General features: G+C 48.1%; 2 protein-coding genes across 2 annotated transcripts; both read right to left on the bottom strand.

Annotated features, from left to right (window-relative positions):
• Nucleotides 1-18,766: 18,766 nt before the first annotated feature.
• On the bottom strand, nt 18,767-23,382 carry LOC123071653 (peptidyl serine alpha-galactosyltransferase). The gene is made up of 8 exons (XM_044495233.1): nt 22,990-23,382; nt 22,506-22,676; nt 21,811-22,054; nt 21,490-21,690; nt 20,925-21,391; nt 20,688-20,852; nt 20,175-20,418; nt 18,767-19,769 (listed from the first exon to the last, which is right to left on the bottom strand). Exons 1-8 carry the CDS (start codon nt 23,274-23,276, stop codon nt 19,101-19,103), a joined length of 2,448 nt encoding a protein of 815 aa, XP_044351168.1. The 5' UTR covers nt 23,277-23,382; the 3' UTR covers nt 18,767-19,100.
• An 825-nt stretch (nt 23,383-24,207) lies between these two features.
• LOC123071652 (two-component response regulator ORR26) lies at nt 24,208-28,248 on the bottom strand. Its single transcript, XM_044495232.1, has 5 exons — nt 28,017-28,248; nt 26,886-27,038; nt 26,390-26,770; nt 26,210-26,286; nt 24,208-25,490 (listed from the first exon to the last, which is right to left on the bottom strand). Exons 1-5 carry the CDS (start codon nt 28,123-28,125, stop codon nt 24,456-24,458), a joined length of 1,755 nt encoding a protein of 584 aa, XP_044351167.1. The 5' UTR covers nt 28,126-28,248; the 3' UTR covers nt 24,208-24,455.
• Between the last annotated feature and the right edge of the window lie 38,033 nt (nt 28,249-66,281).

Below are 66,281 nucleotides of genomic sequence, written 5' to 3'. Positions count from 1 at the left end.
TCTAACATGGACTCCAAGTATGCAGGATGATAATCTTCCAAAAAATCACGTTGCCGAAGGTTTCATTCCGTTTGGACTCCGTTTGATATTCCTTTTCTTCAAAATACTGAAACAGGCAATAAAACAGCAATATGGACTGGGCCTCCGGTTAATAGGTTAGTCCCAAAAGTAATATAAAAGTGTATAATAAAGCCAGTAATAATTCAATAAAATAGCATGAAACAATCAAAAATTATAGATACGTTGGAGACGTATTAATAACGACGGCGATGAATCCCCCTCTCCGGAGCCCCAAACGGACTCCAGATCAGCCCTCTCGAGAGAGATTAGGGCTTGGCGGCGGCTCCGTATCATAAAACGCGATGAAACTTTCTCTCTGATTTTTTTCTCCGTGGAATGGAATATATAGAGTTGGAGTTGAGGTCGGTGCAGCTCCAGTGGGCCCACGAGGCAGGGGGCGCACCCAGGGGGAGGGGGGGCGCCACCCACCCTCGTAGACAGGGTGTGGGCCCCCTGGCCTTGATTCTTTCACCAATATTTTTTATATTTTCCAAAAGTTATCTCCGTGGATTTTTAGGTCATTCCGAGAACTTTTGTTTTCTGCACAAAAATAACACCATGGCAGTTCTGCTGAAAACAGCGTCAGTCCGGGTTAGTTTTAGTCAAATCATGCAAGTTTGAGTCCAAAACAAGCGCAAAAGTGTTTGGAAAAGTAGATACGTTGGAGACGTATCAACTCCCCCAAGCTTAAACCTTGCTTGTCCTCAATCATCTTTCTTGGTTCATGTTTGGTGTTTCTTTGTGTGAGTTTTAGAGGTTATGGTCATCCACATGACAAGCTCGAGATCATCGAAAACAGAGTTCACTTGCATCTTCTATGATGTTTTTTATGTTGGAGGTTATGCTGGTTCTACTCGTCGTCATCTATCCAACAAGCTTGAGTTTGCTCAATTCAGAGCTCATATGTAGAAGTTATGGTAGTTTTGCTTTTCTTGTTGCATATGCTTCTAAGCGGTAGTACCGTCCCTATCGGGTGGTAGTACCGCGCGTACTTCCACCTCTTCTGGTGGTTCTGCTTTTCATGTCAGGTTTAGGAGTGAAGCGGCGGTAGTACCGCCACTGTCGGGCGGTAGTATCGCTACTGCAGTACTACTGTCGCGCTATGCTCTACCCTATCTCCTCTGCTCCTGTGTTCTGCTTCTCCCACGGTAGTACCGCTGGTCCGCTGGGATGAGCGGTAGTACCGCTCCATCGACACTACCGCCCCAAGGTTCATAGTCATTTCTATTTTCCAGTTACGACCGCTCGAGCGGTAGTACCGCTCGTGTGTGGGCTGAGCACATAACAGTTGGATTTATCCCCACCTATAAAAGGGGGTCTTCTTCCCCATTGAACCTTATCCTTTTGAGCTCATGTTTTGCCCCCATTGTTGACCTTCTTCAAGCTTGCTATCTCTCAGTCCCTCCAATGATCCTTGCTAGTTCTTGAGGGAATGAGAGAGGAGATCTAGATCTATGTTTACACCAATCACTTTCTCCTCCATGTGAGGGAACTTCTTGGAGTTCTTCGTGTTCTCTTCTTTGTTCTTCCTCTCATTTTCCTCCATAGCATTAGTTGTTGTGGTGGGATTTGGGAGAGAGGGACTTGGGCACTCTGTTGGGGAACATAGTAATTCAAAAAAATTCCTATGCACACGCAAGATCATGGTGAGTGCATAGCAACGAGAGGGGAGAGTGTCATCCACGTACCATCGTAGACCGTAAGCGGAAGCATTATGACAACGCGATTGATGTAGTCGTACGTCTTCATGATCGGCTGATCCAAGTACCGAACGTACGTCACCTCCGCGATCTGCACACATTCAGTTGAGTGACGTCCCACGAACTCACGATCCAGTAGAGCTTCGAGGGAGAGTTCAATCAGCACAACGGCATGATGACGGTGTTGATGAAGCTACCGACGCAGGGCTTCACCTAATCACCGCTACGATATGACCGAGGTGGATTATGGTGGAGGGGGGCACCGCACACGGCTAAAAGATCAATGATCAACTTGTGTCTATGGGGTGCCCCCCTCCCCAGTATATAAAGGAGTAGAGGAGGGGGAGGGCCGACCCTCTCTTGGGCGCGCCATAGGGGAGTCCTACTCCCACAGGGAGTAGGGCCCCCCTTCCAAGTTGGAGTGGGAGAGGTAGGAAAGAGGAGGGATAGAAGAAGGAAAGGGGGCCCGCCCCCCTCACCCAATTCGGATTGGGCTTGGGAAGGGCCCTCCTAGGCTTCCTCCTCTATTCCACTAAGGCCCAATAAGGCCCATATACTCCCCGGCGAATTCCCGTAACTCTCCGGTACTCCGATAAATACCCGAATCACTCGGAACCTTTCCGATGTCCGAATATAGTTGTCCAATATATCGATCTTTACGTCTCGACCATTTTGAGACTCTTCGTCATGTCCCCGATCTCATCCGGTACTTCGAACTACCTTCGGTACATCAAAACACATAAACTCATATTACCAATCGTCACCGAACGTTAAGTGTGCGGACCCTACGGGTTCGAGAACTATGTAGACATGACCGAGACATGTCTCTGTTCAATAACCAATAGCGGAACCTGGATGATCATATTGGCTCCTACATATTCTATGAAGATCTTTATTGGTCAAACCGCATAACAACATACGTTGTTCCCTTTGTCATCGGTATGTTACTTGCCCGAGATTCGATCATCGGTATCTCAATACCTAGTTCAATCTCGTTACCGGCAAGTCTCTTTACTCGTTCCATAATACATCATCCCGCAACTAACTCATTGGTCTCATTGCTTGCAAGGCTTATAGTGATGTGTATTACCGAGAGGGCCCAGAGATACCTCTCCGATAATCAGAGTGAGAAATCCTAATCTCGACCTATGCCAACTCAACAAACACCATCGGAGACACCTGTAGAGAAACTTTATAATCACCCAGTTACATTGTGACGTTTGGTAGCACACAAAGTGTTCCTCCGGTATTCGGGAGTTGCATAATCTCATAGTCATAGGAACATGTATAAGTCATGAAGAAGGCAATAGCAACATACTAAATGATCAAGTGCTAAGCTAACGGAATGGGTCAAGCCAATCACATCATTCTCTAATGATGTGATCCCGTTAATAAAATGACAACTCATGTCTATGGTTAGGAAGCACAACCATCTTTGATTTAATGAGCTAGTCAAGTAGAGGCATACTAGTGACATTTTGTTTGTCTATGTATTCACACATGTACTAAGTTTCCGGTTATTACAATTCTAGCATGAATAATAAACATTTATCATGATATAAGGAAATATAAATAACAACTTTATTATTGCCTCTAGGGCATATTTCCTTTAGTCTCCCACTTGCACTAGAGTCAATAATCTACTCCCTCCGTCCCAAAATATAGGAGCGTATTTTACACTAGTGTAGTGTCAAAAACGCTCTTATATTTTGGGACAGAGGGAGTAGTTCACATCACCATGTGATTTAACACAAATATTCACATCTGTATGTGATTAACACCCATAGTTCACATTGTCATGTGACCAACACCCAAAGGGTTTACTAGAGTCAATAATCTAGTTTCACATCGCTATGTGATTAACACCCAAAGAGTACTAAGGTGTGATCATGTTTTGCTTGTGAGAGAAGTTTAGTCAACGGGTCTGACACATTCAAAGCCCTATGTATTTTGCAAATATTCTATGTCTACAATGCTCTGCACGGAGCTACTCTAGCTAATTGCTCCCACTTTCAACATGTATCCAGATTGAGACTTAGAGTCATCTGGATCGGTGTAAAAGCTTGCATCAATATAACTCTTTACGACGAACACTTTTATCACCTCCATAATCGAGAAATATTTCCTTAGTCCTCACTAAGGATAATCTTGACCGCTATCCAGTGATCTACTCCTAGATCAGAATTGTACTCCCTTGCCAAACTCAGAGCAAGGTATACAATAGGTCTGGTACACATCATAGCATACTTTATAGAACCTATGACTGAGGCATAGGGAATGACTTTTCATTCTCTTTCTATTTTCTGCCATGGTCGGGTTTTGAGTCTTACTCAACTTCACACCTTCCAACACAGGCAAGAACTCCTTCTTTGACTGTTCCATTTTGAACTACTTCTAAATCTTATCAAGGTATGTACTCATTGGAAAATCCTATCAAGCATCTTGATCTATCTCTATAGATCTTGATGCTCAATGTGTAAGCAGCTTCACCGAGGTATTTCTTTGAAAAACTCCTTTCAAACACTCCTTTATGCTTTCCAGAATTTTTTTACATTATTTCCGATCAACAATATGTCATTCACATATACTTATCAGAAATGTTGTAGTGCTCCCACTCACTTTCTTATAAATACAGGCTTCTCAAAAAGTCTATATAAAACCATATGCTTTGATCACACTACCAAAGCGTATATTCCAACCCCTAGATGCTTGCACCAGTCCATAGATGGATTGTTGGAGCTTGCACACTTTGTTAGCACCTTTAGGATTGACAAAACCTTCTTGTTGTATCATATACAACTCTTCTTTAAGAAATCCATTAAGGAATGCAGTTTTGACATCCATTTGCTAGATTTCATAAAATGTGGCAATTGCTAACATGATTCAGACAGACTTAAGCATCGCTACAGTTGAGAAAATCTCATTGTAGTCAACACCTTGAACTTGTCGAAAACCTTTTTGCGGCAAGTCGAGCTTTGTAGATAGCAACACTACTATCAACGTCCGTCTTCCTCTTGAAGATACATTTATTTTCCATGGCTTGCCGATCATTGGGCAATTCCACCAAAGTCCACACTTTGTTCTCATACATGGATCCCATCTCAGATTTCATGGCCTTCAAGCCATTTCGCGGAATCTGGGCTCATCATCGCTTCCTCATAGTTCGTAGGTTCATCATGGTCTAGTAACATGACTTCCATAATAGGATTACCGTACCACCCTGGTGCAGACTATACTTTGGAAGACCTACGAGGTTCTATAGTAACTTAATCTGAAGTTTCATGATCATCATCATTAGCTTCCTCACTAATTGGTGTAGGAATCACTAGAACTGATTTCTGTGATGAACTACTTTCCAATTCGGGAGAAGGTACAATTACCTTATCAAGCTCTACTTTCCTCCCACTCACTTCTTTCGAGAGAAACTCCTTCTCTAGAAAGGATCCATCTTAGCAACGAATATCTTGCCTTCAGATCTGTGATAGAAGGTGCACCCAACAGTTTCCTTTGCGTATTCTATGAATACGCACTTCTCCAATTTGGGTTCGAGCTTATCAGGTTGAAACTTTTTCACATAAGCATCATAGCCGCAAACTTTAAGAAACGACAACTTTGGTTTCTTGTCAAACCACGGTTCATAAGGCGTCGTCTCAATGGATTTTGATGGTGCCCTATTTAAAGTGAATGCATCTGTCTCTAATGCATAACCCCAAAACAATAGTGGTAAATCGGCAAGATACATCATAGATCACACCATATCCAATAAAGTGCGGTTACGATGTTCAGACACACCATTACGCTGTGGTGTTCTAGGTGGCGTGAGCTGTGAAACTATTGCACATTGTTTTAAATGAAGGCCAAACTCGTAACTCAAATATTCTCCTCCATGATCAGATCATAGAAATTTTTATTTTCTTGTTATGATGATTCTCCACTTCACTCTGAAACTCTTTGAACTTTTCAAATGTTTCAGACTTGTGTTTCATTAAGTAGACATACTCATATCTGCTCAAATCATCTGTGAAGGTCAGAAAATAACAATACCCGCCACGAGCATCAACACTCATTGGACCGCATACATCGGTATGTATTATTTCCAACAAGTCAGTAGCTTGTTCCATTGTTCCGGAGAATGGAGTTTTAGTCATCTTGCCCTAAAGGCACGGTTTGCAAGCATCAAATGATTCATAACCAAGTGATTCCAAAAATCCATCTTTATGGAGTTTCTTCATGCGCTTTACACCGATATGACCCAAATGGCAGTGCCACAAATAAGTTGCACTATCATTATCAACTTTGCATTTTTGGCATCAATATTATGAATATGTGTATCACTACGATCGAGATCCAACAAACAATTTTCATTGGGTGTATGACCATCGAAGGTTTTATTCATGTAAATAGAACAACAATTATTCTCTGACTTTAAATGAATAACCGTATTGCAATAAACATGATCAAATCATATTCATGCTCCGCAAATGCCAAATAACATTTATTTAGGTTTAACACTAATCCCGAAAGTATACGGAGTGTGCGATGATGATCATATCAATCTTGGAACCACTTCCAACACACATCATCACTTCACCCTCAACTAGTCTATGTTTATTCTGTAACTCCTGTTTCGAGTTACTAATTTTTAGCAACCGAACAAGTATCAAATACCTGGGGGCTACTATAAACACTAGTAAGGTACACATCAATAACATGTATATCAAATATACCCTTGCTCACTTTGCCATCCTTCTTATCCACCAAATATTTAGGGCATTTCCACTTCCAGTGACCATTTCCTTTGCAGTAGAAGCACTCAGTTTCAGGCTTTAGTCTAGCTTTGGGCTTCTTCATGGAAGTGACAACTTGTTTGCCATTCTACATGAAGTTCCCTTTCTTTCTCTTTTCCCTTTTCTTGAAACTAGTGGTCTTGTTAATCATCAACACTTGATGCTCTTTCTTGATTTCTACCTTCATCGATTTCATCATCATGAAAATCTCAGGAATTGTTTTCGTCATCCCTTGCATACTATAGTTCATCACGAAGTTCTACTAACTTGGTGATGGTGACTAGAGAACTCTGTCAATCACTATCTTATATGGAAGATTAACTCCCACTTGATTCAAGCGATTGTAGTACGCAGACAATGTGAGCTTGTGCTATTCTCCTCCATCTTTTAGCTATAGAACTTGTTGGAGACTTCATATCTCTCAACTCGGGTATTTGCTTGAAATATTAACTTCAACTCCTGGAACATCTCATATGGTCCATGACGTTCAAAATGTCTTTGAAGTCCTGATTCTAAGCCGTTAAGCATGGTGCACTAAACTATCAAGTAGTCATCATATTGAGCTAGCCAAACATTCATAACATCTGCATCTGCTCCTGTAATAGGTCTGTCACCTAGCGGTGCATCAAGGACATAATTCTTCTATGCAGCAATGAGGATAAACCTCAGATAACGGACCCAGTCCGCATCATTGCTACTATCATCTTTCAACTTAGTTTTCTCTAGGAACACATGTAAAACATAGGGAAGCAACAACGCGAGCTATTGATCTACAACATTATTTGCAAAATACTATCAGGACTAAGTTCATGATAAATTAAAGTTCAATTAATCATATTACTTAAGAACTCCCACTTAGATAGACATCCCTCTAATCATCTAAGTGATCACGTGATCCAAATCAACTAAACCATGTCCGATCATCACGTGAGATGGAGTAGTTTACAATGGTGAACATCACTATGTTGATCATATCTACTATATGATTCACGCTCGACCTTTCTGTCTCCAGTGTTTCGAGGCCATATCTGCATATGCTAGGCTCGTCAAGTTTAATCCGAGTATTTCTACGTGTGCAAAACTAGCTTGCACCCGTTGTAGGTGAACCTTGAGCTTATCACACCCGATCATCACGTGGTGTCTCGGCACGACAAACTTTGGCAACGATGCATACTCAGGGAGAACACTTATACCTTGAAATTTAGTGAGAGATCATCTTATAACGATACCGCTGAACTAAGCAAAATAAGATGTATAAAAGATAAACATCACATGCAATCAAAATATGTGACATGATATGGCCATCATCATCTTGTGCCTTTGATCTCCATCTTCAAAGCATCGTCATGATCTCCATCGTCACCGGCATGACACCATGATCTCCATCATCTTGATCTATATCAATGTGTCGTCACATGGTTGTCTCGCCAACTATTGCTATCGCATAGTGATAAAGTAAAGCAATTATTTGGCGCTTGCATCTTATGCAATAAAGAGACAACCATAAGGCTTCTTCCAGTTGCCGATAACTTCAACAAAACATGATCATCTCATACAACAACTTATATCTCATCACTTCTTGACCATATCACGTCACAACATGCCCTGCAAAAACAAGTTAGACATCCTCTACTTTGTTGTTGCAAGTTTTACGTGGCTGCTACGGGCTAAGCAAGAACCGTTCTTACCTACGCATCAAAACCACAATGATATTTTGTCAAGTTAGTGATGTTTTAACCTTCAACAAGGACCGGGCGTAACCACACTTGATTCAACTAAAGTTGGAGAAACTGACACCCGCCAGCCACCTATGTGTGAAGCACGTCGGTAGAACCAGTCTCGCGTAAGCGTACACGTAATGTCGGTCCGGGCCGCTTCATCCAACAATACCGCTGAACCAAAGTATGACATGCTGGTAAGCAGTATGACTTGTATCACCCACAACTCACTTGTGTTCTACTCATGCATATAACATCTACGCATAAACCTGGCTCTGATACTACTGTTGGGGAATGTAGTAATTTCAAAAAAAAATCCTACACACAGGCAAGATCATGGTGATTCATAGCAATGAGAGGGGAGAGTGTCGTCCATGTACCCTCGTAGGCCGTAAGCGTAAGCGTTATGACAACGCGGTTGATGTAGTCGTACGTCTTCACGATCGACCGATCCAAGTACCGAACGTATGTCACCTCCGTGATCTGCACATGTTCAGCTCGGTGACGTCCCACGAACTCACGATCCAGTAGAGCTTCGAGGGAGAGTTCTGTCAGTTCGACGGCGTGATGACGGTGTTGATGAAGCTACCGACGCAGGGCTTCGCCTAAGCACCGCTACGATATCACCAAGGTGGATTATGGTGGAGGGGGGCACCACACACGGCTAAAAGATCAATGATCAACTTGTGCCTATGGGGTGCCCCCTCCCCCGTATATAAAGGAGTAGAGGAGGGAGAGGGCCGACCCTCTCTTGGGCGCACCATAGGGGAGTCCTACTCCCACCGGGAGTAGGATCCCCCTTCCAAGTTGGAGTGGGAGAGGTAGGAAAGAGGAGGGAGAGAAGAAGGAAAGGGGGCCTGCCCCCCTCACCCAATTCGGATTGGGCTTGGGGGGGGCGCCCCCTCCTAGGCTTCCTCCTCCTCTATGCCACTAAGGCCCAATAAGGCTCATATACTCCCCGGCGAATTCCTGTAACTCTCCCGTACTCCGATAAATACCCGAAACACTCGGAACCTTTCCGATGTCCGAATATAGTCGTCCAATATATCGATCTTTACGTCTCGACTATTTTGAGACTCCTCGTCATGTCTCCGATCTCATCCGAGACTCCGAACTACCTTCGGTACATCAAAACAGATAAACTCATATTACCGATCATCACCGAACGTTAAGCGTGCGGACCCTACGGGTTCGAGAACTATGTAGACATGACCGAGACATGTCTCTGGTCAATAACCAATAGCGGAACCTAGATGCTCATATTGGCTCCTACATATTCTACGAAGATCTTTGTCGGTCAAACCGCATAACAACATACGTTGTTCCCTTTGTCATCGGTATGTTACTTGCCCGAGATTCGATCGTCGGTATCTCAATACCTAGTTCAACATCGTTACCGGCAAGTCTCTTTACTCATTCTGTAATACATCATCCCACAACTAACTCATTAGTCACATTGCTTGCAAGGATTATAGTGATGTGTATTACCGAGAGGGCCCAGAGATACCTCTCCGACAATCGGAGTGACAAATCCTAATCTCAATCTATGACAACTCAACAAACACCATCGGAGACACCTGTAGAGCACCTTTATAATCACCCAGTTATGTTGTGATGTTTGGTAGCACACAAAGTGTTCCTCCGGTATTCGGGAGTTGCATAATCTCATAGTCATAGGAACATGTATAAGTCATGAAGAAAGCAATAGCAACATACTAAATGATCAAGTGCTAAGCTAACGGAATGGGTCATGTTAATCACATCATTCTCTAATGATGTGATCACGTTAATCAAATGACAACTCATGTCTATGGTTAGGAAACACAACCATCTTTGATTTAACGAGCTAGTCAAGTAGAGGCATACTAGTGACATTATGTTTGTCTATGTATTCACACATGTACTAAGTTTCCTGTTAATACAATTCTAGCATGAATAATAAACATTTATCATGATATAAGGAAATATAAATAACAACTTTATTATTGCCTCTAGGGCATATTTCCTTCACACTCTGTGTGCCCTTGCCATTGCATTTGGTGCATCGGTTTGAGTTCTCCATGGTGATACGTGGATGTGAAGTTTGAGAGCTTGTTACTCTTGGGTGCTTAATACCCTAGAGCTTGTTCCTCTTGGGTGCTCGGGCGCCCTAGACGGTTGGTGGTGTTTGAAGCTCAATCATTGTGATGTAAAGCTTCGAGCAAGCGTCGGGGTCTCGAATTAGGTTGTGGAGATCGCTCCGAGCAATCTGACGGGTTCCGGTTACCGCCCCCAAGGGTTTCCATTTGTACGGGTTCGATGACCGCCCTCAAGGGTGCCTTAGTGGAATCATGACATCTTGCATTGTGTGAGGGCGTGAGGAGATTATGGTGGCCCTAGCGGCTACTTGGGGAGCACCGTGCCTCTACACCGCTCCAAACGAAGATTAGCGTCCGCAAGGGTGTGAACTTCAGGATACATCGTCGTCTTTGCGTGCCTCGGTTATCTCCTACCCGAACCCTTTACTTATGCATTTTACTTTATGATAACCATATTGTTCCTTGTTATATATCTTGCTATCACTTAGTTGTTTATCTTACTTAGCATAAGTTGTTGGTGCACATAGGTGAGCCTAGTTATTTTAGATTTTGTGCTTGGCAAATTAAATGCTAGTTTTATTCCGCATTTGTTCAAGACTAAACTGTAATTATTTTAAAGCGTCTATTCACCTCCCCTCTAGGCAACATCCATGTTCTTTCACTTGTTTTTGTGAAATCACTAGTTTTTGCGGGGTGCTTTTTCTAACTTGCTATGCTATTTCTATTAGAGCATCTCCAAACGATTTTCAATAAATCTTCTTCAATAATTATTCAGGTTTTAGGTTACCACAGATGGTTGATTTCATAGATCCCCAATATAAAAAAATTGCCAATGAATTATGGGCCCCATTGTCAATGGGATCTCTGTGCGCATGCATGTGGCATATGGCAACAGTGGGATGGAGATTGGTGGTGGTGGTCATGAGACAAACGGCAGCGCTGGTCAGCGGCGACGAAGAGGGGGGGGACAGTATGTGACATATGGGGGAGTTGTGCGCCCCCTGACCCCTCTAGATGGGAAAGTTGTGTTTTTATCACGAGTGATTTGTTGGGAAAAGGCGAGCTATTGGAGAAGCTTTTTTGGCCCAACTCAAAGAGCAGGGACGGGAAAGGGAAGTTGTTGAAGATGTTTTTATGAAGTACTTTTTGATATTTAAAGATGCTAAAAAAGAACACGCGCGCGGGGGGGGGGATCTCATGGGGCGTCACATTGTACTGATGGGAGCCACCGACGATGGCCCATCGTCAACAGCCTCTGAAGCGATGGGACCATCCTACGTCCCACGGGTAATGACTCGATAGTGTAGCTATATTGTAATAATAAAGGTCAACCTACAACCTCACATTGGCCAATGAATGGAGTTGATGGATCCAGAATTGTTAGTTCGGAGGAATGAGATTGCACGAATCGATAATCATTGATCGTGTGCATGGTGCACATATATAGGTACAGGGTGGACCGACCTCTACTTGTCTCCCAAGATGTACAAATATACGGGGGGAGAGATAGATACAATAGTATAAATACAGACCCTAGTCCTATACATATGCAGTGTACAACATACGCTCAACCCCCCCCCCACAGTCGAAGCGCCGCCGGAGACACAGAGACTGGACCAAAACTCCTCAAAGACTGGGGTCGGTAGTCCCTTAGTCATGACATCGGCAAACTGCTGTGTGGTAGGAACGTGCAAAACATGAACCTTCCGGAGAGCCACCTGCTCGCGAACGAAGTGAATGTCAAGCTCAATATGCTTCGTACGGCGATGGTGGACGGGGTTGGCGGAGAGGTAGACGGCAGAGACGTTGTCACAGTAGACGATCGTGGCCTTGGGGACCACACAAAGCAACTCCTGAAGAAGCCGACGGAGCCAAGAGCACTCAGCAACGGCGTTAGCCACTGCCCGATAATCCGCCTTGGCACTCGAGCTAGAGACCGTGGGTTGTCATTTAGATGACCACGATATCAGCGAGGCCCCGAGGTAGACACAATAGCCTGACGTAGAGCGACACGTGTCTGGGCAGCCAGCTCAATCAGCGTCGGAGTAGGCGACCATGTCGATGGAGGAGGATGCCGTCAGGGTGAGTACCATGGTCATAGTGCCGCATATATACCGAAGAATACGCTTCACCAGAGTCCAATGAGAATCACGTAGGGAGTGCATGTGGAGGCACACCTTCTGGACTGCATACTGCAAGTCAGGCCGAGTGAGGGTGAGATACTGCAGGGCGCCGACGATGGAGCGGTAGAACGCCGCATCCGGAGCAAGAGAACCCTCCAAGGCAGAAACCTTTGCCTTAGTAACAGGCATGGACGCGGTTTTGCAATTAAGCATACCCGCGCGCTCAAGAAGCTCATGGGCGTACTTCTGCTGGTGCAGAAAGAACCCGTCTGCACGTCGAATGACCTCAATGCCAAGGAAGTACTGCAACGCTCCCAGATCCTTGAGGGCAAACTCGTCACGAAGACGAGCCGTGAGCTGCTGAAGAAGCTCGGGCGAGGATGCCGTCGGGATAATGTCATCCACATAGAGCAGCAGGTACGGAGTAGCAGTGCCTTGATGATAGACGAACAGAGACACGTCGGAGCGGGTTGTGTGAAAACCAAGCTGCTGTAAGAACCCAGCCATACGCTAGTACCACACCCTGGGGGCCTGCTTCAGTCCATAAAAGGACCGAGAGAGCAAGCAGACATGGTCAGGATGCTCGGCGTCGACGAAGCCAGTCGGTTGCTCACAGAAGACCCGTTTCGTGAGATGGCCGTGCAAAAAAGCGTTGGAGACATCCAACTGGTGCACAGGCCAGGCACGGGAGACCGCCAGCTGAAGCACCGTACGAATCGTGCCTGGTTTAACAACCGATGCGAAGGTGTCGGTGAAGTCCACTCCGACGCGCCGGCGGAAGCCGCGCAGCACCCAGCGAGCCTTGTAGCGTTCGAGAGAACCATCCGGGTTGGTCTTGTGGTGAAACACCCATTTGCCACTGATGACGTTGGCGTGAGGGGGTCGCGGCACAAGATTCCACGTGCGGTTGCGCTGCAACGCATCAAACTCCTCGCGCATCGCGGCGAGCTAATGTGGATCACGGAGGGTGGCATGTGCGGACGAGGGGATGGGCGACGATAGAGAGGATGATGTCGACACCGCGCATGCGTACTCATCAGCGGCGTAGCGCGTGCTGGGGCGGTAGATACCGGCACGAGACCGCGTCGTCATGCCAGCGGGAGGTGGGTCGGCTGCGGCAGGAGCGACAGACGGGGGTGGTGGAGGGTCCGTTGGTCCCGGCGCCGCAGCGGGACCGTGACCGACCGGAGCGATGGAGCCGGCCTGGGCGGGGCTAGCCGCGCCACCCGATGGGGTGGTAGACAAAGGGCCACCCAGGGCCATGCATGACTGTGCCAGGACCGAGGCCGAGGGGCCTGCAGCCGAGGCCGCAGCGGAGGGGACCACAGTGGGGGCCGTAGTAGGGGGGCCCGCCATGGGAGGGTGCGCCGAGGCCACTCCAGGTCGCGCCGGGGGCTGCATCGGGTCCGCGTTCGAGACACCATCATGGAGCGCCGAGTCCTCTGCAGAAGGCGGTACCTGGTGAAAAGGAAAAACCCGCTCATCAAGTACACGTGTCGGGAGGTGTACACTCGGTGGGAGACGGGATCGTAGCACCGGTAACCTTTGGTGTTGGGAGGGTAGCCTAGGAAGATACATGCTACGGAGCAAGGTGCAATTTTGTGTGGTGTAGTGGAGGCGGTGTTAGGATAACACAAGCATCCGAAGATGCGAAGACCATCATAGGATGGAGGAGAACCGAAGAGAAGTTGGTGTGGGGTGTAGTTCCAGCGAGGACGACAAGGCCTAATGTTAACTAGGAGGGTGGCGGTGACGAGAGCATTGGGCCAGAACCGAGGGGGCACGTTGGAGTGAAACAACAACGCGCAGACGCAGTCGTTAAGAGTGCGGAGGATCCGCTCGGCGCGGCCGTTTTGCTGGGATGTGTATGGGCATATGAGACGAAAGGTAGTGCCGTGAGATGCGAGAAGGTGACGAGTGGCAGCGTTGTCAAACTCTTTTCCGTTGTCAGTTTGAAGGGCGAGAATAGGACGCCCGAACTGGGTGGTAATGTAGGAGTAAAAGGCCGTGAGAGTGGCAAGAACACCGGACTTGTGACGGAGCGAAAACATCCACGCAAAGTGAGAGAAATCATCAAGTAAAACAAGATAATATAAGAAGCCCGTGTTGCTCGCAATGGGAGATGTCCAAAAATCACTATGGATTAACTGAAACAGAAAAGAAGAAATAGTGTTTGACTCGTTAAATGGTCGACGAACATGTTTACCGAGATGGCAAGCATGACAAGTGTGCTCGTCGAATTTATTACATGAAAATGAAAAACTCTTGAGAATCTGGCGAAGGACGGTGGAGTTGGGATGACCCAAGCGTGCATGCCAAAGGTCGACACCGGGGCGGTGGCGGTGGAGGTGGAGGCGGAGTGCATCGGGTACAAGTCGTTGGGGCTGTCACATCACAGAGAAACCAAGACCATCAAATTCAATGGTGAGAGGATTGTCACGTGCAAGACGACGAACAGAGACAAGGTTTTTAACTAGGTTAGGTGAGACGAGAATATTAGACATGTTAATAGGCATAGAATTAGACGGAAAGAAACTATGACCAACATGAGTAATGGGTACGAAGGAACCATCACCGAAGGTGATGCGGTTCGAGGTGGTGACCGGGAAGGAAGAGGCAAGGTTACCGAGGTGCGACGTCATATGTGCGGTAGCCCCCGTGTCCATGTACCAATCACCGCCACCTCCGTAGTTGGAGGTAGACTGCACTGAGTGGAGTGCAGCGAGGAGGGCGGGATCCCATGGGGCTGGAGGGAGATGAGCCGGCGTAGGCAGCGGCGCGTAGCCGAGGTAGGCGGCCGCCGGAAGGGGCGCGTAGCCACCCGGGGCGTGGCCGCCCGACGCGTAACCACCCGGGGCATAGCCACCCGTGGCGTAGCCGCCCCCACCCGCCTGGTGAGGAGCAGTGGTGAGGTGCGCCTGAGGGCCAGCCGGGTGCGGCCCGAGGATGCCCAGAGCCCGTGGGACCGGCATGTGGTAAGCGTGGACCACGCTGGTCCATGGGTTAGGGCCGACGGCCCAGGGCGGGGAGGGCTGATGTTGGCGTGGAGCCCCCCGTACCCCGGCTGCTGCTGCTGCTATTGGGGGCGACCGCCGCCCCCACCCCCACGATGCCGGTTGCAGCGACCGCCGCCCCCGCCCTGTTGCTGTTGCTGAGGATCTGGAGGTGCGGGCGGAGCGGGCGGGAGGGGGAAGAACCCTGGTGGCGCCGGCGGGCGGGGTTGGGGCGGAGCAGGCTGCGGCGGCCCGCGAGACGTCCCAACGACGAGGGCTGTGTGATGGACCCGGGCCTTGACCTTCTTCATCCGGCGTTCCACCAAGCGTAAATACGCGGCGACGGACTAGAAGGTCGGGTTTGGCAGCAGGGAGAGATTCGAGGCCACGTTGGCTAAATCCTTGTTGAGGCCGGCGGTGAGGGTGCTAAGCATGAGGTCGTCTGACACCTTGGCGCCGATGTCGTGGAGCTCGTCGGCGAGGCGCTTAAGACGCATGCAGTAGTCGTCGATGGAGGAGCCATCTTGATGGCACCCGAAAAATTCCTGCTACAAAAACACAAGACGTTGAAGCTTATTGTCGGTGAAGAGATTGTTGATCTTGGTCCACACGGCACACACGTCATCATCCTCTGAGACGACTGTGTGGAAGATGTCCGGGGAGACGATGAGGTAGAACCACCGGATGAGGGAGGCCTCAATGGCCGCCCAGTCCGGGTCATCCACCATGAGGTCGCCATCCACGGTCTCATCGACGTGCTCGAGGAGGTGGTACTCGCGGAAGACGAGGTTGAAGTAGGTCTTCCACGCGTTGTACGAGGAGGTGGATTGGTCGAGCTTGATGGGAACGCGGGTGTGGATGTCGAGATCGCGGACGGCGGTGGCGTCGGGCATGAGTCCGGCGAACGGGTTGGAGCTGCCGGAGGTGGACGCCATGGGAGCAGCAGCAAGGGAAGGGTGCGGCGACTCGGGTGGGTGGAGGATAGTGGCGGTGGCGCGGGGTAGGGTTAGGGTTTTGGTTCACGGCGACGACTAGAGGCGGGAGGCAGCGGCGGCAGAGGGGAGAGCGGCGGCTGCGAGGGGAAGGGGTGCGGCAGCGGTGGTGTACAGCGGTGGCAGCGACGATAGGGAGACGTCGACGGCGGCTGTAGGGTGCGGCGGCGGCTTGGTGCGGAAGGTGGGAAGGGGATCGGCATGCTAAACTGATACCATGTTAGAGCATCTCCAGCCGTTGGCCCCCAGGAGGCCCTAAAAATCACCCCCTGGGGGCGCACCGGCGCTAAACCGCACGCTGGGGCGTGATGCCCCCCAGTCGCGGCGCCCATGTATTTTTGAAAATTTTAAACACGACACAAACACGACGCAAATTCAACGCAAACTTCGGCGAGTTCGTCCAAATTTAAACATATTTTACAAAAAAAGCAAAAAAAAACTACTAGGCTGCTCCTCGCCGTCTCCCTTGCCGCTCCTCGCCGCCCGCTGCCCGCCCTTGCAGTTCTACATGCCGAGGAGGTTGTAGAACCGCGTGTAGTCGCCATCGTCGTCGTCATCGTCGCCGCCGCCTCCGCCGCCGCCGTCCCTGCTGCATCCTTCCCCCGGTTGGCGCGGCGGGTTGGACGGTCCGGGGGCGTCCTTGTCATCATCGCTGTCGAGGATCACGACGCCGTGCTCGTCCTCGCGCCCACGTTTGCGGGCTTCTATCTCCTCCAGGGCCCGGTGCTGCCGACCATCTCGTCGCGGAGGTAGTCGTCCCGCGCCCACTGTAGGGCGTCCTCGTTGGAAGCCGCTCCGGGCTATCTCCTCGTACTCCGCAGGGAGGCCGGGCTCTGGCTTGGGGTCGACGAGGACGAAGCGGCCAGAGGGGGGGTGGAGTCACCGATGCGGACGCCGGAGCTGCGGGTGCGCCCGCTGACAGGCGTGTCCTGGGGTTCCGGCTTGACGGGGCGGAGGCAGGGAGAGCCGGACGAGCAGCCAGGCGAGGAGGACGCCCCGGGCCGCTCCATGCGCCTCGGCGTCCACGAGCTCCCACGTCGGCGAGAGAAGGACGGGGGAGCGGGGTGCTCGAGGCGCGACGTGTTGCCGCCCTCGATGTACTCGAGGACGGCCTCCAGCGTGCGGCCGGGCACGCCCCACCACCGGCGCCGCCCCTCGGAGTTGAGCCTGCCGGAGGGCTCGACGCCGTTCGTCGCCTCGAGCTGTTCGGCGTGGCGGCGGCGGAAGTAGGGCTCCCAGAGCGGGTTGTCAGGTGTGTACCGCGGGCCTTCCCTCGCCGCCCGCCGCAGGGACGCGTGGATACACGCTATCTCCGCACGCCGCGCCGCCCCGGTGGATGGTGGTGGCACCGGCACGCCGCCGGCGCTGATCCTCCACGACCCGGGCACCCGCATGTCCGGCGGGACCGGGTACTCGGCCTCAAAAAGGAGGCGAGCCTCGTCCTCATGAAGATGGCGGCAGCCAAATCCGTTCGCCGCCGCGCCTTCGCCTGGGAAGCGCTCGGCCATTCTTTTGAACTGGAGACGATGAGAGGAGGAGAGGAAGGGGGAGAAATGGCGCGTCGGCGATGGAGGTGCGTGTCTCCGGCGCGCTGGGGTCGGCTTATATAGGCGGGGGCGCCGCGTCGTACGCTTGGCCGCCGCGTTACGCGTGGCGGGCGAGGGGACGCGCGTCGCCCGGCCTTCACTGCGCCGCCCGTGAGGCATCAATGGAGGCTGACCGGCGCGACAGCGCGCGCAGCTTTGGCATTGATTCGCCGCGGGAAACGAGGCGATGAGGACGACGAAGCGTCGAGAAGAAAGGCGAGTCGCTGGCAAGGAGGGCCCACGGCTCTTTCGCGCCAAAAACGATTCGCCCGGCGTCCCCGAGCGCCCCCCAGCGCGTCGGGTTCAGGTTGGGTCCGCCGGCGCCAATTTCGGCCCGAGCCGGCGAAAACGGGGCCCTTGGGGCGCGACTGGGCCGATTTTTTGGCGCCGGCGGCCGAAAAATCGCCTGGGGGGCCTCGTTGGGGGCGCGGCTGGAGATGCTCTTAGTTAGGAAGAATGAGATTGCACGAATCGATAATCATTGATCGTGTGCATGGTGCACATAGATAGGTACAGGGTGGACCGGCCTCTACTTGTCTCCCAAGATGTACAAATATACGGGGGGAGAGAGAGATACAACGGTATAAATACAGACCCTAGTCCTATACATATGCAGTGTACAACGTACGCTCCCCCCCCCCCCCCCCCCCCCCCTAATCTTGACAAATCCAAGACAAGAATTTTGGGACGGAGGGAGTATGTAATTTTGTATAGAACAGTCCAGAGGGATTGTGTGACCAAAATGTTTATTCTATCTGTATGCTAGTTAATCACATACAACTTTCTACACATAGACACCTTAATTGACTAGGGAAAACAATACAAAAGCGTATCAATTACACCAAGCTAAACAAACACCTATAGGAATTGAACATAACAACGTTAGCTACAGTAGTTGCAACAAAATCTGCTAATAGCACTAAGAAAACTTGTCAAAAAATAAGGAATTCACATGGTTAATCAGCTCCGGCTTCTTCGGATAGCTCATATAGGTGTTGTTAGCCTCTAGACTCCTTGTACTGTACCCCCTTTATGTCTGTATGGCAAAGGAATAAACTTATGATCATACTGTTTGTTTTATAGTCAAACTGTGGGCCTTCTGGCTTCTGGAAGCCCTAGATCTTGAAATACTTCTCCTTCGTTCCGAGAAAAACATCGAGATTACCAGTAAGAAAACTACTACAGATGTTGCCCAAACAGCAAAAATCCACATCTTTGATGATCTGGCTAGTCTCTTTGATCTATGTACACCTGATACAGTGTCTGTGGCTCTTTCAACAGCCTGCTGCCTGGTCACATCCATGTGCTCCACATTTCGTCCAATTGTAGTCGTAGACGACCGTTGTGTAACTCTCTCTGATTTATTGGAGGTTAAAACTTCCTCCATTTTCTTCGAGATGCTGCCTATGGTGGTGCTTAGTCGAGGGCAATTTCGGCGTTTGTGGTGTAAGTACAGGGCCTTGTTCAAAGCCTTGCCACACTCGATGCTGAGAAGATCCCTCTCCCGTGCATTTTGATCGCCTTTCGTGATAGCAGATGGATCAGGTGGTTCAGGGAACTTGGCCCAACATGTGTTTACAATATCAGCGTTTCTCCAGTCAGCCTTGTCAAAGCTCCAATCACCAACACCAAATCTCAGCCCATAATGGAAAACCTTGTAATTTGCTCCAGGCATTGGAACATAGCCTGGATATATTAATATGTCACTCCTTATGATGTGCCGCAGGTTAAGCTGCATGACAAGTGAAGAAGAAACTGTCAAGCAGCAAGACAAACCAATTTGCAGAGAAGGACAAGGTCATGGCCCTTATAGTTCATCGTCTATACTAGATTTCTAGAACTTATGAATGCTAACTGCCAGCTGGTGCTATCAATACTAGCTTTCGAACTTATAATGACACCGAGAGATCTAACTGCCAACTGAAGCTAACCATGCTAGCTTTCTAGAACTTATTAGCACATGCTCTCCATAGACTATCTCTAGCAGTTACAAGCACCATATTTGCATTGATGTAAACATCTACAGGTTTTAAAATGATTCAATACAGCCAGTAAGTTCTAATGCAGTGCAGCCAGTTGCAGACATATGCTTGAAGTTGCAAGAACAAAAGGGGAAAACATAAACCACTACACATACCTCAGCTGCTGCAAAAGAGTAACCATACATCTCACTTATCCAGCCAGAGGCATATATATCACCAGTAATGTTTGTCGCATAGTGATCTTTGTCTGCACGAACCTCTTCTGATTTGTGCAGCCACAGCATAGCAAAACGTCGGAGATCATCAATATGCATGATAATGACACCACCAACCTTTTCGCATGCAGATGGATTGCGAGTGTGTATCTTTGCAAGTATGTTATCGCACCCAATGAGATAACTGACAAACAGAAAGGATGATATTAGTACATGGTTCTCTCATATGCAGTAATTACATGCATCACTGCCTCAACTTGCAATGAGACTTGCACAAATCTTGAGGTAAGTTGGTTCAACGAACTCTTGGATGTGCACTAAGATTTGTGCAAACTCAGCATGGAGGTGATGCATAGAAGCACCTCTCAACATATCTGGTAAACAGGAATTGTAATATCACTAAACCACAGCAACACATGCTGCAAAATACACAGCGCCACATAAGAATCTTACTCATAGGGAGTTGAAACAGGATGACCAAGTTTTGCACCATACTCCCATGGAGTGATGGGACCTCTCATGATCATATCAGCATCCAAGATAACAATGAACTCAGCATCAGTCTGCACATGGTTAATCCAATGGAGAACTGCTGCTGGTTTATTGATTGCTGGGTACCTAAGAAGAACAAATAAAAGATTATGTACTGAGCAAAAGTTTTGAGCGCATTATTAAATCAGAAGTTTATACCAGTCCCCTGTCAATGGGTGTCTGTTCATAGATGGAACATAATGTGTGGGAGCAAGGTCACGGCCCTTATAATTCTTCAAATCCTCGTCTGTACAACTCAATAAGCGTGTAATATTACCAGGCTGACCACTTATACGAAAGCTGTGCATGAGCCCAACAGTTTGCCAGTCAAAATACGACGAACATTCGGTTGAGAAAAGGGTGTGTATTTTTGGATGTCTGCTTTTGGACAATGCAACATGCTGTACAGTCAACTTGTTTTCAACTTTTAGACTGTTCCAGTACTTTGGTTTCGTAAGCTCCGAGAACCTTTTGCTTTTAAGGAAGCTCAAGTATTTTGACCACTGTGGTTTCGGGCAGCCAACAGATGTGTGATGCAAAAGAAGCCCTTCGTTCAATGTGTGAATGCACTCGATGCTTAGATATAAGGCCCGTTTCACATTTGGGTCAGATTCCATCACCTCAACCTATATAAAGTTAGTAACATTAAATAGTCGCATACAGGATAGCTAGCTACTGCCTACCAGTGAGAGCATCCCAAAATATGGTTAGGAAGACTGTTTACCTCTCTAGGGAATGGAGGTGGAGGAAATAGGCGGTTGCAGTCATAAACTATATCATCCTCATGGTGTTCTAACTTGCTGAAGGACCAATTTCCAACTTTAAATGGCAAACCATAGTGCAGGATAAGTGGCTCAGTGCCAATTCTTGGAGTATAGCCTGGGTAGATCATTATGTCATCATTTATCTTGTGTCTTAGACCTACCTGTCGAAGAGGATTATAGTATTATACAATGAAGGTAATATGTAAAACCACATAAAATATACTCAGGAAATATTTGCTTTCACAATGCATAATATAGCGAAGAAGAGTAACCGAGCTTACTTCTGCAGCGCCAAATGAGTACCCATACATCTCACTGATCCACCCCATGCCATATATATCACCAGTAATATTAGTTGACCAGTGGGACTTGTCTTGCCTCACTTCTTCAGTTTTTGACAGCCACAGAGGGGCTAGAGCCCTTAGGTCATCGATATGCATGATCAGAATTCCGCCAACTTTGTCACAAAATTCTGGATGTGCAGTGTGCAACTGTGCAAGGATGTTATCACAACCCTTCAAGTACCTAGTTAAGAGAATACGTAAATAAGATAAATCGGAGGCTGAGTTCCAGACTTCCAGTCAGACAATGATATGAAATACCTAGCTACCAAGCGAGGAACCAGAGATAACGTTTGCGTAGGTAATGGGTGTTATATAGACTTGCTTTGTGCTACAATTCAAATTTATACAAGAATATTCTATGTTGCTCTAACAAGTTTAGAAAGAAGGATGAAGAAGAATCAAACACTTGGTACCAGGTACCAACGGCAAACTGAACCTGAGTTAACAAGTGACACTCAGTACAAAAGGTATGCTCCACGAGGAAGGATGAGTCACCAGTGTCTAAACTATTGACGTGGTACAGTACTATTTCAGTAACTAATTTTACTACCATCGCCCAATTCCTCATTACCATATTAAGCAGAAAATAGACAGAAGGATCATCAATTCTGAAGTGCTGACTGAAACCATACCCATAATAAGCTGCAACAGGCTTGCCTTTTTCTGCTCCGAGTTCCCAAGGAATGATAGGACCTCTAACAATCTGGTCTGCATCCAAGATCACGACCCAATCGACGTTGTCCGCCTCTGGACTGTGCTCCAACCAATGTACCACCCCTGCAGGCTTGTTGATGGCCGGGTACCTGCACACACAAAATGACACAAAGCACACTAAGGCCACTTTCATTCCAAATGAGGAAATCTTCGAAGCTCATATCCATCTGTCCCCCAATTAGTTCACTCCAAAAAGGGCCTGCCTAATCAAGCACCTCACCTAAATCAAGCGTTATAAATTCCAAATGCAGAAGCAGTCCATGCGGGATGCAACTAATTTCTCAGTCCGCCCCCAAATTCTACTTCGGTTTCAGCCAGGCGCAGGGTCACTAGAGCAAATGGGGAACCAGGAGGAGAGGAGCATGTGTGCTGAATGCGCGTGCGGCGAGGAGAGTTACCTACCAGTCGCCGGTGCGGGGGTGGCGGCTGTAGGAGGGGACCTGGAGAGTGTGGCCGATGCGGAGGCCGCGGTAGGAGGCGAGCTGGTCGGGCGCGCAGCTGAGGAGGCGGGTGACGCCGCCGGGCTGCCCGGCCTTGCGCAGGCTGTGGAGGAGCCCCACCGCCTGCCAGTCGAAGTAGTCGCCGCACTCCACCGAGAAGAGCGTGTGCAGCCGCCGCCCCTCCCCGGCGGCAGACACCACCACGGCCGGCCACAGCAGCAGGAGGAGGAGGAGCGCGGCCGCCGCCATTGGTGGTGGGGTGGCGGATCTCTCTCCCGGATCCTACCTTCGTTTTCTCGCTGCTTTGTGTCTGGGCCTCTGACCCTGAAGGATTCGTCTACTGACGGAAGGCGACGGGTGCTCGGGAGTACGCCAACCGGGCAGGTTTACGTAAACCCCCTAAAAGTCAAAAGGCAGTGCTGATTTTGGGTAAGGTTCAAAACTTGTGTGTAATACTACACCCTGTCCGTAGTTTTAAAATCACTACGGTAGTAGCAAAATTGTTTTTACTCCCTCTATCTTAAAATGTAAGACGTTTTTTGACACTAACATTTTGAGACAGATGGAGTAGTAAAAATCTCGGATTAGTTGTCGGTCAATGCGTAAAACTTGAAGCTTGTGGACGCCTTACATAAATCAACCGATAAACGGGGTGTTTAACAAATAATAATCAGACTAATTTGGATATAATTTACATGATTTTCTCAGTCACTGAAATTCACTCCGGAGTGTTCAAAGCATCACAACAGAGTCAAATGGAAGCACATTGATGCCCAGCAGATTGGCCGGAGGCAGACAGTTCAGCTGGTGCAGCAGCAAGTGAGTTCCAGCGCAATTGTGATGCAAACTGGTTATGATTGCAACTCTACTGTTCCATTCATCTTTGCAGGTGCTAGATTAGTTTTGGTTTGTACTATCATACTGCATCAAAGTCTACTGACCGCTACGCCACCCAAGAAATTCTTTCATGTTAGATCAGTAGTAGTAACTTTCTCCGCGCCCTCGGGGGGAGAAGAAGAAACCTGTCTGACCAACCTGAAACTTACTCCCTCCGTCCCACGATATAAGATCGTTTGTGGGACGGAGGGAGTATAAGTTATGTTTGCCTGTGATGTGCAATGGCAATAGCAAACACAGTCTGCAATGCTGCATCAGAGAGAAAATCTACAGCAGTGCCGGCTCCAAAAGCAAATATTCGACAGTCTCCATATATATACTTTGAGGGATCGTCGAAGAGTATTTATAGATTATACCATGGCACGGTCTATAATACAGACATTTTTATCAAAAGTGGAGTTACTACAGTTAGATCCTTCCACCAAAGGATCAAGTTAGAACACTGCAGCCCTACAAGAGGTGCTATATGGAGACATACCAAACAACACCATCCTCTCCTCGCAAAACGGCATGGCCGAACAGAAGGCGGGATTATGCAAAGAGGCATCCATCCATCAAAGGGTAGTCTGTCGTTTCGCTGCTGAAGTGGTCTTGATCATCATACCAGTTACTTTGTAGCCCAGATAGTATCATCGCGTCGTTGTAGTGAAACAAATCAATGCTACTCAGCCCTACATTCTCAAAGGAGACACCTCCTTGAAGTGGGTAGCCGGGGAGATCCTCGGGCAGAGAAGCAAAATCCGCCCCGCATATGATGCTTGGCTCCTCTTGCGAACGAAGCCAGGAGCCTTGGTTGCTTGTCTGGCCGAAGTAACAATCTTTAGTGGTAGGCAAACCTTCCACACTGGAAAACTTCCGGTCAGCAGCATCTGTTGAGGTCACAACACTGTCACTGATCTGAACAGAAACCGAATCAGCTGTACATGTCAACGCCGGCGAGAAGGACTTGATGCAGTCAACAAGGGCTGGCTTCACATCTGAGAAGTTTCTGGCGTCCATCTCCGTACTGCAACTCATTGAGATCAGCGGAGGTGGTGTGAACAAATGACCAGGAGCAGTGGGGTGTTCCAAGTCTGGCTTTGGTAGGCATGCATAATCCCCTAACAAGTCGCAGCGTGCATGGTTGTGCTTTGGGTACTGCATGAACTGCTTTGCTGGCACTCCTCCAGTCCAGGCCTGGCATTCCAGGATCATGGTTTCTGATGGCTTCCTGTCCTGATTCACTGGCAAACCTTTGAACGACAGCACGCCGCCTATTGGTGAAACACCGGCGACATTCTGAGGTTCGGCAGCTGAACTTACAGAATTCATGCTTCTATCTGGCGCCGGTAAGGGGACCATGCGCTTGGTTTCTTCCAACTGAGAATCCGACACACTGCTCTGGCCTTGTATCTTCTGGGAAGCATGCGGATATCCACTGGAAGTGTTGCTTGGTTGCTCTTGGAAGGAGCTTCTGAGGTTAAGGTTCTCTGATGATGGCCCCTTGGTGCTGAAATCTTGCCTAGCAGAGCCCAGTAGCCTTTCCTCGTTCTGCTTTTGCAGCCTACCCAAGTAGAGGCGATATTTCTGCATAACAATGAATTTTCTTCGTATGAATACCAGAAGATTATTTTCAGCTTTAAGGAATACAATGATTTTACTTGAATCCTACAGTGTTGGTAAGATGCTTCAAAATTCACATGGATTTGTATGAAAATTGAATATGTGATATTTGACAGTTAACAATAAGGATTTATGTTAATATAAATTGCAAACAAGCTTTTTACGAGATGAGAAGGAGCCCCTCAAAAAGTATGCTCCTACAGTAGCTCCACCAATAATCAATTAGTAGCTTTGTCCTGACCCATGAACATGTCAGAGGCAAAGAATACACATGGCGGGAACTCATTGCAACATCATAACATCCCTTTTTTCTGTCATTTACGGAACCAAGAATCTCCTTTCGCTTACTTCTAGGGGAAACTCTGACAAAGGTGATCTTGTGTAATTTAGAAAAGGTGATCCTTTATTGCACAAGAAACTACCTGCATCACATTATAAATTCCAATTTTCTGCTCTTCACACGCCTGATTTGTGATTTTCAAAGTTGCACAAATTTGTCATGACACACCAGGTATAGGGAGTTGGAGAAAAGTCATGGTGTAATTATCTGAATTTAGTATGTCCTGTATACAAATTTTCTTGATTTTATTAAAAATCTGATTTAACGCCCTCTTTATGAACTCGGTTCCTTTTTCAAGAAAATAGACCATAGAAATTTAGCATTTGAACATTACATGTCATACCTGAAGATGGCTAGCAACATTCTCTCTTGTTAAGCCCGGCACGTTCATCAGGTCCAAAATTTTCTTCGGCCCCACTTCTGCAAAATGACGACATTTGCCCTTTTGGAATGAGGATCATGCTCATTTGATAAATTTATAGGAAGGTAACTGATATTGTGTTAGATTTCAGAGAGCACTCACTGTCGAATCCAATTTGGTTGACAGCATTTACAAACTTCTGATGCAGATCAACAGACCAGACTACTCTAGCCTTTTTAGCAGTAGCACCGTCACTGGAGTCCTGATCTCCGTGGTCCACGTCTTTTCTCTTCCTCGTGGCATCGGAATCAACTGTCATAAATAGGCCCTTCTCATCAAATCCCTCGAAACCATATCTTAGTATCTGGAGATCATCACAGCTATCATGACCTTCGATCTCTTTAACCTCGTGCATTTTCTTCCTGTATACATGTTGCCAAATGTTCCGGAGTTCCTTCATCCGAACGGGCTTAAGGAGGTAATCGCAAGCACCATGCTGGACACCTTTCATCACCCTACTTGTCTCCCCATCAATGGACATCACTGTGAAAACAGAGTGGAGCAGTTTGGAAGTTTTGAGTAGATATTCAAACTGAATAAAATATATCGTTTCTTCTTTGAAAATTGCAGGAAGACAGATTTGGTGTTGGATACTAACTTATAACAGGTAGATCCATCTCAAGTCCAATGTGTTCAAGAAGCTTGAAGCCATCCATGTCTGGCATGTTGACATCACTAATCACAATGTCGAACCTGTTTTTCCTCTCCCGGAGAATTTCAAGAGCAACTCTAGCTAGGCCGCATGTGGTGACTGCAGGTAGATAACTAGTTTAGTCTAACTGATAAACAGATAACTCATCATCATCCATCGCACAAACATCATGACTATTAACATAAATATGGAGTGGAGGCATAAAAATGGTTTCTGCGCTGGCGCACAACACAAAACAGAGAGGCTAATAGGTTGGTAGTTAAGTTAGTTAAGAAGACTGATCACTCAGTAGTGATAATTGGCAATAGGTCTAACCAAAGGACAGGTAAGTACTGTCTGTTAAAACTGAATTTTGCACATAGCCCGTAAAGTCCCCAGCCACTGGTGTCACAGAAATATAACACCTAAATGGTGAAAGGCCGCAAAGAAGATATTGTTGGAACTACGCGCTCTGAATTTTAATGTGTGGTTCCTGGTAAATTACACAGGAGTTGCCTGAAAAGCAAATTACGCAGCACCTCAAAAGAAACAAAACTGATGCAGTAGTGACACCGACTACTCTGGAGAAGCAAGACATCCATCCAAATAATTGAGCAATCATCATCACCTAAAAGTGGGCACAGCCTCGAAATGCATATGTTGTTCGCTATACGAAATTTTAGCCAAAAAGGGTAAATGGACAAGGCCTCTGTTGCTCCCACCCAGTCACTCACAGTTGACACCAACCAGTCACACACATACATACACAAGCAAAAACAGACACAAAAAGGAGCCCAAAAGCGGGCAAATCGCTGGAGGATGATACAAATCTATGAAAGACAGTTCCCCAAACAGCCTAAATTCGATCGACAAGGTCCGAACAGTCCACTTCAATTCCAGAACGCGCACACACACCCACAGTAATTTAATTATAGCGAGTAGTCTCGACCAATTTCACTGGGTAATTTAAACAAGCAGCAGGCATGCATAGGCGACGGACGGATGCACATACACCCACAGGAGAGGAGGAGGCGACAGCGTAGCCGGCACGCCAAGCCGATCGAGAACCCGAAGAGGAAAGCAGGCGGAGATTCGAACCTTCGTAGGAGCACTTGCGGAGCATCTTCTCGAGTATCTTGAGCCAGGTGGGGTCGTCGTCGACGACGAGGACGCGCAGCCCGTAGGGGAAGGCGGATGCGTCGGCCATGGCCGCGCCGCGCCGCGCCGCGCTCAGCCCTCCTTCCTCTCCCTCGGTGCGCGGCGGGCGGGGGCCTGCGAGTGGAGTGGGAGGGAGCGGGCAGTGGGAGGCAAAGGTGGGGAGGCGGGTAAAAGGGCTGGGGGTTGGGGGGAAGTGGAGGGGGAGGGGGCCGATTAATATTGGCGCGCGCGCGCGCTTAACCAACTTTATTCCGACTGCGGCTTTCTCTTTCTCGCGAGCCCAACAAACGGCTTTGGAATAAGAGAAGAAGCCGAGCCAAGTGAGCCGTGACCGGACCTTGATTAAGTGGGGGTGCGAGGCGTGTTGCTTTTCTGATGGTTCTGCTCCTTCTCTATGGCTGGGGAATGTTATTGTTATTAGGCATACTGACTGGCATAGGGCTTTGTTAAGTTGTAAGTTGGGTCTTGTGATAGGAGATAAGGAGCTAAGTTTGTCTGAGTATAATGTGCTTTTCTGGCTAGTGGGTAATGCTTTGGTGGTGGATGTAGAGGCTGAATTCTGTAGATGCAGATGAAGTGCATTTTCAGATAGACGGATGTTGCAGTGTGTCAACCGATGTATGTTTGCGGGTTGTTGTTGTGATGAGATTATTCTCTAAACCCGCCACGAGGAAGATGAGTTTGACGGGTTTACAATAATTATTATTATATTGAGTCCAGGTATGTTTATACAATCATAATGTAATTGTAACCTATTACCCAAAAAAACCAGTCTATTACCATTATCTCGCCCGGCTCTTTACTTGTTTTTTTTTCTATTGAGTTTTCCTCAACTTGTCTTCTTTTTCCCCAAAGCTCCCTTTAACCATTACGGTAACGTAATGGGTGTCGGATAACATGGGTATGTTTGCTTTGCCATGTCATGGTGTCCACCTAATAGTATGTGTTAGTCTAACGATAAAAAGTAAAACTATGTGATAGACAGAGACACGTTTAGAGAATCCAGCACACATACACACAAAAAAAAGTTAAGTGAGGCATGATTGAATAATGGTGATAGTTTAAGAAGTCCAGAGTGCACTCTCATAGAAACACGACTAGCCAACACAAGCAAACACTAGGCTACGCACGGTTGATCCACACCATCGGAATTTATTGTGATTCAACATACCAAATTATGATTTAGGGCATGTGATGACACATATCCATGCTTCTTTAAACTCAATGAGGTAGGTTGGAAATCTATGATAGTGTGCTACATTGTATCCATTTCTACATGGTTTCATACCTTGCCAATGACCGCATAACCAATTTCTCCGTCTGCATTTTTAGGGCATCTCCAGCCGTTCGGCCCCCCAGGGCGCCTAAATAGAGTGGCCTGGGGGCGTGCCGGCGCTAGTTCCTCCCCTGGGGGCGACCTAGCTCCCAGTCACGCCCCCACGCGCCGGCCCCAGGATGCGGGAAATTTAAACTTGGTCGTTCCCGCTCTCAAAAGACGCCGCAAATTCGGCGATCGGACGTAGTCTGGCGTTACAAAAAACAGAGCACCGCCGCCGCAAGTTCGCGTGCGCAACGATTCACTCGGCGGGGTCGGCTCCAGGCGTTGGCGGAGTCGGCGTGCGCGGGCTCGTCGATGTCGGAGCTGTTTCGGTGCTGGGCTGCGTCGGCGCGGCTTCGGCACTGCTGGGCGGCGATGTAGAGGCGTCGTTCGGGCTTGGCGTCCGTGTGGTCGTGGGTGTCGTCGGCGTCGTCGGCGTTGCCGTCGGCAGCTCGTTCAGGATGAGGCCGCGCTGCACCAGGAACCACGCCTTGAGCTTCTCGTCGTTGCTCTGTTGCTATGGCCCTGTTCCGCCTATCAGCGGTGACTGCTTCGCGCCGCTGAACTTCCACCCTCCACTCGGCGTTCGACAGGCCCGGTGGCTTCGATGGCGGCGCCCTCGGCTTCCTCTGCTTCGGCTGGGCCACGGCGCCAGTCGCGGTTGCCGCCGCGCGCGGCATGGCGTACTTCTTCGGTGGCATGACGTACTTCTTCGCGGCGAGCAGGAGGGGGTTTGGCGGGAGAAAGGGAGAGAATGGCGGGAGGAAGGCGAGCGAGCGGGAGAGATGCGAGGGAAAAGCGTCAAGAAACGGCGGGAAAAGGCCCTCGGGTCGCCTCCAGGGCGGGCCCACGCGCCTTTTTCGCTTGTGCCGGCTCCCCAAGCGCCCCCCTGGCAGGGACGAAGCTAGTAAAAATGTTTGCTGGGGTCAAGTCTATGGCAGTGGGGTCATCTTCAATAAATAGATAGTGTTTAGTATTAATTTAATGAAGCATTTCCTGATTTCATTGGGGTCAATTGACCCTAATGCCTACCAAACAGCTTCGTCCCTGCCCCCAGGGCGCCGGGTTCGGTCTGGGTCCGCCGGCACCAGTTTTGACCCGAGCCGGCGAAAAACGGGCTTCTAGGGGCGCGACTGGGGCCTTTTTTTTACGCCGGCGTGGCAAAATCGCCTGGGGAGGGCCTGTTGGGGGCGCGGCTGGAGATGCCTAGTATACATTACATTCTACTAAAATATGCCAAATAACTAAACATGCCATGTCTTTCATAATACAACTGTAACCCTACTCACTTGATTAGAGAAGTGGATGTATAAGCTCACCCCAAGAGTTCAAGCCTCTTACACGCCTAATTATATTGTGGGGACTTCTCCTATAGTTAAAATGAAATATACACAAGCATGCATGTGCACCATCATACATACACATTCATATGTGAGTGCATCCCCTCGGGCCACACACTTGGAATTGGTTGATATCGAGGATAATTTAGTGGTCCCACAAATTCTCACAGAGTGATGCTCGTTTGGAGACTAGTCATGTAGAGTAGTATATATTCTCTGTTTAAACTATTTATAATCATAACAATATGTATCCCAATTTTTTTGTGACCTTCAAAAGGTCTTCATTTTTTATTTATTTTGGCTTGTCAGTTCCCCTCCTCCCACTGCCAATGTATTCTTCTTGTAATCTTGGTTAGATGTACAAACGAACCTCAGCCAAGTTTTAAGCAAGGTGGGTTTAGACTCAAATCGCACAATACATAGGCCTACACTGTCCCAATGTGCTAATCATATAATTCCATATCGGCGGGCTCATATTTGATGGAATTGTGTGTGGTTTATTTTTATTATTTGTAGTGTTGGGGAACGTTGCATAAAATAAAAAAATTCCTACGTTCACCAAGATCAATCTATGAGTTCATCTAGCAACGAGAGAGAGGGGTGCATCTACATATCCTTGTAGATCGCGAGCGGAAGCGTTCAAGAGAACGGGGTTGAGGGAGTCGTACTCGTCGTGATCCAAATCACCGGAGATCCTAGCGCCGAACGGACGACACCTCTGCGTTCAACACACGTACGGTCAGCGTGACGTCTCCTCCTTCTTGATCCAGTAAGGGGGAAGGAGAGGTTGATGAAGATCCAGCAGCACGACGGCGTGGTGGTGGATGCAGCAGGGATCCGGCAGGGCTTCGCCAAGCGTCTGCGGGAGGAAGAGGTGTAGCAAGGGGGAAGGGAGGCGCCAAGTGCAAGGGTGCGGCTACCCTCCCTTCCCCCCTCTTTATATAGGGACCCCAGGGGGGGCGCCGGCCCTAGGAGATTGAATCTCCAAGGGGGGCGGCCGCCAAGGGGGGAAACTTGCCCCCCAAGGCAAGTGGAGGCGCCCCCTCCCCTAGGGTTCCCAACCCTAGGCGCAGGGGGGGCCAGGGGGGCGCACCAGCCCACAAGGGGCTGGTTCTCCTCCCATTTCAGCCCATGGGGCCCTCCGGGATAGGTGGCCCCACCCGGTGGACCCCCGGGACCCTTTCGGTGGTCCCGGTACAATACCGGTGAACCCCGAAACTTTCCCGATGGCCGAAACTCGACTTCCCATATATAATTCTTTACCTCCGGATCATTCCAGAACTCCTCGTGACGTCCGGGATCTCATCCGGGACTCCGAACAACTTTCGGTTTGCTGCATACTAATATCTCTACAACCCTAGCGTCACCGAACCTTAAGTGTGTAGACCCTACGGGTTCGGGAGACACGCAGACATGACCGAGACTGCTCTCCGGTCAATAACCAACAGCGGGATCTGGATACCCATGTTGGCTCCCACATGCTCCTCGATGATCTCATCGGATGAACCACGATGTCGAGGATTCAAGCAACCTCGTATACAATTCCCTTTGTCAATCGGTACGTTACTTGCCCGAGATTCGATCGTCGGTATCCCAATACCTCGTTCAATCTCGTTACCGGCAAGTCACTTTACTCGTACCGTAATGCATGATCCCGTGACCAGACACTTGGTCACTTTGAGATCATTATGATGAAGCATTACCGAGTGGGCCCAAAGATACCTCTCCGTCATATAGAGTGACAAATCCCAGTCTCGATCCGTGTCAACCCAACAGACACTTTCGGAGATACCCGTAGCATACCTTTATAGTCACCCAGTTACGTTGTGACGTTTGGTACACCCAAGGCACTCCTACGGTATCCGGGAGTTACACGATCTCATGGTCTAAGGAAAGGATACTTGACATTGAAAAAGCTCTAGCAAACGAACTACACGATCTTGTGCTATGCTTAGGATTGGGTCTTGTCCATCACATTATTCTCCTAATGATGTGATCCCGTTATCAATGACACCCAATGTCCATAGTCAAGAAACCATGACTATCTGTTGATCAACGAGCTAGTTAACTAGAGGCTCACTAGGGACATGTTGTGGTCTATGTATTCACACGTGTATTACGATTTCCGGATAACACAATTATAGCATGAATAAAAGACAATTATCATGAACAAGGAAATATAATAATAATCCTTTTATTATTGCCTCTAGGGCATATTTCCAATATGTAGAACACACCGCATGAATAGATTACCTTCCGCAAAAAAAAGTTAAACACATCTTCATAACATAATCCATCCACTTCAAAACAAATAGTGTTTTGGATTTGCACGATCCTTGTTGAATGCCTTTGGCGGTTAATATATTCAAATACATGCACATTTAATTATTAAAATTATATTCTGAAACTGTTTTTCATGGAACAATCAATAGGGATGTCTATTGTCAAGTTGCCTCAAATTTATAAAAATCGAAGCCACCTTTTGCTAGCCTTAATATTTTCGTCGAATGGATGCCAACCCTTTTGTCGATATTACGTGTTGGCACATGAGCAAGTAAATGGGTTGATATATTATGTCTACTTGGTCTCCTACTTAGACCTAATTAGGTTGAACTATCCCTTTTAGCCCAAAAATGACCAAACAAAAACAGAAGAAAAAAACCCTGATCGTTCAATGGAAGAAGACAAAATAATTGAATTATGTTTACCCAAACAGAAAGCAAAATAAAAAAAACGAAGTGCATAATTACCATAAACTCAAATTGAATTACAACGACTTCAAAAGCTGCATAAACACAACATTAAACTTGTATTTTTTTCGATCGAAGCGTGCAAAAAAGCAAAAGATGGTGGAGCCTTTTTAGGTTGACTAGTCTATTGAGACCGCAACAAGTCAAATGGCGCCAGAATCATCAAAGCGAATATAATTAGTGGGTGTCGATTTACAATTCATCGGGGTATTCTGAAATGGAGATATTACTAGTAGTCCCTCGGTTCCAAAATATTTGAAGTTTTAGTTTGTCCTAATTAAGTTAAACTTCTTTAGGATTGACCAATTCTCTATAAAAATACACAACATCTACAACATCAAGCTAGCTTCACTAGATTCATCATGACGTATATTATATATTTGTTGTCGTGGAAAAAGTAGGGGTTTTCGAGGTTGAGCTATAGGGAGGACGAAAATTGTGAAAAATTCAAGAATCAAACTTTTCAGTTTTTTTAAATATGAATAAAAATTGCACTACTATACAAGGATGTGATGTGCATGTATGTATAATTTCAAAATGAAATAGCTTGAATGAGAATTGTGCAAAAAGAAAAAATCATGGACTTTGAGGATGAATGGTGCATGTGCTAAAAAGCAATAAATACGTTTGTTCGTGTAACTCTCATTTTAACGTATTTCGCCTTGAAAATTTAAACACACGTACATCATGTGTAAAATTTTTGAATTTTTTTTGAAACGTAATAATAATATTATTTTTTAAATCCGGTCTCCATGGAGCTCGTCCTCCATGAAGTACAGTAGTTGTTAAGATTTTACGATCCGTACACGGAGCTACTTGATCGCACCTGAAGCCCTAAAGGCTTGCGCTCTGTGATGCCGTGAAACTTGACATTCAGGTCAAAGTCGTTCGCCCATTTGAGCCAAGCATCGGTGCTGCACCTTCTTTCACCCTCCTTGGGTTCTCTCCGCCCGATGCGTCCATCATTCTTCCCCAGCTGGTGGCTGGTGCCCTGGTGGTGGTGGCAGTCTTGTCACACGAAGTGAGTATTCCCCGTGCCCCATCAACGGAAGGAATGAGAATTGTCGGTCGAATCCTGGTCACAGACTCACTTGGCATCGGTCACAGACTCGTCCGATCGACGTCGATACAACGGCGGAGCCAGCGTAGAAAGGTTGGGTTCAAGTGAACCCAATGGATTTTATCTTCCACCTACATATAGGGACGTATTTGCTTGACTTTAACCCAATAGAAAGTCTAGAATGACCCCATCGAATAATGTTATGAGGGGGGGAGGGGGGCATTGGGCCCCAACCTTGGATCGGATATATTTTTGGCGAGCTTATATTGGAAATTTCTAGCAAACTCCACCACTGCATACAATAGTTAATTCATACTCAAACCCTTAGCGAACCCATTAGCAAAATTTCCTGGCTCCGCCCCTGCGTCGATAGATCAGCTTCACTTGGTAACTCCGAAAGGCCGCGCACCTCGCGTTCCACGGTTCGCCTCTACGTACTTGCACCGTCTCGCAAAAGCCTTGAGAGCGTATGCATGGCCTCCGGCGTGGCGAGAATGGCGGCCGGCCGCCAGAACCTTCTTTGGTTCGCGTCGACGTACCCTACACTCGGCGCGTCACCCATCGGAGTGTCGACATGCGCGCGGTCGTGGCCCATCCCCGTGCCGACAACGGTGCGCGCGCGTGGTGGCGACGCGGCCATGGGCGTCCGGCCTTTCGCTGCGCCAGCGCCACAAGCATATGTGCGCTCCTCCTGGCTGCATGCGCCGCCGCGTGCCGGCCGCCTATACACGAGGGTGCGCACAGGTGTGCGCGCTTGTACGGGGCAGCACGGCGTCCGGGTCCCGCCCCGTTCAGGAGAAAAAGGCAGAGCTAGCCATCTAGCAGCACCGCACCGCACCGGCACCGGCACCGGCGCGGACAAATGAACATGTACGCTTTCGCATCCGATGCGGCGGAGCGGCGGGCGAGGGCGGACGACGAATGCGCAAGAGACAGAGCGCCGATCCCCGCGGCGCGCATCGCCCGCCCCGCGGCCGGCGGCCGAGGGAGGGAATCGGAGCGGGGCACGGCACGGAAGCAAAAAGGCGGGCGGTGCCGTACGCCGGCTCGTGCGCGCCCGACGTGGAAAGTCCAGGCCGCACCGGGCCGGCCGGGTAAAATATTTGCCCACCACCGGCGAGCATCGACGGCGACTCGTCCGCGCTCGCGCGGGAATGTTCACGCGAGCACCCGCGGCCACAAAAGAAAGAGAGGCTACGTCGCCCACCTACGCCATGGACGGGAGGGAGGAACGAATTACCAACCCAACGAGTACTACTACTCCGTCCAATTGGGAGAGGCCCGAGCACGACGGACGGGTTGGTGGATTCTCTCATAATTCGAAAGCAATAATGCGACGGACGGACGGGCGGCCGGCCGGCCGGGCGGATGTACTTGGCCATCGCCATTGGCGGGCGCGTGCGCGCCATCGTGCGATAGCGAAAAAGCTCGCGGGCTTTAAGCCCCCATCCCCACCATTTTCAAATGGGTTACGGACACGGCGAGCCATGGTCTTGGTGAGTGGGGATCGAGCTAGCTAGCCCCCCGGGGCTCCTATGGGCGCTGAGATTAGTGGAGCGGAGGGAGGAGCGGCCACGCAGCGCGGCGGCCCTACGCCCGGCTTCCCTTCACCCATCCCCTTTGCTTCGCGGCCAATGGGGTCGATCGCCGGATTCCTCCCTATCCCCTCCCCCTCCCGCGCGCCCAATCCGCCTCGTTTCTTTGCGGGATGGCTGTAGCATGCAGGGACAGGGAGCATGTTTTGTTGTGATCCACCTCTTGTGAAACTTGCTGTCTCGGTCTCGGTTAAACAAATGGATGAGGGGAATCTAACCAAGTCAGTGGCAATTTGGCATATGATTAGATTCCACAGCTTTGTAGGAGCATTTCTTTAGGTGGATGTTTTAACAGTGCACTTGTTGTGCTTGCCTGCTTGGTACGGCTTGAGCCTTAGACTATTAAACCATCTGGAAACAGTCTTGGATGTTTTTGTGAACAGGTTTCTTTTATTTCAAAATGGAGGCAAAAGATTTGCCTCGTCGGTTAATTACTCAAAATGAAGACAAACGATTTGCCTCGTTGATTAATTGAGAAAAAAAAAGAATTGCCCGATTAATTTGCAAAAGAAAACGATACAAATTGACCACAAGAAGAGTGCTTTGAACAAACAACTATTACAACCCCAAACACTTGGACAACGCAACAAAATCTCCGTCAAGAACATATTAACAAAAGGCGATGGGCAACACCAAAACCACGACAACGGGCCAAAATAGTGAGGACGACCTAGGAGACCAAACATCATCCATCAAGCAACTTTCCTATGGCACCACTCTTCTTACTTTTGTACCTGAGTGACTTCTCCTTCAGGATGCCGGTTCGGAGGTAGTCATCCACCTTCTTGCTTTTCCCCGTGACTATCTTTCCTTGGATGAGGAAAACAACCACCCTTCCATTTACAGGGATAACAACCTCCAAGTTGTTGAGCACACCACGAAGCTTTTTTTTGCGAAGAGAGCATCAACATTATGTTGGTTGGGAATGTTATCAAACCCACACATAAGTACATACAAAAGAAAGTATGATCCACTCCACATAAGAAATGATCACTAATGTCATGGGCAAAAGCGACAAAATAACTAAAATAAATTGTATGGACTATAGATGTTTATTAATCGATGTTTTTTTCCAGGTTCTTAACTTTTGATTATTAATTGATGATTTTTTCTCAACAATACTTTATATCATTCTCCACACTCAATACCTTTTCGAATTTTTTTGAGGAACTCGGAAAACAAAACCACCTTCCAAACCTTAACATGCTCATTTACAGTTTTGTGTTTTTCAGAGGTACAAAGAAAGCTTTTCCATACCTATTTAAAATAAACTCTAAACCGACTTTTTAAAATTGTTTCATATTCCATGTTTTCCAAAATAACAGAGGATTTTCTAAGCTGGCATGTAGGTGCATCCTCTATCGTGCTGGCAAGTTTTACACTGAGATTCGTGTTCGCTCTTTATCTTCACTTTATTTAAAAAATCCTTTTGTTTCCTCCCATATGGTACAACATATTAATTCAAAATTTTGCAGGTCAATATTATAGTAGTATTCCAATGTGTAAAAAAATCGATATTCTTGATGTGTAAATACTTAAAGTGATATAGTTTGTACTTTTTAAAACTCTTTAATTTTATATACTATTGCCAAAAAATAAAAATAAATCTAGACATTGAAGTACTAACATATTGTTGATCTCCAAAGTTTCAATTAAATGTTGTGTTGTTTGGGAGAAAAAATTTATATGCACTAATCAACCTAGAAACGGATGGTTAGATACAAGGGCATGCCACGCGGAGCTCAACCCCAAATTTCCATTTCCATTATAAAAAAAAGTATAATAAAATCGAGCCCTAAAAATCCTGAACCCCAGGTAGTGGGGGTGTTATGGACTGGGAACCCTAAAAATTAAAGAGCAAAATATGACAAACAAATAATATATTGTTATTTATGCATATGACACATATAGTCATAGCTAGTTTTCTAGTATAACATTTTGCATATTTTTAAACTCTTAGTATTCCAAACATCTATGCATCATTTCATATTTTTGGATACACCAAAATACAAAACGACCGTATAAACCACTACGTAAACCAGGCTAGCATTGAGGTTCAGATTTCAGACCTGACTTGACACCATTATTCATGGTTTAAAATATACTTTTCTCCAAGAAAAGGAAATATCACATGCCTAATCTCTGAATGAGATGTTCTTCTGAGGTACAGGCGTTCATGGTACTCGAAACAGGCTTTCGCCCCGCTTTATAGATAAAACATAGGTACAGGCGTTCAGGTGAAGCACCATTGCTCCTTTTCTAGGTAGCTAGCGAGTACTTGTGAAATATATAGTACTACTACCTAATCTGCCTATCTGGTGGTGGATAGTGCTTGGTACTGGTGAGCTTGAGATGAGGATCCATCATCCAACTCTTCTTTTCCTGCTATCACAGTAAGAGAAAATCCAGTGCTTTGCACGGGCTGACTGTTATCTCCAATGATAAGGTTGCTTCTGTTACAATTAGTGTGATACTATTATATACTAGCATAATGATCAGAGAAGCAGATTCTGAATTTACCGGCTAGTGTTGACCCCTACGTGAAAGCGTAACCGAAAGGCCGTAGTAACAATGAACTATCAGCAACTGTCGATCTGCCCCTGGCCTCAACACTCAACAAGATAAAAGTTTGAGCTTCTTCTCCTTTTTATTATGCTTGTAGAGTAGTGACTCAAAAGCCTCTGCTTGGAATACCAACGCTTTTCCCCTTTCCTTTCGCGCAACGGAATGAATACCGCCACTTGAATTGGATACCAATGTTCAGTAGAAAGACACAAGGGAGGCACGCACGCCCACAATGTGAGGCTGATCGACGAGGAGCTTAATCATTGGAGATTTCTGTTCAGATATGCCAAACTAGGGTACTCTAATGACAAGGCAACAGTATCTGCATTTCTTTCTCCTTAGTGTGGGGCTCAAAAAGGCAAGAAATGCCCCCAATTTACAATGCCCTTAGCTCAGATAGGCCTCACCAATTTGTAAAGCCTCACCATGTTAGGGCTTGGAGAAAAGTATTAGTTTTGGCGTGTCTTATCTCCACGGCATACACAGCCAATGGATGCATTCTTTTAGTAGCAGCAATTTTTCTTTAATAATAGCAATAAAAGGCACATCAATTCTTGGTGCACTCACTTTCACATGGGTTGCACCCCTCTGCCTTTGCCTTTTTGAAGTGCCACTGAGATGATTGTTTGCATAAATTATTATGCACCACTTTGAAGCCTAGCTTTTTCGGGTAGTCACGAACTCACGATTAATGGGGGGATATATAGAGGCAAGTTGCATGGGTGTGGCATTTGAAGGAAGAAATATTTTAAGCGAATATATATATAGATAGATCATCCTTGACGTCCAAAAAAAGAAATATATCCCTCTAGAGAATTTTGCCAGATCGGTCTGCCATTTGACTCCTTGGTGCTCGTAGGGCTTACAACTTTTTTCTCTCTGACCTAAAGGACAAGTGATGGGCAAGGAGCCATGAGAACAGCAAGATAATAAGTAGGCAAATGATGGTGGGTCTCTGCCTCACTTATGTTGTTCTGGAAATATTTTTGGGTGACCTTCTGTCCTCTGCTTCTGCAAGCACTTGAAGTGCAGGATAATGTTTCAGGCAGCTGCCTTCTTCAGACTTTTTGCCCTTTTGCGGCAGATTGGCCCTTGAATCTTTCGATTCCACTGAAAATTAAGCTTGCAGCTGGTGCAGCCATCGATCAACTAGTGACTGTTAGCTAGCTTGACACAGTGCCCGAAATGAATGCAGTAAATGAAGAATCCAATTCGTTGCGACTGGTCAGTTAAATATCAAAGCACAGGCACTTGTATTATATATACACAACATTAGAAGTAACACGAAGATTCTAATACTCTAATTAGTAATAGTGGTTAGGTGCAAAGCAACTCCTGGATCGATCGCTTTCCTCATTTGTGCATTGGCTACTAGGGCTGGCGTTGAGTTGACATGCATGATTAAGTATACAGGCAGGCATGCACATAGACATAGGTAGGTCTAATTGTTCTTTCAGATGAAAATCTAGCTTAGGCGTAGGCTTCGCTGTCATGCGCGCCATCACTTTTTTTAGATAACGATACATGCCATTGCTGGCTTGCTGCTGCCTCCGTAGCAAATGAAAACAGACAGAAACGTACTCCTAGATACATTCATTTGAGCGACCGGTAATTCCGGAGGAAGATTGTATCTCATGCATGTCCCCGGCCGATCAAAGCATGCACGCCCTCATGAATATAAGGCCAACTCCACCGCGCGATCCCAAACGGACGTCCGTTTTGTCCGGATTTTGTCCGTTTGGGCAGCGGGATGGGGTCGTGTCCGGGCCTGTCTGGAGATGCGGTGGCCGTACGCCTAGCGCGCGGCCGCATCATTTACCCCATCCTGTCCGCGTGTATGTAAAAAAGGGAGATACATGTCAAATGCCAAAGCCCCACGGCCGCAGTTCATCACGCACGCCGGCAACAAAGCCAGCGGCCTACACGTCAACGGCCGGCAACACAGCCGGCCTCCAAAAATGAATGGTTGTCCTCACCGGCAACACAGCCAGGGGCCGGCAACACAGCCGACCTTCAAAATGAATGTTTTCCTTGCCGGCACACGACCAGCGGCCCATCGGGGCGGGCGGCAACCATGCCAGCCTCCAAAAAAAAGAACGGCCACGGCCGATCAGACGACCTAGTTCAGGCCGTCGGCGTCAAGCATCTCCTTCTGCCTGGCCTCGAACCAGGCCCTCGTCTTCTCGCTCATCTTCGACAAGTCCACGCTCATGATCGCCAGGGCCACCTCTTTCGCTTTGGTAGCGGCATTGGTGGCCTCGATGTCGAGCTGCCTTTGCCTGGCCTTGAGGTTGTCGGCCTCGATGTCGAGCTGCCGCTGCCGGGCCGCCTCCTCGATGTCGAGTTGCCTCTGCCGGGCCGCCTCCTCCATCTCAAGCTTCTTTGTTTGAAGCTCTAGGTATTGCTTCATTTGCTCGTCCTTGCTTTGCCGCTTCTTCTCGTCCCTCACATCTTTTTGCGACATCATGCCATGCAAAGTGTCATGCAATGCCATGGATGAGGCATCACGAATGTCGTCAACCTTGGAGTTGGTCTTGCCCCTCGGCCTCTTCAACGCCTTGCCATCTCCACCTCCGGCGAACATGGCTGTCTTGAGGCCTCTCTTCCTTTGGAGTTCATGGTATTGGTCCTTAAACTTAGGGCAATTGTTGATCATAGTCCAACAATGCGTGAGAGTGAATGGCTTGTCATTGTGTCGGGCCTTGGATGCCTCCAAAGATTGAAATGCCTACACCATATGATCAACAATAAAATGAACATGCAACCATGTACAAGGCCGAAGTCTCACGGCCGTAGCAAGGAAAGGGCAAGGAAGGAGAGCATACCATGTCCCCAACGCCGGTACCACTCACGGGCCGTGCTTGAACGCTCTCAAATGCGGCTTGATACTTGTTGCACTCTTGTTGTATGAACAACCATCTCTTTTGAATCGAGCCGACGCCACGTTTGCTTTCAAATTGGTAGGGCTCAAACAACTTCCTTTCATGGAATGTTTTATGGACTCTCGTCCAAAAAACAATGCCCTTTTGTTGCGCGCCGGTCCTTGGATCTTGGCTAATCTCCATCCAAGCTTGACAAATCAACTTGTCTTCATCTTGTGTGTATGAACCCGTGCGAATGCTCTTCCTCTTCTTTTGTGCTTCCGCTCTTTGTGTCAGCTCGTCAATGAACAATGGCTCGCCACTAATGTCAACGTCATTGTTTTCTTCTTCATCACCTTCGACATAGATGTCATCGTCTTCATGCCACGAGTCACCATGGTCGTAGTCAGCACGGTCGTCGCCATCTTCACCGGCAGTGAACTGGCCGCGGCCATCCTGACTTTGGGTCTCATCGGGGTCATAGACAGGGACGTGACCTCCATCATAGATCACTTCCTCCATGAACTGGTCGTAGTAGGGGTCGTCGACCGGTGCCGTTGGTGTTGGCATTCCGTCGAACAAGACACGGGGGGACGGCATGGTGCCGGTAAACGGCAACCGTGCTTGCTTTCTTTGCATCTCGACGGACGGTCAGCCGCCGCTGCTGGACCCGGGGGTGACGTTGAGGTCAATGACAGCCGAGGGGCGTGGTGTGGACGGCGCGATCACGCTCACGTCCGGCAACCCCTCGAAACGGGTTTGGCCGTCGTACCTTGGCGGAGGAAAGCCGGGCGACAAGGGCGTGGTCCGCGACGTCGGCGACTGGCAGTGCGGAGGCCGGGCGACCGACGACCCTGTGCTCGCCGGACCGACGGCCCCTCCAGAGAAACCGGCCGGGCGACAAATGCCATGCATGAGAAGGGCGTGCGCTTTGCTGACGATGGCCTCCTTCTCCTCGACCTCGGCCTTGTACCGCGCGTTCGGCCGCTCTCTTGGCCGCGGCGATGTTGTTCTTGACGACCGCCCTTCGGTCCCTCCTCTTCGCCGATTCCGCGTCCAACTTGGCGATCTCCTCCGGCGTGCACTTCGACCGCGGCTTCCTTGGCGCCTAGCCCTTCTTCTTCTTGGCCATTCCGGGCGGGTCGACGGCCGGGCCGCCGGAGTTTGGCTGGGCGTCGGCCATGGACGGGGGAGGGAATGGGACGGGCGAGACGTGGGAGGGTTTGGGGGGGGGGGATGGCGCCAAAGGGGCTGCGGGGGGGGGGGGGGGGGAGGGGCGTTGCTTTGTGTCACCGACAGGCGGGCCAGGGGCAGACAAACGCGCGCGTCCCGCCCGTCCGCGCGCTGTCCATTTTGGCCCAAAAGCGGCGCAAACTTGGGCCGCGGATGGGTCGAAAGCGGACACAAAACAAACAAATGTCCGTTTGCTCCCGCGTGCTGGGCTGCCCAGTTTGTCCGTTTTACCCCATACGAACGGGGCCGGACAGGATAGGGTCGCGTGGTGGAGTTGGCCTAAAAGGAAAGAAAAATCAAAGCAGCAGCATGCACGCGCGCAGCCGGTCTTTTCTTCAATGCAGACATCAGAGCAGCAGCCAGCTTCATCTTCGATCCATCTCTTCTTCTTCTTCTTCTCCTCCTATACCGGAGTACCTCAAAACCCTCCTGTGGCATCGCGGGTGGAGCGATCGAGCCCCCTATAATAATATATAAAAAAATTGCCTTGGAGTTTCTTCCCGAAGGGTCGAGTTCCTCTTTTAGCACTACAGGAAGAGAACAAGAATGACATCTTCTCCAAGGCCCGACTTCATTTTTTTTACTACTGCTGCTGCTGGAAGTGGGTCGAGAATGGCATGTCAACGTAGACCAGAGTCTTCCCATTTGCAGAAAGTTTTGTGCTACCTAACAAAGCTCATGAGTCAGTCGATGGTGCATGGTGAGACCACGCTCGCGCGCGCAGCGGCTGCAAAAGGCTATACGTGCCGAGGATATCCATCCATCCATCCACGACGATGGATGGAGCACAAAAGGGACGGCGGGGTAGGGGACAGCACAGTCATAACTCGTCGGCCAGCTCCATGTGGTGGTCACGAGCATCCATTTATAGCTAGTGCCCTAGTAGGCCAAGTGCACGCACAGAGGGTTGCGATATAATACTTCGTGCTTAAGTTGTTTTCTTTTGGCGAAAGCTGATAGTCATGTTTCTCAAGATGCACATCCAGCAGCCTGTTTCGGAAAACCGCAACTAAGTTTCCATGATGGCAGTCGAAGCCACGATCCAGCCATGTAAGGCATGTCCTTTGGGTGACGGCGATGCCTTCCGGCTACGGACATCAAAGTCTGGTCGTTAAGAGCATCCACAGCCGGGCGTCTCAAACCCGCCTTATACGCCTGACGGAGCCGTCCAGTCACTGTCCGATTGTAAAATTTTGATTCAGACGGCTTCTCAAACGTCCCGGCTGACGGGCACCCTTCATATCCAGCTCAAATATGAGGCGGATATAGGACGCTCAGGCGTCCCGAGCACGCCCGCCACATCATACCCGACGACCCTACCCTATCGTAAATTGCACCAAATCCACCCAAAAGACCTGTCAGATCCATTTGCTATCTTCTCTCTTCCTCCTCCTCTACGCCGTCCGTCTCACAGCTCCGCCGCTGCGCGCGCTCAGCAGTCATTCTGTAGCAGCTCCGGCAGAGCAGTCCTCTCGCCCGTCCTCGCCGCGGAGCACGTCGTCTCCACCCGGAACGCCACAACGACACGTCCGGCAACTCTTTGGCTCCGCCTTGCGCTTGATGTGTTCAACACATTGTCCGACCGGATTTTTTGTGATTTTGTTAGGGAAAACGATGGATTCCGATGCTTCGTCAGGCGAGAAGTATGGACCGACGGAGCTTGACCAAATGATTCAAGATGAGTTCTCCGATTCCTCGGATTCGGACAAAGAAGTGGACATGATTATGTTCATGAGCATACAAGAGAAAATGGACCGCCAAGTGGAGCATATTCTCAACTTCAAGGGCTCAATCAAAGGGAGAAGAGTGATCAACCGGGATAGGGTGTCCGGAGCAAAGCTACTGACTACTTTGCTCCCAATCCTACTTTCCCGGATGATCCATGGTTTCGTCGCCGTTTTCCCATGCAGAAACCATTGTTTTTGCGCATTATGGAGGGAGTTGAGCCATACAATGACTACTTCAAGCTCACAAGGGATTGCTGCGGACAACTCTGTTTCTCTCTCAAGCAAAAGTGCATGGCTACCCTGAGGATGCTTGCACTTGGTACTGCTGCAGATGCCGTTGGTGAGATGGCCAAGATGGGGGGAGAGCACGTGCTTGAAGACTACTGTCAAGTTTGCCCGCGCCGTGGTGGAGGTGTTTGGACATGAGTATCTCAGAGAACCAAACGTGCAGGACACGAAGAAGTTGTTGGCTATTGGAGAGGCAAGGTGGTTTTCAGGAATGCTCGAATCAATTAATTGCATGCATTGGCAATGAAAGAACTGCACAAACGTGCGACATTGACTTGTATGATTGACGTGCATGGATTTGAGAGTCCGGATTTGAGATATATGGATGCCATGAGGGAAATATGAGGGCCCATCCAGATGCGTCCGCGGACGTGCCCGGGTGCGTCCGCGGATGTAAAGGGGGTGGGATTTACCAAGTCCGGCTGTAGATGCTCTAATCCTAATCGTCCATTCTTGCTTCCCGACGCCATGACCTTCTGCTCCTTTCCGAATGTTGAGATGTGGATAATATATGTGTATTTCTTGTACAACAAACCCTCCTCCTTCCATGTATAGTTAAGGACGTGGCTATCCTTTGTACTTATATATACGTGCATCTTGCACTCGATCAATATATCGTGAGTTGCATAATCTTTTACATGGTATCAGCCTTCCTATGATCCTCTACCCTAGCCGCGTCGCCGCCGCTTCCTAGCCGCCGCCGCTAGTCTCCTCGCACGCCCGTGCCGCTGACTACTCGTCGCCGCCGTGCGACCCTCCCACCAGGCCATGCCCACGTCGCTCCTCCCTGCCGCTGCCGTAGCCTGCTCCTCCACCGCTTCCGCTCCCGCCCCGCGATCGCCTCTCGCCTCGCCCGCCCGCTTCTCTCCCACCGCTAGCCCCCGAACCCCAAAACCCTAGCCACTACAAACCCTAACCCGCCCCGGCCGCATCTAACCCTAGCTGCCGCCATGTAAGTATCCAACCTCTCCGACCGGTCCGACGCCTCCACTCCTCCGGTCATGAAGCCGCCGAATCCCTTCGACTCTTCCGCCGGCTCCTCCTCCGCCACCCTTCTCGATCCTGCCTACATCCGCGATGTTCCCATCAAACGTGGCGTTCCGTTCATCCTCTCCCACAAAGAGGCAAATTTTTACGCTTGGAAGACATACTTCAATCTCCTCTTTCGTGAGTATAACCCGCAGGACCACATCGACGACATCGCCAACCTCTTTGTCCTGAACCGTGATGCCGACTGGCTGGCGATCGACGCCACCATCATCAGGTGGCTCTTCCTCACCGTGTCCAAGGACATCTTCCACACCATCGTTCGTGACAAGGATGATGCATGCACGGTGTGGAACAAGATCGTCGGCCTCTTCACCAACAACAAGCTCCAATGGATCGTCTTCCTGCAGCAGGAGTTCTTCGGGTGTCATCAAAATGACTCCTCCATCGACGACTTCTGCATGCGCCTCAAGACCCTCTCCGACGAGCTCAATGACACCGGCTTCAAGGTGGGCGACGAGTTGCTCCTCTCCATCCTCACCGCCGGCCTCAATGAGGATCTCGACAACACCGCCTCCAACCTCACCCTCATGGCGAACCCTACCTACGAACGGGCGGTGGCTTATCTTCGTCTCGAGGAACGCCGGTTGAAGCATCTTCGCTCCCGTGCCATTCACACCGCCTTCACCGCCGGCTACTCGCGTGGTGGCCCTGCGCCCTCGGGCGCGCCCCCAACTTTCCAGCGTCGTTCCAGGCGCCCCGGCCACCGGCGCATCCCGCGCCGCAAGGCGCCTATGGCGCCCCCTACTAGCAGCGGCCATCGGCTCCTCCTGCGGCTCTTCCTCAACAACCGCCGCAACAGCAATCCCAGCAGCAGCAGCAGCGCCAGAGGCGCTGTGGCCGCGGCAAAGGCCAGATGCAGCAGGAACAACCGCGCGCCGGGCCTATCCAGCAGCAGCCGACGCCGCCTTGGGGGGTGGCCACAACCCCTGGACAGGGTTTGTGCACGCCTATACCATGCCCGTGCTCCCCCCCCCCCGCTCCAAGCCTCCTCGGGCCCGGTCCCTCCGGCCATCAGGTGTTCTTCACCGGTCCGCAACCCGGTCCAGTCGCTCCACCGGCCTACTACTCTCATGCTCCGGTTGGCTATGGCGGGCCAACCTCCAGCACAGGCGTGACCGGCTACTCAGGCTATCCCGCGCCGGTCTCTTATGATCCGGCCCTGCTTGCTGCTCTTCATCAACAGCCTCCGGTTGGAGCTTATTCCAGTGGTGGCGATTGGTTTATGGACACCGGTGCATCTTCACACATGGCCGCTTACCCGGGTAACCTCTCTTCTGCGTCTCCTATTCACACTTCTTCTCGTATCATTGTCGGTAATGGTGCTGGTCTCCCTATCACTCATATTGGTTCTACCAGTTTTCCCTCGAACTCTAGGCCACTTTATCTCAATAATGTTCTTGTGTCTCCTGAACTTATTCAGAATTTAGTCTGTGTTCGTAAACTTTCTCGAGATAACTCTGTAACTGTGGAATTTGACGAACTTGGTTTTTCTGTTAAGGACGCCCTCACCCGGATGGTTCTTCACCGCTGTGACAGTCCTAGCGATACATACTCCGTCCAGCCTCCATCATCCTCACATGCTGGACCAGTTGCTCTCTCCACCGGCATTGATCTTTGGCACGCCCGTCTTGGTCATCCTAGCTCCACCGCTCTTTGTCAAATTATTAGGGATTTTTCTTTTACATGTAATAAAACGGATGCGCACTCTTGTCACACATGCCATCTGGGCAAACATGTTCGCCTTCCCTTTAGTGCTTCATCCACAGTTGCGTCGTTACCTTTTGAGTTAATCCATAGTGATGTCTGGACCTCTCATGTTGCTAGTAACACTGGTTTTTCATATTATCTTGTTCTTTTGGATGACTATTCTCACTTTGTGTGGACCTTCCCATTGCGTAAGAAGTCCGAAGTTGCTGCCACCCTTACGGCCTTCTACTCTTACGTGTCTACGCAATTTGGTCGTCCCATCCTAGCTTTGCAAACTGACAACGGGAAAGAATTCGACAACACCACTATCCGTAATCTTCTTTCCACACATGGCACTATTTTTTGTCTTACATGTCCATACACTTCACAGCAGAACGGTCGGGTTGAACGCATTCTCCGCACTCTTAACGATTGCGTCTGTACCCTCCTCTTTCATGCATACATGCCACCTCGCTTCTGGCCCAATGCTCTTGCTACCACCACCCTCCTCATCAACCTTCGTCCATGTCGCACCCGGTGGAACTTTACACCTCACCACCTCCTCTTTGGGTCTCCTCCCTCATGCGATGGTCTTCGTACCTTTGGTTGTCTGTGTTATCCTAGTACTGCCACCACTTCTCCTCATAAACTTGCTCCTCGTTCCCTTTCGCGTGTCTTCCTCGGTTACCCGGCTAACACCAAGGGCTATAGATGTTATGATCTGGTTTCCCACCGTGTCATCACATCTCGGCATGTTTATTTCGACGAGCTGTGTTTTCCGTTTAAACAGGAACAACAGGAGGCTTCTTCATCGGCGCCTGGCCCCTCTCTGGCCGACCCTCTCCGCCCCGGCTTCGATCCACGGTGTAGGGCGCCCCCTGGACGCGTGGCGCTCCGGCTCCCGCCCACTGCTTCACTATGAAAGTGCAACTATCCCTAGGTGGTTTTGGTAATTCCTAACAACATATAGCTCATTGAGCTAACATCTTTCCAAGACAAATATTTCAAGAAAAGCTCAATGAATGACATGGCATGGATGAGGAAAGTGGATCCCTCAAAATACTAAGGATAAAAGGATTGGCTCAGCTCAAAAGCTCAAGACTCTACATTTTACATTTTAGTGATCCAAGATCACATTGAGTCTATAGGAAAAGCCAATACTATCAAGGAGGGATGAGGTGTTGCTTAATGAGTTTATTGCTTCAAGTGCTTAGTGATATGCTCCAAAAACCCTCAACTACTTTCTCATATCCTCATATGACCTAAACCTAAAGTCAAACTCGGCCCCACCGATTCTTTCTATCCGGCGCCACCGAGTTCAGATGTCATAGCCACTGCCACAAACCCTAGGCAAATCGGTCTCACTGATAGGGATCTCGGTCTCACCGAGATGGGATTGTAATCTCTCTGTTTCCCTTCGTAACGTTTCGGTCTAACCGAAGTGAGCGATCGGTCCCACCGAGATTGCAATGTAAACTCTCTGTTTCCTCTTCGTAACATTTCGGTCCCACCGAAAAGAGCGAATCGGTCCCACCGAGTTTACCTGACCAACTCTCTGGTTAGCTTATTACCAAAATCGGTCTCACCGAGTTTGTGTAATCGGTCTCACCGAGATTACGTTATGCCCTAACCCTAACCATATCGGTCCTACCGAGTTGCATGTCGGTCCCACCGAAAATCACTAACGGTCACTAGGTTTACTAAATCGGTCTGACCGAGTTTGTTGATTCGGTCCCACCGAGATTGGTAAATTGTGTGTAACGGTTAGATTTTGTGTGGAGGCTATATATACCCCTCCACCTCCTCTTCATTCATGGAGAGAGCCATCAGAACAAACCTACACTTCCAACTTACCATTTCTGAGAGAGAACCACCTACTCATGTGTTGAGGCCAAGATATTCCATTCCTACCATATGAATCTTGATCTCTAGCCTTCCCCAAGTTGCTTTCCACTCAAATCTTCTTTCCACCAGATCCAAATCCTGTGAGAGAGAGTTGAGTGTTGGGGAGACTATCATTTGAAGCACAAGAGCAAGGAGTTCATCATCAACACACCATTTGTTACTTCTTGGAGAGTGGTGTCTCCTAGATTGGCTAGGTGTCACTTGGGAGCCTCCGACAAGATTGTGGAGTTGAACCAAGGAGTTTGTAAGGGCAAGGAGATCGCCTACTTCGTGAAGATCTACCGCTAGTGAGGCAAGTCCTTCGTGGGCGACGGCCATGGTGGGATAGACAAGGTTGCTTCTTCGTGGACCCTTCGTGGGTGGAGCCCTCCGTGGACTCGCGCAACCGTTACCCTTCGTGGGTTGAAGTCTCCATCAACGTGGATGTACGATAGCACCACCTATCGGAACCACGGCTCAAAAATCACCGTGTCTCCAAATTGCGTTTGAAATCTCCAAACCCTTCCCTTTACATTCTTGCAAGTTGCATGCTTTACTTTCCGCTGCTCATATACTCTTTGCATGCTTGCTTGAATTGTGTGAAGATTGCTTGACTTGTGCTAAGATAGCTAAAATCTGCCAAAGACTAAAATTGGGAAAAGGTTAAGTTTTTAATTGGTCAAGTAGTCTAATCACCCCCCCTCTAGACATACTTCAGATCCTACAAGTGGTATCAGAGCTTTGGTCTCCATTTGCTTTGATTTCCATAGCTTTTGGTGGTCATAGCCTTGGTTTCACAACCTAGGAGAGTATGGCGTCTAGCGAGGGAAATTATCACCGTAGAGGTCCTTACTTTGATGGTACTAATTTTGCTAGTTGGAAGCATAAGATGAAAATGCATATTCTCGGACATAACCCCGCCGTTTGGGCTATTGTGTGTATTGGCTTGCAAGGTGAATTCTTTGATGGGAGGGAACCAAACCGTGAAGCTAGCGCGGAAGAGTTAAAGATGCTGCAATACAACGCTCAAGCTTGTGATATCCTCTTCAACGGATTGTGCCCCGAAGAATTCAACAAAATCAGCCGTCTTGAGAATGCAAAGGAAATTTGGGATACTTTGATTGATATGCATGAAGGTACCGACTCCGTCAAGGAATCCAAATTGGATGTGCTCCAAAGTCAACTTGACAAGTTCAAAATGAAGGATGGTGAAGGTGTCGCTGAAATGTACTCTAGGCTTGCTCTTATCACAAATGAGATTGCGGGCTTAGGAAGTGAAGAGATGACCGACAAATTCATCATCAAGAAGATCCTAAGAGCATTGGATGGAAAATATGATACCGTGTGCACATTGATCCAAATGATGCCCAATTACAAGAATCTCAAGCCAACGGAGGTCATTGGAAGAATTGTTGCTCATGAGATGTCACTCAAGGATAAGGAGGAACTTCACAACAAGTCAAGTGGTGCTTACAAAGCCTCATGTGAAGCTCCTACATCATCAAGTGAGAAACAAACCTTCAATGAAGAATTGAGCTTAATGGTGAAGAACTTCAACAAATTCTACAAGAGTAGAAGCAAAGAGAGAAGCTCCAAGTCAAGGTCCTACAATGACAAAAGATCTTCCAGTCGAGAGCGCAATTGCTACAATTGTGGGAGACCCGGACACTATTCCAATGAGTGTACGGCACCCTACAAAAGAAGAGAAGATTCTCCCAAGAGAAGAAGTAGAAGAGAAGAATCACCGCCAAGAGAGAGGAGGAGTAGAGATGATCGTTATGAACGAAGAACATCCCGGAGAAGCAAGGATTCGGAAAGGAAGGACAAGTCATCAAAGAGCTACACAAAACGAAGACATCAAGCTCATGTTGGTGAATGGGTATCCGGTTCCGACTCTGAACATCACTCCGAGAGAAGCTATCACTCCGACTCCGAACATACTCAAGATGAAGGTGTTGCCGGTCTAGCACTTGTGTCAACCAACTCCTACGACATATTTGATTCACCAAATGAAGGAATTGGAAGATGCTTCATGGCTAAAGGCCCTAAGGTAACACACCCCGAGTATGTTGATTTCAATAGTGATGAAGATGACTTGTTAGGTGATGATGATTTACTTATTGACAACTCTAGTGATGAATACTATGATGAAACGTCAATTAATCATGCTAATCAAGATAAAACGAATGACAATGATAAGGAGAAGATTGAGCTTCTAACTAAAGAACTAAACACTCTTAAGTTAGCTCATGAAACTATCTTAGGGGATCATCGAGAACTTTTGAGGACTCATGAGAAGTTACGCTTTGAAAAGCTCAATCTTGAGCAAGAGCATGAGTTCTTAAAAGCAATCAATGATGATCTTCGCAAGAAAAGTTCTTCTTACATTGCCAAGCGTTTACTCTTATCTACTTACATGCCTCAAGTCAAGTCTAGTAACAAAAACAAGAAGGATTCTTCCTCTAGTAGTAACAATAATCATGCTAAATCCAATATTGTTGCTTCTAGTAGTTCTCTTGATTCCACTAATGATTCTCTTAGCCAAGTTACACTTGAGCAAGAAAATAGCTTATTGAAGGGAATTATAGAGAAAGGTGTTTACAAGAGCCTTGCCGGGAGTAAGCAATTCGAGGAAATTGTACGCAAGCAAGGAAGGCACCGGAAGAATCAAGGTGTTGGTTTTGAACGAAAGTTCAATGCCAATGGAGTTGAGTGGGAAGAAGATCAATACCCCAAGACGAAGTTTGTTCCTCAACAAGAGAAGTATGATCCTACTTCCTTCAAGGGGACACAAGCTCAAGATGATCTTCCACCACAAGACCACAAGCAAAAGGCAAGGACAAGCTTCAAGAGGAGATTGATGCATTTGAAGAAGCTCCTAAGGCCTTGGTCAAGTGGGTTCCCAAGACTACGTCAAGTTCTACTTCATCAAGTACGACTACAACTCCAAGGATTCCCATCAAGATGATGTGGATCCCGAAGAAGAAGAACTAGAGAGTTCTTGAGGGTGACTCCGCCAACATACTTCACTCATATCATTTGGCAACAACAAGTGCAATCAACTTCCACATCTTGCACTAGTTCAAGGAGTCACAAACCCTCATGTTGGTAAGGCAAGGGACAAGGTAACCTAATGCTTTCATGGACATCATCTTGTGTGTGCATCACTCTATGTCTATGGATATACTTGTTTGTTCCTTGTGGGACTAACCCGTGTAGGTATTGAAAGTGCAACTCACTCCAAAGGATTGCTCCAAATGATCTTCATCAACATTGAGCATCCACATCTTCAACACCTACATGAAGTCATCATCGACAAAACCCAAGGTTAGTTCATCCCTCTAAGGGGGGATCTCACATCTAGGGGGAGCTTAACTCTAAGAATTGAGTCAAAGCAACTCTAATGATGTGAACACATCAATGCATTATGTAAAAGTGGTAACCCCACTTGAGCTTAAACGATGAGTATGACCTATGATCAAATGTTCTCATTTGACTCCTAAGTCAATATACTCATATATAGATGACCTAGTCATCGCCAATTGTTTGATAGATGCTAGAATTGGTTGTGCATGCTTTGCCACATATTTCATTTGCCATTTTATTGTGTGAGCATGTTGGTTGCATATTTAACTCATTCGAGGACATCCACTTGTTGCTTTGATTGATTGGCTTCTTTTTCTTTTGCCAAGTGGATGAACAAGAATGCCTAAGAACCTTCTCTAGCTATCTATGCTTTTCTTGTCTCAAACTCTATTCATGCTACATCACAAAATTTGATCAAGTCAGATTCGAACCACTCTGTGTGAGGAGCACTCGGAGTCCCCGATTCGTCATAGACTTAAACTTCCAAAACTTCTTTGTGCGTTTCGGTCTGACCGATTCTTCCATTTCGGTCATACCGAGATCACTAAGTCGATCTAGGTTTTCAATCTCGGTGCCACCGATTTGAACTTTTCGGTCCCACCGAGTTGCTGTAACTGTCAACAGTTATGCATCTCGGTGCCACCGAGTTGTTCCACTCGGTCACACCGACAGGGTCGGGCTATATATACTCACGGGCAAAAATTTGGAAACTTTCTCCAAACCCCTTCGCCCACGCATAGCTCGCTCTGCCTCCAGGTCTCCGGATCGTCGACTTCGTCGCCAGCCGCCTCCAGTCGCTGGTCTCCGCCGCCGTCAACGGAATTCTACCCCGCCGTTGCCGCCGTAGCGAGTTCATCGCCAAACTAGGGTATGGACTCGATCACAGTGCTATCCCCGTCCGATTCCTAGCACATTGTGTTCATCATGATTCTTGCCACGATTGAAACAATTCTATCCAGTCAAAACAATCCTTAGATTAGATGTGAATTGAAAATTTAGGGTTAGGTTTCCGCCGAAACCATCTCGGACCCACCGAGTTGAAAAACTCGGTTCCACCGATTCGGCTAAGTCCATTGCACAAGTGATTCTCGGTCTGACCGAGAATTGAAAATCGGTGTGACCGAGTTTAGAACTCTGTGAAACCCTAGCAGTCTCGGTGCCACCGAACTGTGACTCGGTCTGACCGAGTTCACTAGTTTAGGTTCCAAAAGCTGCTTCGGTATCACCGAGTTTGCAAATCGGTAGATCCAAAATGCTTTCTGTGGAAAACTAAAACTAAGTTTTTGAATCATTCTTTTGCAAAAAACCTCTGCATTTTGTGATGCTCATCCATTCTATCTCATCTACATCTATTCACAGGGTCAACAGTCAGTGTTTGCAGCATGTCAGACCAAAGTGACAGCCAGAACAGGGAAGAGGGGCAGGTTCACATGAGTGAGGGCACTAGTCCCTCTAGCACCTCAGATGATGGCAGCAGGAGCACCCCAAGCAACTTGCCCAAAGCTGCCACCAGGGCCAGAAGGAAGAGAACCTCGGACTCTGAGGATGAAGACTATGTGGCAGATGAAGATGAGGCCACTTCCAAGAAGATAGTGCTCAAGAAGGAATATGGCTCAGCTGCAGCCACCAAGCCAGGACTAAACAGGAAGGTACCTGCCAAGAGGACACCTATGCTGAAAGTCAGAGCTTCAACTCAAGAACCTGAGAAATTTGACCCCAAAGAGGCTGCCGCAGAAGGGAACAAGAGGAAGGAAAGGGTCAAGAAGACCATGGCCAGAGTTGTTGACAACCTTTCATGATGGAAGAGGAAGAGGAAGGAGTAGCTGCTGCTCCAGCACCCAAGGCACAAAAGCTTATGGGTGATGCTATAAGGTCAGGGGCTGCATCATCAAGGCCCAAAGAAGCACCCAAAGCTGCCTCCAAGGCCAAGTCTGCACCTAAAAGAAATACCAGGAGCATACCAGCTACTGAGAAGAACAAGGCCCCAGTGCCTGAAGTTGTTGAAGAAGAAGAAGATGAAGGACAAGTTCTGAGGAAGCTGAAACCTAATATTCCAGACCACAATGATGCTCATCCAGTGGCTGAGAACATGAAGCTGAGGAAGGATGCAGGGCTCAAACAGTGGAGATTGTCTGATCCTTATGCAATCAGAAGGAGGACTGCTGTTGATTACAGGTTCCACACTAAGGAACAGCAGGATTTCTATGAGACTGTGTTGTTGGACAAGAAGCCCATAGTTTGTGACATGAGGTGGGTTGACTGGAAATACATGAAGGCAAATGAGGATCACTACCCAGGAGTGTTTGACAGCTTTAAGGCTTGTGGAGTAGATGACTTTGTTGGACAGAGTTCACAAAGTGGAATGATGAACTCATAATGCAATTCTACTCCACAGCTCACTTTTATCCTGATGGCAGAATAGTCTGGATGTCTGAAGGTACAAGGTACCAGTCCACAATTGAAGAATGGACCAAACTGATCAATTCACCAGAGGAGAGTGAAGATGACTTGGATGTCTACTCCAAGAAGAAGAAGGATCGCAACTCTATGTCACACATGTACAAGGAGATACCAGACAAAGCTCTTGAGACTTTCAAGTTTGGGTCTGTCCATTTCCTTCTGTCAGGGCTGCCAACGATCAACTGGATCCTAAGGCACACTCTCTTGCCCAAGTCAGGTGACCACAACATGATCAGAGGGCATGCAATAAACTTGCTACACATATTTGATATGCCTCAGAAGTTCAAGGTCATGAGCCTCATAGTTGAGACTATCAAGAGGACAGCAGCAGACCAGAAGAGAAGCTGTGGGTATGCCCCACAGATCCAGGAGCTGATCAACTCCAAGATGGGCACAGGCACATACTTGTTGGATAAGGAACACTTTGCTATCTATCCAGACTTTGAGGACAACCAAGTAGTCATGAATGAAAATGAACCATCTTCAGTGCAAGCACAAGAGAAGAAGGATAAGGCAAAGAAGGAGAAGGCTGCCAAGATGCCAACTTTAGAGGAGGCATCTGAGTACTTTTTAAAGAGCAAGCAGGACCAGCTTGGTTACTTAATAGCATCAACTCTGAGGATTGAGAAAGGGTTGGCCACCCTAACTCAAAACCAGGAGAGCCTGGAAAGAATCATGGAACAAAAGTTCTATGACCTAGATGTGAAAGTAACTGAGATCCAGTCTGTTGTGGAGCAGCTTCAGGATGATATCCAGGAGAGGAAGGGCAAGACAACCACAGATGCATTTGCCAGAGTGCCTAGAGCTCAGAGATCAGTTGCAATGCCAGTGACAGACACCAGAGCCACTTCATCTACACCAGCTAGAGCTCCAGTGCAACCAGCTCCAGCACCAACTCCTCCAGCTCCATCCACATCAACTGAAGCCTTCGTCCAAGGAGCCATATCTACACCACCACATGAAGACCAAGCCTGAGAGACGAAATAGTACTATGCATTTTCTAGGAACTTTTTGGTAACTTGTTGCCAAAGGGGGAGAAAAATGTATAGATCATAGGCTTCGAGAGAGAGAGTTTGCTTTTGTTCTCTCTTGTCTTTGTGGTTGAACTTTATTTGCTTTTGCTTGCTTGAGATACTACTTTATTGTCTGTGTGATACAATGATGATCATGTGTTTGATCATATGCTACCTTAATGCTTGTTAGATGACAATATCTCATTTATCTTTATATGATCATTCACTTTGCTTGGTGATGAGTGCATGTATTCAATCTTTATTATTTTGAGCGCTCCACCAAGATGTATGTGACATGGAAGAGTAACCCATCAGCCTAACTCCTTGTGCATTTGCAGTCCAAAGCAAATCTTAAACTATGCACAAATTTAGGGGGAGCTCTTTCTTATCAAATACTTCTCAAAGCGACAATGTTTTTCAATCTTATTATCATTTGTCGAAGCTTTGATCTATATGTTGTCATCAATTACCAAAAAGGGGGAGATTGAAAGTGCAACTATCCCTAGGTGGTTTTGGTAATTCCTAACAACATATAGCTCATTGAGCTAACATCTTTCCAAGACAAACATTTCAGGAAAAGCTCAATGAATGGCATGGCATGGATGAGGAAAGTGGATCCCTCAAAATACTAAGGATAAAAGGATTGGCTCAAGCTCAAAAGCTCAAGACTCTACATTTTACATTTTAGTGATCCAAGATCACATTGAGTCTATAGGAAAAGCCAATACTATCAAGGAGGGATGAGGTGTTGCTTAATGAGTTTCTTGCTTCAAGTGCTTAGTGATATGCTCCAAAAACCCTCAACTACTTTCTCATATCCACATATGACCTAAACCTAAAGTCAAACTCGGCCCCACCGATTCTTTCTATCCGGCGCCACCGAGTTCAGATGTCATAGCCACTGCCACAAACCCTAGGCAAATCGGTCTCACCGATAGGGATCTCGGTCTCACCGAGATGGGATTGTAATCTCTCTGTTTCCCTTCGTAACGTTTCGGTCTAACCGAAGTGAGCGATCGGTCCCACCGAGATTGCAATGTAAACTCTCTGTTTCCTTTCGTAACATTTCGGTCCACCGAAAAGAGCGAATCGGTCCCACCGAGTTTACCTGACCAACTCTCTGGTTAGCTTATTACCAAAATCGGTCTCACCGAGTTTGTGTAATCGGTCTCACCGAGATTACGTTATGCCCTAACCCTAACCATATCGGTCCTACCGAGTTGCATGTCGGTCCCACCGAAAATCACTAACGGTCACTAGGTTTACTAAATCGGTCTGACCGAGTTTGTTGATTCGGTCCCACCGAGATTGGTAAATTGTGTGTAACGGTTAGATTTTGTGTGGAGGCTATATATACCCCTCCACCTCCTCTTCATTCGTGGAGAGAGCCATCAGAACAAACCTACACTTCCAACTTACCATTTCTGAGAGAGAACCACCTACTCATGTGTTGAGGCCAAGATATTCCATTCCTACCATATGAATCTTGATCTCTAGCCTTCCCCAAGTTGCTTTCCACTCAAATCTTCTTTCCACCAGATCCAAATCCTGTGAGAGAGAGTTGAGTGTTGGGGAGACTATCATTTGAAGCACAAGAGCAAGGAGTTCATCATCAACACACCATTTGTTACTTCTTGGAGAGTGGTGTCTCCTAGATTGGCTAGGTGTCACTTGGGAGCCTCCGACAAGATTGTGGAGTTGAACCAAGGAGTTTGTAAGGGCAAGGAGATCGCCTACTTCGTGAAGATCTACCGCTAGTGAGGCAAGTCCTTCGTGGGCGACGGCCATGGTGGGATAGACAAGGTTGCTTCTTCGTGGACCCTTCGTGGGTGGAGCCCTCCGTGGACTCGCGCAACCGTTACCCTTCGTGGGTTGAAGTCTCCATCAACGTGGATGTACGATAGCACCACCTATCGGAACCACGGCTCAAAAATCACCGTGTCTCCAAATTGCGTTTGAATCTCCAAACCCTTCCCTTTACATTCTTGCAAGTTGCATGCTTTACTTTCCGCTGCTCATATACTCTTTGCATGCTTACTTGAATTGTGTGAAGATTGCTTGACTTATGCTAAGATAGCTAAAATCTGCCAAAGACTAAAATTTGGAAAATGTTAAGTTTTTAATTGGTCAAGTAGTCTAATCACCCCCCTCTAGACATACTTTAAGATCCTACACACTGGGCTCGCCGGCCTCCGCGCCGGCCTCACCGGCCTCTGAGCCGGCTACTGCGCCGGCCTCACCGGCCTTCGAGCCGGCCTCCGAGCTGGCCTCCTCGGGTGCTTCGACACCGGGCTTTGCACCGGCCTCCGAGCCGGCCTCCCCGGTTCTCTCTTCGCCGGGTTCAGCCCCAGTATCGCCGGGATCGCTTGCCTCTGCTACGGCTTCTTCATCGGGAGCGACACCGGCCTTTTCACAGCCGGGCGTGTCGCCGGCTTCTTCACAGCCGGGCTTGGTGCCGACACCGGTGGTTGCTGTGGTGCCACCACCCGCTGGCCTGGTTACTCGGTCACGCCTGGGTGTCCATCGGCCGAGCACTCGCTACCCTTCGGATGAGTACACCTATGTGGCTTCGACGTCTTCTTCGTCACCATCACCCCTGCCGACCTCCGCCCGTTCCGCGCTTCGCGACCACATGTGGTTCGCCGCGATGAAGGAGGAATTTGACGCATTGCAATGCAATCACACTTGGCAGCTCGTCCCCCGTCCTCCTCGGGCCAACATCATTACCGAGAAGTGGGGGTTCAAGCACACGTTTCATTCGGATGGTACTCTTGACCGACACAAGGCTCGTTGGGTCGTTCGGGGTTTTCTTCAACGAGCAGGTGTTGACTTCACCGACACTTTCGCCCCGGTTGTCAAACTCGGGACAATTCAGACTGTTCTTCAGCTAGCGGTTTCTCGCTCCTGGCCTGTGCACCAGATGGATGTTTCAAATGCCTTTCTTCATGGTCATCTTGAGGAACAGGTGTTCTGTCAGTAGCCGGCTAGGTTCGTTGATGAGTCTTCTCCGGATCATGTGTGCTTGCTCTCTCGGTCCTTGTACGGGCTCAAGCAAGCTCCTGGCGCGTGGTACCAGCGCATCGCAGCGTTCCTTACTCAGCTTGGCTTCCGCTCCACTCGCTCTGATGCTTCACTGTTTGTGTACCACCAGGGTGATGCTACTGCTTTCCTGCTGCTCTATGTCGATGACATCATCTTGATAGCATGCTCGACTGCCCTTCTTCGATAGCTCACTGATCGTCTTTGTGCTGAGTTTGCCATTAAGGACTTAGGTCCTCTGCACTATTTCCTCAGGACGAGGTTATTCGTCGAGCAAATGGCTTCTTTCTTCATCAGCGGACGTATGCTCATGAGCTTCTGGACCGTGTCGGGATGCTTAACTGCAAACCGGCTGCCACACCTGTCGATACGAAGGCCAAGCTTTCTGCCACAGATGGTTCTCCTGCTTCAGATGCTTCGTTCTACAGGTCGATTGTTGGTGCTCTTCAGTACCCCACTCTTACTCGTCTGGAGCTCCAGTACACTGTGCAGCAGGTGTGCCTCCATATGCATGCTCCTGATGCTCACTGGACTGCGGTCAAGCGCATTCTGCGCTATATCCGTGGCACCTTGGATCTTGGGTTGTCACTTCAGGCTTCGTCCTCTCTGGACCTGACGGCTTATTCTGACGCCGATTGGGCCAGCTGCCCTGACACGCGCCGCTCGACCTCTGGTTATTGCGTCTACCTTGGACCATCACTCATCTCCTGGTCGTCCAAGCGGCAGCCCGTTGTCTCCCGCTCCAGTGCTGAAGCGGAGTACCGCGCCGTTGCCAACGTCGTCACCGAGTGTTCCTGGCTTCGTCAGCTTCTGCATGAGCTCTTGTCTCCGGTTGACAAGGCCATGATTGTCTACTATGACAATGTTTCTGCGGTCTACCTCTCCGCCAACCCGGTTCATCATCGACGCACCAAGCATATTGAGATTGATATCCACTTTGTTCGGGAACAGGTAGCTCTTGGTCATGTACGCGTGCTACATGTCCCTACGTCCCAACAATTTGCTGACATCATGACCAAGGGATTGTCTACCGCGTCTTTCGAGGAGTTCCGATCCAGTCTTTGCATCGACCATGGTGCCGCTTCGACTGCGGGGGTGTGTTGAGATGTAGATAATATATGTGTATTTCTTGTACAACAAGCCCTCCTCCTTCCATGTATAGTTGAGGACGTGGCTATCCTTTGTACTTATATATACGTGCATATTGCATCCAATCAATATATCGTGAGTTGCATAATCTTCTACACCGAAGATCAGGGACGATGCACCAAAGCTCCGGTAACAAAATTTGGATCTTCATTTGAATGGCTGGCAATGCTGGACCGAAGGCGCCCATCTAGGCAACACCCTGCCGTTCCGTTTATGGTTAGGAGTAAAATGCATCACTGGTCATTGTATTTGTGTCAAAAGTTCATTTTGATCACTGTACTTAAGAATACGATTAATACGGTCATTAAATACAACATAAGGTGATTATACGGTCACCGACTCACTGTATAGGTTCATATTTTGCCTACTTTGACCGGTCAAAAGCCTAGTCAGCCAGAGTTCCCTCTACCTTTATGCAGGTCCCACCAGTCAGTGGGTTGAAAGAAATAAAATAAAATAGAGTGGAGCCGGAGCGGCGTGGATCGAACTGAGATCCCCGGAAGGAAACCGATCAAAAGCCATCTCAACAAAACTATTTGAGTCGATCAAAAGCCATCTCAACAAAACCATTTGAGTGTTCACGTGCATAGCGACATACTTCTATATCTGTGAGCATAATTGGTTTGATGCCAAAAGTTGGCATACCAAATTTTGATAACTGTCAAATATTGGCTAGACATTGGTTGCTTGCCAATTCTCGTTGCCAGTCTCTCAAAAAGTTGTCAAATTTTGGCAACTTCTGATTTTGCTAAATGTTGGCTTGCTAAATACTCCCTCCATTCCACAATGTAGTGCTTCCTCTATCCACGTGCTTCAACTTTGACCGTAAATTTAACTACCAAGACCGATTGCGGCGGGAGCAAAAATTATATCAGTGAATTCGTATTCGAAAGAAGTTTTCAATTATATAATTTTTTCTCCCGCCGCAGCTGGTCTCGTTGGTTAAATTTATGGTCAAAGTTGGACCTCGGGAAACGCGGGCGCACTATATTTTGGAATGGAGGGAGTATTGGCAATGTCAAATGTTGGTAGCAAACCAATTATGCTCACATTACCCACGCTCACACTACGCCGCACGAGTGCACGCAACAAGCACACGTTTTGTCTACCGTCCCTGAGGTCAGACCCCTCGCGCCATGTCTTCCAGGTCGTCACCACGACCATGCATCTTCCGGCCTTCAGCGTCTGCTGGTTTGCATGCAGCTTGTCGCCGCTTGGCGCGCTCGTACAACTTCTCACCATTCACAACATGCACGTACACACACAAGCATAAGCACAAACACAGCTCAGTACGCACGCACAGCAAGCAGCTGCCGCCTGTCATGGCTACTGGCTAGCACGAGTGGACAGTGCCGGGATGTACGTCTTGCTGCGGCATCCAAGTGAGCGCTCGCCGCAGATGCAAGAGTAGGCGGTGCAACGTATACCAACTCTCTGTCTATGTAAGATGGCCACATGGACGACAACGGCGACATCCACACCGGTCGCTCTCGTCGTGGTGTGTGCACGCACCATGGCGGCACGGCTGTCGGAGCACGACCCGGCGGCCTCCGGTATGTCATGCGTGCATGCTGTGTGTGCTAGGCTGCTAGCGAGTGTGCACATACGTGTTGTGCGCATCTCTGCGGGTGTGTGCATGCGTGGTGCATGTTGTAATAATAAGGACGAGCTCTACATATTTAGCACAATGTTCAGCTGGTTCAGTTGGCTAGCTCGTTTGGGCGCTAGCGACAAGTCCCTGGTCCGAATTCCCACTGGTTAATATAGTTTTTACTATGCCTTTTTTTCATTCAGCTCACTGACAGGTGGGACCGGCATAAAGGTAGAGACATAACGCTGGCTGACTAGGCTGCTTATTTGCCACAGGCAGTTTGACTGGTCAAAGTAGGCAAAATACGAACCTATACGGTGAGCCAATGACCGTATAATCACCTTACGTCGTATTTAATGATCCTATTGATCGTATTTTTGAGTACAGTGATCAAAGTGAACTTTCGATACAAGTACAATGACCAGTGATGCATTTTACTCTATGGTTAGTCATGACCCACCCCTCGGATGGATGTTGCGGGCATCGTGGAGCAGTGATAGGCGACACATGTTCCCATAGCGTTATTCCATTGTTATTGTTCTCTTGGCCCGGCCGGAGAGCCGCCAAGTCGTGAACTGCACTGCACTTGACGTACGAGGCGTACATGGAGACGGCAGGCAGCAGACAGGAAGAGGAAGGAAGGCCACTGGCATCAGTCTGAAGCCAGCCAGCTTGGGCTACAGTCCGCAGAATATGGCATCCGGCCGGGTGCAGTGCTCTGCCTGAAGCCAGCTTGGGTTGTTGGTCTGCAGAATATGGCACCCGGTGCCGGGTGCAGTGCGTGCTCGTGAGCGAAACTGCCTGCATGTTTCCGGCCGCCGGCCATGGATCGATCGCTAACACCTAGCAGCAGCCTCTCGTGTGGATTTTCAGATCGTGATCGAGGACGGAATTTCTTCCCGGACACACCGAATTATATACTGCGTACATCAGCCAGCGGGAGGTGGAGGGAACCTGAATGAACTAATTTTTTTCTGCGGAGCTGGACTGCTGCTAGATGCCTTAATTTGCATTCCTGTCTGCAAAATTCCTTTTTGAGATCGAAGTGCCAGTTTCTGCATCCCTGGCATCAAGAAACTCTGCAGCTGAGTGCACGCAAATGCTCTAAATGGACGATCGCCAACTGCTAAGTGCTAATGCAGGTACAAACAAGTTCTGAATTCGACTGTGCATGTGCATCCACAGTAGCACTAATCCGGAAAACAAGGCCAATGATACTTGATACTTGGACAGACATGTAGGAAGGATCTCTTCAAATCTACTTCCTCCGCAACGGCGGAGCCAGCATAGAAAGGTTGGGTTCAAGTGAACCCAATGAATTTTATCTTCCACCTACATATAGGGACGTATTTGCTTGACTTTAACCCAATAGAAAGTCTAGAATGACCCCATCGAATAATGTTATGAGGGGGGGAGGGGGGCATTGGGCCCCAACCTTGGATCGGATATATTTTTGGCGAGCTTATATTGGAAATTTCTAGCAAACTCCACCACTGCATACAATAGTTAATTCATACTCAAACCCTTAGCGAACCCATTAGCAAAATTTCCTGGCTCCGCCCCTGTTCCTCCGTCCCACAATGTAAGACATTTTTTTGACTCTTATGGGACGGAGGGAGTACTCTGAGTAGTATGGTACTGTAGCTCTTTAATCAGCGATATTAACCCATGTGCGCTGCGTGCCTAAGTTGTTAGGATCGTCCTTTACCCGATAGGTTTCACACCGCACCTGAACAGAATCGGTCGGTGTTCGTGCTCGATCTCCCTTTTGTATGTAGTACTACTAATATACTCTGCTCAGAGAGAAGGCCGAACCGCTCCACATGCATGCAGAATCCAGGCTCTACTCAAATTCCACCACGGCAAGAAAACCTGAAAGAACCACGCAGAGCATCAAATGGGCATCAGATCTCTCCCCTCTCATTTTTTCCACCGGCAGCAGAGCACTCCGGGGGAATGAAATCTCGCCTGAGATCGCTCGCCCGCCGGCTTTCTCTCCCAGGGCCGGCCAGAAAACCTCTTTATGCTCGCCATGGCCGACGAGCCAGCTGCTTTGTCGCCTCCACTTTCTTGCGATCTAGTGTTAAACTACTGCTGAGATATCCCGGTAATTATGATGCAATCTGCCGGCCGGGTCCAGTATTCCCACCCCACGCGCGAAAAAATCTTCGCGGACAAAGCGATGCTCTGGAATCCTAACCAGTAGTTAACCAGTTCCAAAAGAAGAAGATCGGTGGATAGATTGTGGCTGACAAACCGCTTTGGCTGAGGGACTAGCGATCACGATGTCTTTTAAAAAAAATCGATTTGATAATGTTTTTCAAGTCTGTAAAAAAGGTTCATCTTTTTCGAGCAACCCATTTTTTCACCATTTCTTGTAAAGTGAACAACAGCTGGCCAATTCCTATTTGGTGCCCTCAGCGCCGGTTACAAGATTTTCTACAAAGGGAGCACCTCCCTTCCATTATGGGTTCGGCCCAACTACTTTTTCTTTTTCTTTTCTTCAACCTTAAAAAAATGGGCATACGTTAGATTCGGTATCGGAGGTTCAGGAATAACAGCGATAACCAACTGGGACACCTCATCTTCTGTGGCGACTTACTCTTTGTTACTTCTCTGTTGTGCATCAAAATGAAGCGCTAAAAAGAGGATTTTTTTTACTTTTTCTTTCGGTTCCGGTTTTCTTCATTTTTATTTATTGTTTTCTGTTTTATTTTCATTTTTATTTCTTAAATGCGTGCAATTTTTCAAATTTCACAAACTTTTTTAAAATCCATCATTTGTTTTTCTATTTTTTGCTAACTTTCTGGTGAAGTTTTCAATTTTTTGCAACTTTTTTCAAAATCCACAAACTTTTCTCAAATCTGAGATTTGTTTTTTCAAAACCCGTGAACTTTTTTTTGAAATTGATGGACCTCCTCAAATCCGCTTTTTTCTTCCAAAATGTTATTTCCTTTTCACATTCATGAACTTCTTTTTAAAACCGATGCATTCGTTTCAAATTCGCGGCCTTTTTTCAAAATTTGAAAAGTCAATGGTCAATGCGGTCAACTATGGCTGTCAAAGTTTCAATGGTCAACTAATGCCCGAGCTAGTACGGAGAACCGAACGAGGGAGCTTTTTTTATCGAGCGATCGAGCGAAGTGATCGGTTGTGCTACATGGGCCAGCCCAATGACCTTGCACGTGGGCGCCGCCTGGCAAAAGTAGCGCATAAGGCGCCAACGAAGAGCTCTCCAACAATTGAGCTAAAAGCAGCGAAGCGAAAACCAGTGAGCAAGCATGTTATTGGGCCGGCCTACCGCACCGTATAATGACTATTTGTCACTAATAATTGCTTAAAATAGGAGGGCATGATGACCATGTGAGGGGAGCAACTAGTTAACATGCTAATGTGTGGTGTGCTGAACCGTCATCACGTGTCATGTGTTGTGGAGTGGGCACATCCGTGGGATGCATTTTTTGTTGTTTATGCACTTTTTTTTGGAGGGGGGGGGGGTTGATTTTTTTTCTTTTCTATTTCTTGCGTGTAGCTCACCGTGCGAAAAGCACAGAATGCGCTTCTCCGTGTAACACAGTTCTGCTTCTCTAAAGTGAAAAATACAATTGTGTTTCACAGAAAAGTACCGTGTGCTTCGAAGTGAAGCACATATGTGCTTCCCATAACTATGCCTTTTAAAAAGTGAAACACACAGTTGTGGTTGTCGGGAAGTAGAAAAGCACAGTTGTGGTTGTCGGAAAGTAGAAAAGCACAGTTATGCTTCCGCTGGAAGGAGAGTTATGCTTTTTGGGAGGCACAACATGCTTCACTGAAGTGAAAAGCACAGTTGTGCTTCCGGTGAAGCACAACTGCACTTTTTGGGAGGTGTGCATCCCAAAAACTAAAGACACATCCGTGCTTCAGAAAAAGTGAAAAATATAGTGTGCTTTTGATTTATTTTTTTAATTTTCTTTTTTGGTTTTTGGTTTTTCTAGTTTTTTTTGTTTCGGTTCTTTTCTCGTGCCTTTGCTTTTTGTTTCTTTGTTTACTTTTTTATTTCCTCTTCTATGAAACAAAGTTTGTCCAAACCTATTTACATGACATCTAGTTTTGAACTTGTCAATGCAAGAAAGACAACGATGAAAACGATTCTTCATTTAGATGCACGGTTCAAGAGATAGAACATTTAAAAAAATGATATAGGAAAAAGCTCAAAACTCTCAGCTCGCCACATAGCACCCTGTACCGCCA

Source organism: Triticum aestivum, chromosome 3B (assembly GCF_018294505.1).
Source record: "Triticum aestivum cultivar Chinese Spring chromosome 3B, IWGSC CS RefSeq v2.1, whole genome shotgun sequence".
NCBI lineage: Eukaryota > Viridiplantae > Streptophyta > Magnoliopsida > Poales > Poaceae > Triticum > Triticum aestivum.
The sequence above is the reverse complement of the archived record's forward strand: the minus strand, read 5'-3'. Positions and strand labels throughout refer to the sequence as shown.

Bases quoted from the DNA above. Each gene is read 5' to 3' on its own strand.
- LOC123071653 (XM_044495233.1), bottom strand. From the start codon at position 23,276: ATGGCGGCGGCCGCGCTCCTCCTCCTCCTGCTGCTGTGGCCGGCCGTG. The intron at 21,691-21,810 runs GTAAGCTCGGTT...CCTCTTCGACAG, and splicing joins ACTCATTTGGCGCTGCAGAA to GTAGGTCTAAGACACAAGAT. The intron at 19,770-20,174 runs GTATGTGTAGTG...CTTGTCATGCAG, and splicing joins ACTCTTTTGCAGCAGCTGAG to CTTAACCTGCGGCACATCAT.
- LOC123071652 (XM_044495232.1), bottom strand. From the start codon at position 28,125: ATGGCCGACGCATCCGCCTTCCCCTACGGGCTGCGCGTCCTCGTCGTC. The intron at 26,287-26,389 runs GTGAGTGCTCTC...GTCATTTTGCAG, and splicing joins CAACCAAATTGGATTCGACA to AAGTGGGGCCGAAGAAAATT. The intron at 25,491-26,209 runs GTATGACATGTA...ATTGTTATGCAG, and splicing joins ATGTTGCTAGCCATCTTCAG to AAATATCGCCTCTACTTGGG.